Raw genomic sequence first — 63,279 nt, forward strand, 5'->3', positions numbered from 1 at the left:
AGAGATTAGTTCACCAGGAGAAAATGGTCACTTTGGAAGGTGGACTCTATGGCATTTTACCTCACTGCAGTCCCTCCCCTCTCCAAACCCCGCCCTCCTTAGGATCCACCCCCCCCCCAAAAGCTCCAGGTATTTCCCAACCCAGAGCTGGCAACCCTAATTCAATGGCATTATACCCCACAGAGGTTCCCCCTCCCCAAACCTCTTCATCCCCAGCTCCACCTCCAAATCTCCAGGAATTTCCCAGTCTGCAGCTGGCAACCCCTGGGTTCAGATGTCCACTCTGCTGTGGTGGGTCAGTTGCTTACTCTCAGCCTCACATACAATGCAGGGTTGTTGTGAGGACGAAATGGAGGAAGGGAGAATGAAGTAAGCCACTATGTGTCCCCTTTAGGGGAGAAAAGTGGAGTAGAAGTGAAGTAAATTAATAGCAAGCCCATCAGTCCCTGGTGACGGAGCTTTCCTGGAGCAAAACCCGAAGTTGAGCAATGGAGCGTGATCGGGTGCGTATCCAGCCAAGCGGGGGAGAGAGAGGAGAAGGGCTCTGGAAAGTGGTTTGGGAGGTGGGGAACTGTTTCCCCTGCTAGATTAATATACAATAAAAGAGTCATCTTGTTCCCTCTCTGGATGGTTCTGGGATGAATCAGAAAATATTCTCAGATTTGGCAAAAAAAAAAGCACAGAACTTGGGGGAAAGGAAGAGAGGGAGGGGAGGGGAGGAAGTGGACTCTCCTTACTCAGCAAAAGCCAAATATATACCAGTGACTTGTGAAACCTCCACACACACACACCCTCTCCCGCACGTGATGGGCTACGCAAATATGTTGTCTGGGGGAATTTTGTTTTGCTCTAGCTATTTTGGAAGAAGGAGGAGGGCCTCTCTGTTTCTCAGTTTCGGAGCCAAGAAATGAGCAGTAGATGACCAACGCAAGAAGTAAGGTTGCCAACGTCCAGTTAGTGGCTGGTAGGGTTGCCAACCTCCAGTACTAGCTGGAGATCGCCTGCTATTTCAACTGATCTCCAGCTAGGGTTGCCAGGTCCCCACTCCCGATCGGCGGGAGGTTTTAGGGGGCGAGGCTGAAGCGGCCGCCCGTGCGATGACGGCACTTCTGGTTTTACTTCCGGAAGCGCCGCATCACTGGGCTAATTTCACCCCCACAAATGTTGGGGGTTTGCGTGCAAAGGCAGCCACAGCGATGCAGCACTTCTGGAAGTAAAACCGGAAGTGCCGTCATCGTGTGTGCACGCTTGCGCGCGCACACAGCCAAAGCCCTGGAGTTGCTGGGTGGATTGGCGGGCAATTGCCCAGCATCTCCAGGGCTGTGGCTGTGTGCGCGCACAAGCGTGCACACACGATGACCCACCTGGCAATCCTACCTCCAGCCGATAGGGATCAGTTCACTTGGAGAAAATGGCCACTTTGGCAATTGGACTTTATGGCATTGAAGTCCCTTCCCTCTCCAAACTCCATCCTCCTCAGCCTCTATCCCCAAAATCTCCAGGTCTTTCCCAACCTGGAGCTGGCAACCCTACCCAGAAGGGAACACGTCACGCCTAAAAGGAGAGTGTGGAATGGGAAGGGAGACGATGGCTGGCTTAGAAAGCGCTGGGCGGCAAGAGGCTGTTTCTTAAAAGGGCCAGAAGTCACACCCTTCAGCCTGCCCTTCCCCTGATGTGTGGGGCCCAGAGGTGGTGATCCTTCAGCAATGGGAAAGCACTTTGCCCATGCTCGGGAGTCCTCTTCTTTTCTAGTTAGGCCTGAGCTTGGCTCCAAACAGGTTCAGGATGGGAATGGGAGTTTGGATCAAGCCCAGCTCACATTCTTGGCCCTTGGTCTTTAGCAAGTATCAGTCTTCTCAGTTGGGATACAGTTAAAAAAATATATATATAGCCAATTTGCCCAAGGGGTATCCTTCTTGTTTCGGTTGCCAACCTCCAGGTACTGATGCAAATAAAAAAGTAGTAGGCAAAATTGAATGAGGCAATAGGCAATGGATAGCAGGCAGCAAAACAGCCGAGGCTGTAACTATATTACAAAGAAATTAATATCCAAATAAAGCTAAGCAACAAGGGTTACAAAGCAAGGAAATAACAACGTCAAGAAAAAAATCAGCTGGAGTTGCTGATAATGAGTGCAAAAAGGTTCATATAAGACATAGAGTCATATTATAGTCAATTTCAATGTCAATGTGTCTTCAGGCAATGGAGATACAGATGGTAACGCGGCTCCGGACGTATTCCAGCGTTTTCACTACAAAAGTAGCTTCATCATCCAAAAGTCTTAATATTACTATTCCTTGGATTAAAGTGGAGCTCCCTGATGGGCTGCTATCTTGATAAATCTTGTGTCAAGGGGTATCCTTCTTGTTACGGTTGCCAACCTCCAGGTACTAGCTGGAGATCTCCTGCTATTACAACTGATTTCCAGCCCACATTGATCAGTTCCCCTGGAGAAAATGGCCGCTTTGGCAGTTGGACTCTTTGGCATTGAAGTCCCTCCCCTCCCCAAACCCCGCCCTCCTCAGGCTCCGCCCCAAAAACCTCCCGCCGATGGCGAAGAGGGACCGGGCAACCCTACATCTTGCATCTCCGATAAAATCTGTACTCGTGCCTGATCGTAGTTTTGGAGAGCATTTGGCCCATGCTTTATCTTTTGTTTGGGTTAGTTATTTGTTTTGAATTTTTTTCAGCCTGCCCCATGCATGACTCAGCCAAGTCTCAAGGTAGCTTGAAGCACATGGTCTGGGAAAGCAAACATACCAGTGCTGCAGGCGGGCATTTATTCCTGGAAACCGTTTCCCACCCCCGCAAACGCCAGTGTTTGTGCAGATCCAATAGCAAAGAAGACGATGCCTCTGAGCGACCCCACTGAATCTCCATTGATCATGAAGTTGAGGATGCGGCAGTTGCACGGATCTGAGATCTCCCTGGGATTTACAGCCTTTGAAAGTGGCGATCTCTTCCCAATAAGTGCACTGAAGAATCTAAACACACTTTTCTGATCTGATTCTTGAAAGCTCCTACTCCCCAAAATCTTGCCAGTCTCTACGGTGCTCCTGGACTGGAATCCAGTTGTTCTATTGCAGACCGACACCGCTGCCCTCTGAAATTTTCTTCATAATGCTACCAGTGGGTTCTGTGTCCATTTCTGATCCCCCTGCATCTATATACAAGTGCTAGTCTTGCAACTGATCTCTGGCAAAGCTTTTGATGCTCAAGTATCTTGCAGAGGAGGAGAAATCTGAGTTTTTAAGCTCATGCAAACCCCTCTTCCATGACTATGGTTGCCATTGCCAGGTCCCTCTTTGCCACTGGCAGGAGGTTTTTGGGGTGGAGCTTGAGGATGGCGGAGTTTGGGGAGGGAGGGACTTCAATGCCATAGAGTCCAATGTCCAAAGCGCCCATTTTCTCCAGGTGATCTGATCTCTATCGGCTGGAGATCAGATGTAATAGCAGGAGATCTTCTGCCACTACATGGAGATTCAAAAATAACCTCATGCTGAGTAATGGTAGTGAAAGACAAAAGACAGCACTGATAGCTAATTGGTGATTATTCAAAATAACAGGCAAAATAAAACATCGCAGAACAAAGGTATGGTGTCAATAGAAAGTCCCGAGAAAATATACAAAGTGAAGTTCAAAGTTCTGAGAATTAACAGGAAACGATAAACTTCCAGATGCTTCGGGTGAACACGTCTGCCCGAGCTTGAGGGTGATAAGAAAGCGCCCAGTCTCATGCACTGCAAGTCGGGTTAGAGCACGGTATCTTCGTGGTCAAGATTGCAATATAAACCGATCGGGGATTCACCCGAAGCGTCTGGAAGTTTATCTTGTGTCCTGTTAATTCTCAGAACTTTGAACTTCACTTTGTATATTTTCTCGGGACTTTCTATTGACACCATACCTCTGTTCTGCAATGTTTTATTTTGCCTGCTATTTTGGATAATCACCAATTAGCTATCAGTGCTGTCTTTTGTCTTTCACTACCTGGAGACTGGCAACCCTATCCATGACATGCCCAGGTGATTGTAACAGTTTTTCAATTGGAAACCAATTTGGCAAGAAACTTTCAGCAAGAGAGTGGCATTAACTGAACCCATTGCTTATTACTCCTTAATGATGGAACTTTTCAGAGTGACTCTGCTTGTATAATACAATGACACTTCTTTCTATTAAAAATGAACATAACGTTTAAAAAGAACCTCTGCAAATACTTTTTAAAATTTTGTTAAACTGCAATTTCTTCTCTTGCTGGCTAGGGCAAGCACAAGGTCTTTCTTGCTAGAGCAGGGATCCCCAACATGGTACCCATGGGATCTACAGTGTTTTTAGAAAGTGGGCAGGGACAGGTGGGGCTTTTGCCCAGCAGGGCTTCTGATTGGCCACCGGAGATCTAATTGGCTGCGCGGATTAAAAAAGCATCCAGTTAAACAGAGTATATGCCTGGAAACGTTACTATGAGAGTTGTGCATAACCTCAACCCCTGACATTTTGTGGTTGCGCCCTCCAAAGGTGCCCGTAGGCTTGAAAAGGTTGAGGAACGCAGTGACAGAGGAACATTGCATTCAGCTAGGGTTGCCAGGTCCCTCTTTGCCACCGGCAGGAGGTTTTGAGGGTGGAGCCTGAGGAGGGCGGAGTTTGGGGAGGGGAGGGACTTCAGTGCCATAGAGTCCAATTGCCAAATCGGCCATTTTCTCCAGGTGAATCTTACTATTTTTATATATATATATTTGTATATGTTTTGCTATTTATTGTAGAATTACTGATGTATAAAATGTTCATGTAACATGCATTTTAGAAACTCAGTGCATTTCAATGGTGCTCTCTTCCAAACCAGCAGTATGTTTTGAAATATAGATGTAGCACAGCTTGACAAGAGGCTTGAATAGAAATGTCGTTTGCACATGGCATGTACTATGATATATGTTTAATAATGACTTTCTAATGATAGTGGCAGCTGAAGAAGACCCCGAATGGTCGAAATAGGGAATATCCGGCACCCTGTCCTATAATCTGAAGATTGCCACTTGGCTATAAACTGGAAATTGCCACCTGTGAGACCTTTTATCTAAAATACTGTGGCAAGAAGAAAAGACTCCCTTATTGCCAGAAACCCTTGCCACTGGGACTACCTTCACATCTCCAAGACGCAAGTCAAAGCAAGATATTTGCACAATTTGTGATTGTCAATTGATATATTGTGATTGTACACATTCATATATGAACTTTAATATAATGTGAATATTTGTGAAACATATATCTAACTAAAAAGATTGCAGTATAAAACTTTGCATATTTTCTGCTATTTAATGGTTTACTAATTACCTGGAGGTTGGCAACCCTACTGATTAGCTTCCCCCTCTCACCATTGCTTACCCTAAGGCTGTACAGCGAAGGTCACTGGCCTAACAGCTCCAGCCGGCTTACTAGAACCCATGGTTCTTCTCTGCACTGCCTTGCATTGGAGCCCAGGCCTCTTACAAAGCCCACTTGCCCTGGTGAAAGCTCCTCACCAAAAATGGTTCCCGTAAATTAAACTGTGGAGGAGCTAAATCCTTGCGTGGTGCTTAACTGTGGAGGAACAAAGTAGGGTTGCCATCCTCCAGGTACTAGCTGGAGATCTCCTGCCATTACAACCGATCTCTAGCCGATAGAGATCCATTCATTAGGGGAGGAGCGGGGGCTCAGCAGCAGAGCATCTGCTTGACATGCAGAAGGTCCCAGGTTCAATCCTTGGCATCTCCAGTTAAAGGGCCTAGGCAGGTAGGTGGTGTGAAAGCCCTCTGCCTGAGACCCTGGAGAGCTGCTGCCAGTCTGAATAGACAATACTGACTTTGACAGACCAGTGGTCTGATTCAGTGTAAGGCAGCTTCATGTGTGCTCATGACTATCAACAGTCAACACCTGGAGAAAATTGTTGTTTTGGCAATTGGACTCTGTGGTATTGAAGTCCCACCCCTCTCCAAACCCCACCCTCCTCAGGCTCCGCCCCCAAAATCTCCAGGTATTCCCCAACCCAGAGCTGACAATCTTAGAGCAAAGTCCAGCAAGTCACCTTTTGCACAGCAAAGAAGATCTCTCGGGGAAACTCCCAAGGAATGCTCAGAGCCCCCCCCCCCCACTGTGGCTAGAACCACTTTGCACCTGGGAGCGGGAAATGGGTTGCTGCCTGTTGCAAGAGGCAAGCCCTGGGATCATGGTGTGTCAGCAGAATTGCTGTGGACGGGACAGGATGAATCATATTGTTTGCAGGAGGGGGGAGAGGAGGAGGCCAGTAGATGTGTCATTCTCCTGTGGGGGAATCCTAAAGTTCCTGGGGACATGGAAGGAAGGACACCCTAGATTTGCGTGGAAAGTGTCCCTGAGGACATTGTATAGATCAAGAAAGAAAGAAAGAAAGAAAGAAAGAAAGAAAGAAAGAAAGAAAGAAAGAAAGAAAGAAAGAAAGAAAGAAAGAAAAAGAAAGAAAGAAAAAGAAAGAAAAAGAAAGCTGGAGAAGGAAGTGTTGGAGAAGAATGTTCTGTTGCCACAGAAAAGCCCTACTCGCTCTGAGCCCGGGGCGGGCGGGGCGGAGGATAGGTCTTTGGTTAGGGTTGCCAACCTCCAGGTAATAGCTGGAGATCTCCCGCTGTTACATCTGATCTCCAGCCGATAGAGATCAGTTCCCCTGGAGAAAATGGCCACTTTGGCCATTGGACTCTATGGCATTGAAGTCCCTCCCCACCCAAACCCCGCCCTCCTCAGGCTCCGCCACAACAACCTCCCACCGGTGAAGAAGAGGGACCTGCAACCCTATCTTTGGACCAACTTTGTACACAGGCCTAAGCAGGCACATAGACTGCAGAGGGGTCAGGACTAGGGGTTTGCATTGGCAGGGGGCATCGGACACAAGAAGGGCTGGGGTGGTGCCTCCCGCTGGGCACAGAGACAGGAGCAGTTCTGCAGGCAACTGATGGCCACAGGGGTGCGTGGGGGGGCGGGCAGCACACCACCCTGGGTTGCAAGCAGGCAATCTCCTTTTGGGATCCAGAATCAGTCATGATTGGACAGGATCATGGTGGTGGTGGTGGTGGGGGGTTGGTTAGATAAACCCACTTTGTTTCTATTGCTTAACCGGAAGGGCTTGATCCCCCCTTTCTGGATCTGAGCTCCCCTGCAGGGGTGTGGTGGGCAAAGCTGGTGCAGGGCTTCAGAGGCATTGGCAGGAACGGTTGGCAGACGAGGTGAGGGAACCAGGAAGATGCCCTGTCATGGGATGCCCCGTCCTTGCCAAGGGCCTGGCTGCCTGCCAGGGCCACACCTGGGCTTGACACTTCCTGATCGGCCGGCCCACGTGGACTGGTGTGACCCTGCCGTGCGGGCTCTGATACCCAAACTGGTTTGGGCTGGTCCCAGCTGGAATGGGTGAGACCGCGCTCAGCATGGGACGGCGCCTTTCGAGTAGGGGAATCCACCAATGGCCTCATTTAAAAGCCCCAATAGGTGTGTTGAAACGACACATTTTGTAGCTGCAGCTGGAAGGAATCCTTTGGGCTGCCCCCTTTTCTCAAGGCCTCACGCCTCTTCAACAGACAGGTGCCACACTGGCATTCTTTCATACAACACAATCTCTGCCAGGGTGGTGGGAATGGGAAGGGGTGGGGGACAAAGCCTTTGATCTCCCCAAGCAGCCGACACTTGGAGAGGGGCTGGGGCTCAGTTTGTAGAGCACCTGCTTGGCATGCAGAAGGTCCCAGGTTCAATCCCCGGCATCTCCAGTTAAAGGGACTAGGCAAGGAGGTGATGTGAAAGGCCGGCTTTGCCCTGGAGGGAGCTGCGAGGCTGGCTTGGCAAGGTGGCACGGGTGACGGGAAAGAGGGATCATGCTCCCTCTCTGGCAGGTGAGGCACTCACACACACCTGGCCTGCAAGCATCTCCCATCGTCAGCCGTCTCCCAGCTTCCCAATGGATCCCTGGGCTCTGAGGCGATGACTCCACACGGGGGGGGGGGACCAGGTAAAGGGGCAAGAGTCGACATGTGCACGCTTGTGCGCTTGTCCTGGAGGGGGGGGAAGAAGGGAGGTACGTGACCCTGGTGTCACCAGTCATGTGGGAAGTGTGGGAAGGCTTTGGCTGTTCCCGCGGTGGTGGCTTATGTAACTCTGCAGTGCCCTGCCTCTTCCAGGAACCGACCTGCCCGGCTTCCTCACCACCTCCTCCCCCTCCCGTCTGCACCAGCCAGGGATCCTCCTGGGGAGATTTCCCTTTCCCAAGGGTCTCCTCATTCCGCCACCGGTGCAATTTCTAAGCAGCGTCTGCTGTGGGCAGGGTTGCCAACCTCCAGGTGGTGGCTGGGGACCTCCTGCCATTACAACTGATCTCCAGGCGACAGAGATCAGTTCCCCTGGAGAAAACGGCCGCTTTGGCAGGTGGACTTAGGGTTGCCAGGTCCCTCTTTGCCACCGGCGGGAGATTTTTGGGGCGGAGCCTGAGGAGGGCGGGGTTTGGGGAGGGCAGGGACTTCAATGCCATAGAGTCCAATTGCCCAAGCGGCCATTTTCTCCAGGGGAACTGATCTCTGTCGGTTGGAGATCAGTTGTACTAGCGGGAGATCTCCAGCTAGTACCTGGAGGTTGTCAACCGTAGGTGAACTCTATGGAATTATGAGCCACAGAAGTCCCTCCCCTCCCCAAATCCCACCCTCCTTGGGCTGCACCCCCCCAAATCTCCAGTATTTCCCAACCCAGAGCTGGCATCCCTAGCCGTAGGGGATCCTTGGGCCTAATTCTCACACACAGCCGATGAGGAAGCCAATCTGTGTCTAAATCAGGGTCCTCAGCGGGGTGCCCAAGGGCACCATGGTACCCACAGACACCTTTCCTGTCACCCTCCAAGTGTTTTTAGAAAATGGGTGATGCCAGGTAGTTTTCTTGCCCAGCAGGTCTTCTGAATGGCATTTGGAGATTTGATTGGCTGTGCTCATTTTTAAAACATTGCTTGGGCAGCAGCTGCCACCACAGCTCAATGATCTTTGTTGCGTGACAAAGAAGGGAAGCGGTGGCAGTCATTTTGTGGCTCGGCCTTCTGCGGCAGCCATTGTGTTTTCAGCTGTACCCACCACCCTGTGTCAGCATCCTAGAGGTGCCCACAGACTGGAAAGGGTTAGGGACCCCTGGTCTAAATAATGAAAGAACATTCCTCTTCCATTGACAAATATTTTCCCCGCATCTTGAAAGCTAGGGTGGCAGGGTGAGAAGAGAATTTTCTACATGCAGGCTATCCATTTTTGTGCACGAGGAGGATTCCATCACGTGGGCCCCCACCCGCAGTCAAAGCCCCAGGCGCAAGTTCACCACCCCATCTGCTGTTCAGTCGGCTCTGCAGTTCAGTGGGTGCGGCTTGGTGCTCTGCCCCCTTCCTATCTTGAAAAGGAAGCCCGGGGACTCATTCGGAGACCTGCTGATGCGGAGGGCTAAACCTGTTGGAAGGTGACAGTCTCAGACCCGAACCTTCTACGCAATCTGAGAGGTGTGGTGGGCGGGACTCGCTGGGGTTCTTCAGCCGTCAGGGACAATCACTCTCCACATGCTCAGAGGCACTCTCACCTTCGGTGAGCTCTTCCCAGGGCTTGCATACAAGCCATTGGAGGGCACGCGGAAGAAGGCCGGGGAAATGTGGCCCTTTGCGTCATTCCTGTGGTCTCTTTGAACCCAGCGAGAGCCACAGCTGCCAAACCCATCCTGGCGCATTGGGCAATTGCAGCAGTTCCAGCGAAACAGCAGAGAGGGCAAGGAGGACGGAAAGAGGAACGGGGGGGGGGGGGGGGGGCTCGCAGCCTGGATGACCTGGCCAGATAGGAGAGCTGCTGGGCAGAGCCTCCACCGGCTGTGTCAGGGACGGAGAATTAATGTTCAACTGCAGGGTTAAAAATTAGCTGGCCCTGCTGCGTGAACAGCAGGTGGGGCTTTGTAGGCCAAGGAGAAAGAGTGAGGTCATTGCGCTCTGGTCCCAGGTGAGCCGCTCGGTTGCCAGTTTGGCTCCCTGGAGCTGAAGCAGTGGGAGGGAGAGGAGGGAGGCGGCAGGTCCCCGAGAGGACAGGTGACGTCTTTCTTCCAGGGCCTTGCTAGGCCTTTGGGGAGATCTCTTTGCACAGCTTGGAAGAGTGCAGGCTTTTGAAAGGCACTGAGCTCTTTTTGTCTCTGTTTCTCCATCAACTGACAAAGAGTTCTATAGCACTCTGATGCTTGCATGCCTAGGCTGCTTTTACAAAAGACAGTTAAGAGCAGCTGCAATAAAGTCTTGGACTAGTGGAAGTGAAGAGAAAGCCATGAACGATGAGTAGGGTTTGCCCGCTCCAGGTTGGGATGTTGGGGGCGGAGCCTGAGGAAGGTGGGTTTGGGGAGGGGAGGGACTTCGATGCCTTAGAGGCCAATTGCCAAAGCGGCCAATATCTCCAGGGGAACTGAGCTCTATTGTCTGGGGATCAGTCGTAATAGTGGGAGATCTGCAGCTACTACCTGGAGGTTGGCAACCCTAATGACGACGGCCTGACAGAGTCAGAAAAGATCGGTGGGGGTTGGGTCCACTAACTTGCCTGGGGGGTTGTGACGTACTTTTGTGTGTTTCTGTTTATGTGTGTTTAAGGATATCCTCTAGATTAGTGGCTGAAATTAAATAGTAGAGCAGGGAGAGAGATGATCACTTGGAGTTTGAACCCTGGGTAAAGTTACTCATTTACTGGCGCAATTTTAAAAATACTTCAAATGCAGGAAGTTGCTTATGCTTTCACAAGAAGGCATAAATAAAACCGAGGCTGGTGTGCGTGCTGTGTGAAATGAATGCATTACCCGACTAAAGATTCACACACACCCCTCCAGGAGTCTGCAACTGTCTGTCGTGTCTCTGCACGACTCTGGTGTGGCTGTTTCCAATCAGCCTCTGCTGGGAGTCGACAGTTCTTCCCCACCTCTGAATTAGGTGGGGCTTTTCTGCTCGGTGACGTCCGCTACAGAGACAAACAAGAGACTCCTTCAGAAAAGGATGCCGGTTGTGTCTCTGTAGGAGCCCCTAACTGCCATGCAGTCAGAAAACTCAGCCAGACCCACAACGGGCACAGAATTGTAGAGGGTGGGCTTTTTTGAGGGCCAACCCTTCTTCCTAGCACACACATCAAATGCCAGCCTTTCTACAGAGACTGAACTCCCCTACCCACTCCTCCCGGAAATTTAATTCAGCCCCGAACGAACCCCTGGCTGTCAGAGCGGCCACGAGACGACAACCCCACGAGATGCACAAAGGCGTCTTTGTTGTTTTCGTGGAATTCTGGAGTTTGCACAACCAACGCTGGAAACATGCCAAAGGAGGGGAGACCCCACTGGGGAATGGGGCTGTCCCCAGACGGGAATCTCAGTCTGGCTTAGCAGAGCCAGCCGAGCAGACTATAGCAGCTTTCAGCCCCCATGGGGGTTCTCGTTCAGCAAATGGCAGCTAACTGCCCCCACCCCAAGGCAAGATTGGAAGTATCCATGCTGCCCATCTGAAAAGTCTGGATTGTTCATTTCACTGTAGCCTAAAAGTCGGGAAAGTGAAGGCCCACGTCTACGGCCAGAGCTGAGAGGTCTAGTTTGGGTTGCCGGGAAAGAAAGTACTCTGCACGCGCTCACAGGCTCTCTGCACAGGCTCATTAATGGGTTCCGTTGCATGTGTTCCAAGATCAGGGTTGGCTGGGATGCACAGGCAACCCACATGGTAAGATGGAAGAACGATGCTTTTCTAAGGGCGCCCCATCCCGGAAGCAGCCTGGTGGCAGAGAGCTTGTTTTATCTGTTTGTTAGATTTGTATGCCACCCATTCCTGACTCAGTCAGGCTCTGAGCGGCTCACAACCAAATACAATATAATAAAAATTCCATATATTAAATACAGTTAACAATTCATTTACATCATTTTAATAACAGGCGCCGTCGAACTATAAGCAGTAAAAACAATGTCGGGCACCCATCCAGCTTCTACAATTTCAGTTCAGTTTCTTGTTCTCCGAGGCTGCACGGCTCAGCCAATTGGCATTGCACCGTGGCTTAGACTCTAGGACGGAATCACAGTGAGGACTGGAAACTTGGATTCAAAAGAATACAAAGTTCTCAAGAACACGGATTTGGAACAAATCGATTGTGCATGGTTGCAGAAAATGTCTCATCAGCCACTACTGGGCAGCTGTAAATAATTTTTGGTGAAAGATGGGGTGGGGGGAGAGAGAAGAGAACACCCTAGAACAGGGATGGGGAACCTCAGGCCCAGGGGCCGGATTCGGCCCGCGAGATCATTTCCCCTGCCCTCGAGCCGATTCCGGGAGCTCCAGGCCCCTGCCACTCGAGCTCTCCCAATTTAGGCTCTCCGCTCTCTCCCTCCTCTGCATAGCCTCTCCTAGGGTTCATAGAATCATAGAGTTGGAAGGGACCACCAGGGCCATCTAGTCCAACCCCCTGCACAATGCAGGAAATTCACAACTACCTCCCCACACATCCCCAGTGACCCCAACCCTCCCCCCGCCATGCAGGATCCCACAATCAAAGAACTCCCATCAGATGGCCATCTAGCCTCTGCTTAAAGACCTCCAAAGATGGGGACTCCACCACCCTCCAGGTGGTGGCTGGAGACCTGGCTACCTTAGTCTTCCTTCCTTCCCTCCTCTGCATAGCCTCTCCTAGAGTTGCCAACCCCCAGGTGGTATTCAAAAAAATGTAAATTCAACTGTAAATTGGTAGTATTCAAAAATCACAGATGTAGGCTAATGATTCACTTATATCAATGTTTATAAATATAATTTCCTCAGATTACACTATTGCTTCATAGTGCCTTTTCAATCAACAAAATTAAATGTACAGTTTTATATATACAACAAGGCAAAATTCATAAAAAATCAAATTCAACAGAAATTAGCAATTGACTTGTGGTGTCTTTCTTTCATGAATTATGCATATATTGTCCATAAATGTCCTTGAGTCCAATTGGGTAGAACAGGATTCCGGTATCTTTGCCTGTTTCAATAGTTTCTCAGGCGAAAAGGGGTCGCTGGTGGGAAAAGTTGCAGAAGCCCTGGGGGAATATTAGCAGGGAAGGACTCTCCAGCCTGCTAGGAAAGCCATCTCATTGACACGCCGGCCGGCGTCGGCACGCCAAACCCCGATCTATCTGTGTTACCTGCGCCTAGTTGCTAGGCTACCGGACGTTTGTTGCTAGAAGCCCGCATCCAGGAAGGGGAGAGGCACAGCTCTGACCGGTTTTTCCAGAGGGTTGAAAATCCCTGGCGCAGAGTCAGCGTCGACTACCGAAGAAAGTAGCTTAGCCAGCAAGCCGATGACCTGAGAGTGCAGGATCCCGCCCCACACCGCAGACGGCCCCGATGGGTCCAGACGGGTTTGCCCGACAAGGGATTTCGCTGTGGGAATGTCCCAGCCCACAGAACGTCTGTCCTGGGGACACGGTGAACCCAGTGACTCCGTGCCCCAGAAGCATCGTCCCTTGACTTAGTTCTCGCGCTGGAAAGCGCGCATGCATTTGCATGGGGCCTTTATTTATTTATATCCCGCTTTTCTCCCCCAGCTGGGACTCGAGATCGTACTCCCCTCCTGGAATTTGCTCACAACAACCATCCTGTGAGGTAGGCCAGGCTGAGAGTTCATTCATTCATTCATAGACCTTTATTGGCATAAAAACTATTACAATTATTACAAAAAGGGATCATAAAACATAAAATCAGTGAAATAAAACAAAGAACAATATAATCAAATATCAGAGCTTGTAAGTTTTTGCACTTTCATCACATCCACTAGAAAATTGGCAACACCCTCAGTGATCTCAGGTACTGAATCATTCAATAAAAATTGACATTTTACTTTATTAGACAGGTGATGTTTTGAATAAAACCAAGTTTTTAACCATTTCCCACGGGATGTTTTGTATAGACAACAGTCAAACAGTATGTGTTCAATTGTATCCAGGGAGTTGGAACCACAGGGACAGATCCGTTCCTGTATTGGGATTTGGTGGTACCTTCCATACAGCATCCTTGATGGAAAGGCATTGACCCTAGCAAGAGAGAATGCTCTACGGAGGATAGAGTTTGTGATGGGCCCAAGGTCACCCAGTAGGGATGCCACCTTCCAGGTGGGCCCTGGAGATCTCCTGCTATGACAACTGATCTCCAGACTACGGAGATCAGTTCCCCTGGAGAAAATGGCTGCTTTGGAGGATGGACTCTGTCCTCTGTACCCTGCTGAGCTCCCTCCTGTCTCCAAACCCCACTCTCCCCAGGCTCCACCCCTCCCCCAAATCTCCAGGTATTTTCTAACCCAGAGGCTGCAACCCTATCACCCAGTGAGTTTCCATGGTGGAAGTGGGTTCGAACCCGGGTTGCCCAGGGTCCTAATCCGCTACTCTGCCCACTACACCACACTGGCTCTCCAGATGACATGCGTGACTCTTCCTTCCTCTGCGTTTTTCCCCACAGCCCTGCAAGGTAGACTATACTGCCCTGAGCTTAGTGATCGAGCGGGGATCTGAACTTCGCTAGTCCAAATGCAACACCAAACTTGTTCTCTCCGCTCTCAGCCCCTGCTTCTGTTTTTCATTATGTTTCCAGACCTTATTGTGGGTTCACGAAGGGCTGTGGCAGAAGCCAAGGTGTGACTGGGTCTGAAAAATGGCCTCTGCCAACTCATCTAAGCAGATACAGACAGACGTGGAAATTTGGCTCCAATGGAGGGAGTCCTGAACCCAGCAACAGTACACAGGGTCAAATCTCTGTTCTAAAATAGATTTATTGATTGATTAATAGTCTGTACCTTAAAATCTCTAAAGAAACCTCTTGGCGACGGTCCAGAGCAAGAGCTTGCGTGGTCAGTGACCGTGGTGGTCACATCATCATGATTTACATATCGCCAATAACATACGAGAGCCGACGTGGTGTCGTGGTTAAGAGCGGTGGACTCTAATCTGGAGAACCGGGTTCGATTCCCTGCTCCTCCACGTGAAGCCTGCTGGGTGGCCTTGGGCCAGTCACAGTTCTCTCCGAACTCTCTCGGCCCATGCAGAGGCTGGCAACGGCAAACCACCTCCCCACGTCTCTGGCCTCAAAACCCTATGGGGTCACCACACGTCAGCTGTCACTTGAAGGCACTCCAAGCACACAATAACATACTGATTACAGTTAGGGTTGCCCGCTCCGGGTTGGGAAATACCTGGAGATTATCGGGGCAGAGCCTGAGGAGGGTGGGGTTTGGGGAGGGGAGGCACTTCAATGCCATAGAGTCCAATTGCCAAAGCGGCCATTTACTCCAGGTGAACTGATCTCTATTGGCTGGAGATCAGTTGTAATAGCAGCAGATCTCCAGCTAGTACCTGTCTGCTACAGCTGCGATCATTTAAGAGCCAAATCCTTTTACTTTTAAGTACCATCCTCATCTTTCCTTGACTATTCTGTCCTTTTGGAGACCTGGATACAAATCTTTGCGATCCCTATGAGACAACACCTACTAAGGCACTTATACTTATTTATTATTGGTAAGAATATTTATGCTTGCATAGTCTTTTTATTATTGATTAAATAATGTTTTAATGTCTATTATAAATGTTGATTTATTAGTTGAATACATGCATTTTTGATACACAGATACAGGTCACCGAAGAAGCCATATGCGAAACGTGGTCCCGATCTAGACAACACGTCTGACATCTTTTTCCTGTGGCTTTGTTCCAATAACTGCAACCTAAAAAGAATTTGAGATTCAAAAAATTCTAATATCAAATGAGACCTTAATTGGTTGATTACTTGAACTTACCTGTTGAATCAGGATCCTTGGCATCCTCTTGATAAGTCATATTTATTGGATTGTTATTGTAAATTTTGTATCTGTTTGTACTCCCCTTGTATATGCTGTATATATTTATTCACTTTGCACTTTATAAAATTCACTTATTTGCTTTATAGTGCTATAGTGCTGTTTTGGGTTGCTCCAGTACCTGGAGGTTGGCAACCCTAATTACAGTACAGTCAGCCACACAGAGATCTCCCCTCCCTTCCTACGTCTGATGATACTTCCCCTTGCCAGAAGCTGGCAACCGGAAGGCATCATTCACATACCAATAAGAGAGCAAAAGGGAACACGGATGTTCTTCGTTCCACTTCAGAGATCTTCAAGGTTATGCTGCCCCACCAGAGAATAACAGTCATTCAGACTCTGTGGCACCTGGGACAAGATAATTCTTCTTTGCAACAACAGGACGGAACTAAATCAAAGTAGGTGGCATATAAATCTCACAGCAGACAAGGGTCAAGTTCATAACACAAACCAGACACCTCTAATTTAATCAGTTGAATTGATTTATAGAACTAAGATCCAAAAAGAAAAGGAATCGAAAAGAAATTGGCTTTTGTATGTGTGTTTCCCCCCCCCCTTCGGTACTCAAACCCCAGACAGAGAGGTAACATGGCCATTCCTCATCCACAATGTAAGCTGGGATCTTGGTCACACTCTGGGGAGATTTGACTCAAACAATGGGATGCCATAAGCCTTGTGTTTATGCTACCTGCCTGATGGAACTGAAAGAGCAAAGGGGTGGGTGGGGGGATTTTGTCATGCCCCAAAGATAGGGTAGCCAACCCCCAGGTGGTGGCTGGAGATTTCCTGCTATTATAACTGACCCCCAGACAACAGAGATCAGTTCCCCTGGAGAAGATGGTTGCTTTGGAAGGTGGATTCTACGGCATTATACCCCGTTGAAGTCCCTACTCTTGCCAAATCCCTCCTCGGGTTATACCCCCCAAATCTCCAGGTATTTCCCAACCACAAAGCTGGCAATCCTAAAAGATGCCGGCTACTATGCGGCATTTATCTCGATGCTCTGTGCAGAGCAGGATTTAGGCCTTTTCCGCACGAATGGTTAACAATGTTTCCTGCTGTCAAAAGCTACGTTTTATTTTTTCATGTCTGCACATTTTTTCCTCCGTTTGGTGTCCTAAATGTTTTTCCGTTGTTTATTCTCCACTGTTTTCCCGAGCACTTTTGCCGCAATGTCTCCCCCCTCCATTTCCAAGCCAGCTTCCCTTGAGTGTGCAAACATCTTCAAACTGTGTTTATTTCTCCACCCCACCAAGCACCCTTCTCTTGTTCAGGCCCACCGTTTTGCTCGTCTTCCCTCCCTCCATTTCCCCCTCTTAATTTTTCTAAATTTTTGACGCTGCTGGATTGAATGTAGCATGAACGTGAGAATTTCCCCCACCCCATTCAATCCAAGAGAATGCAGAAAGGGTGGATCCTCGCGTTTGCAGCTTCCTCCTCTCATTTCAGCTTGAAAAAGTATAGCGTTCCTACTCGGTAAGCTTTCCATGCGTGTTAATGCCCAGATCCTCCCCTTTTCTTTCAAGACCAGGGAGCCTAACGCACTAAGTAAATACTACGTTAAAAAAAACGTGTTATCCAGGTTAGATCGCACCTCAGACCTCCCGTTTCGGCTTGGAAATGCTTTGGAAGCGCCAGACATCTGTTTTTTCCAAAAACACCTATACCACGATGTATTTCGTTATGTCGTTTAAAAACCGGCAATCCAAGGAGTGCGTTCAGTTACATACGCTATTCAGTTATCCTCCCCTCTTTTTGCAAAACCAAATGAAAAGACTTTCTCCTCCCATCCCACCTTCCCCCTCCCCTCCTGTTTGCATCCACCAATCATTATTGTTACTTAATCCCCCCCCCCCCAAGTGCTTGTGGTCTTACAAAGGAACACAGGAACGTTGGAACATTAGATCAACCATTTTTATTTGTACAGGGTCCCAATCAAACATTTCCCTCATATGAAATGTCCTTGAAGTGGATTTTGTAAACGGTTCGTGGGCTTGAGGGGGAAGAAATGCAGAGGAGGGCGAGGGCTGGAAAAGTAGTGAAATTGCTGCAAGGGGCAGATGGGCGGAGGGGGAAGCAGGAGGAGGAGGAAGGGAGAGAGACTGAGGGATAGAGAGAATGCCCGCACGCGCGTGCACACACACACACACACACACACAAGTCAGGGCTCTCCTGCCAGCACAAAGTTTCTCCCCGCCTGTTCCTCCTTTTCTCCCGTTGCCGGGGTTGAGCGTGCCTCCCTGCTCTCAAAAAAAATTTTTTTTTAATGTGCTAATCCCAATGAAAAAATGCAAGATTGTTGGATCAATGCCCGAAAAGACGACAGCTCTGTGATCAGCACTGTGCAAGGAACGGCTCATTTTGGGTTTTGGGTTTTTTTGGGGGGGGAATGCCTGCATAGGGTGTGATTAGGGTTTCCCTGCCGAGCAGATGAGGCAATTCTTAATGGCGTACAGCGCTCCTTCGGATCAATGATATTGCGCATGTGTGGGGAAAAAAAGGGGAGGGGAGGCGGGGAAGCATCAGCAACGTAGACATGACGCAGTGCTTCCCCACGCTCCTCCTTGCGATATGACGATAAGCCGTCTTGGGAGCAGTATTAACAGGCATGGTGCGATTGGAAATGAAGAATACGCATCCAAAACACACACACCGAGCACGATGATAATATGCTGTAAATTGTTGGTGCGATAAGCCTCCGGATTTCTTTAATCAGCAAATGTTTGGTGCCACAGTAAAAACAGAAGGAAGAGTGCTTCAAACACGTGGCCATCATCCATTCTATCACTAAACTGAGCCTCCAAAATAAAAAAAAATGGGTGTAGGGAGGGGAAGGGAGAGGGGGTCCCACTGGGACCATTTTTTTTATTTTGGAGGCTCAGTTTAGTGATAGAATGGATGATGGATCGATCCAATGTTCTGTTGCTAAACTGAGCCTCCAAAATAAAATAAAAGCATTAGGAGGAAGTGGGGGGGGGGGAGCATCCAGCACAATCATAATGTGAGAGATCCCCTCTCTCTGAGTTTACTTCTCCAAATCAAATGTTCAGACGTTGATAAAGAAACAAAGGATTTATTGAAGACATCAGGAGATGAGACAGGCACAGGTAGCAAGTTGCAAGTGAGGGGCTAATCGGGTTTACAGAATATATTGACTCCAGGGCACTGGGGCACTGGGGTTCACACTTATTGTTATGGGAAGTTACAAGCTTGGCATAATACAAAACATCAAACGAGTCCCAGGAAGTCTGCTAGAGCTATCACACTTCCAAGGCCGCATCGGCCTGAGGGAGTACTGACAGGAAGAACAGCGGGGGGGGGGAAGATACTTGGGGCAATCAGGCCTGGCGCCTGAGACCAGAAGGTGTGAACTGTGAACTGCTTTTACGAGTTCACTGATAAGCAGGTGATGGGAAGCAGAGACACATAGACAGAGACCCTCACACATCCACATCATGAATGACATGAAGCTCCCCACCAGAAAACGTCGCTTTTAGGGGAAAGTTCAGGCAGGATAGAACTGATATGGGAAAACAGAGGACAACACTGCAAAACGAGGCATGCAGACAAAAATCATGGAATTCAATTCCAAGCCTCATAGATTGACCACGTGGAAAATATGGGGGTAAGTGATGCATGCGGAAAAGGCCTTAGTCCTGACTCTTGTTTCCTGTTTCAAGCCTACACCCTGCCAACATGTCAAATCACAAGAAGAAGCATCTCTTGGAGCATGTTCAGAATGCCTTTTTGGCTGGCTACACCTTCACTCACCTTCACCCACTCAGTGAAGACCCTTGAGCTGTCGTGGCTGCTGCTACCAAAGTAGCGTTGCCAGGTCCTTCTTCACCACCAGCGGGAGTTTTTTTGGGTGAAGCCTGAAGAGGGCAGGGTTTTGGGAGGGGAGGGACTTCAGTGACATAGAGTCCAATTACCTAAACGACCATTTTCTCCAGGGGAACTGATCTCTATCGGCTGGACATCAGTTGAAATAGCGGGAGATCTCCAGCTACTACCTGGAGGTTCTCAACCAAAATAACAGCACATGGCTAATTTTTATCAAACACAACGTGTATTAATATACAAACCCTATGCCAAAGCAACTTTTTTTTAATGTGCAAAGCCCATCAAACCTCCAGTGGCCAATCAGAATCCTGGCTGGGCAAAAGCCCCACCTACTTTCTAAAGACGCTTGGAAGCCCCGAGGTTGGAGAACCCTGCTTTAGAGGGTATTGCATACTTTAAATGGGAAGCACAGAACTGATATTCTTGCAAGCTCCGCTCTCCCCTTCCCTCCGCCTCCACAGACTGATACACATGCTGTAAAACCACAGCATATTGACTCAGAAGTAGGGATGCCATCCTCCAGGTGGGACCTGGGGAACCCCCGGAATTTACAGCGCATCTCCAGATGATAGAGATCAGTTCCCCTGGAGAAAACGGATGCTTTGGAGGGTGGGCGCTATGGCATTGTAACCCATTGAGGTCCCTCTTCTCCCCAGGCTCCAACCCCAAATCTCTAGGAGTTCCCCAACCTGGACTTGGCAACCCTACCCCCACCCCCACCCCCTGGGGGACCTGGCAATCCTACTCAGAAGGAAATCCTGCTGTGTTCCATAGGGCTTGCTTGCAACAGACTGCTTTGGCGGCCCCCATGCCGAACTCTGGACTTTGGGGCCCTGCACTCCCGGTTCCGGGGACCCTGCCATTCCCTAGAAACAAAGCCCCGAGAACACCCCTGATTTCTGGGAAAGTGGCAAGGAGGGGCATGGGGGCAGGGGAAAGAGAAAGGAGGCAGCCCACGCTTCCCGGGTTTTGGCCCAACCAAAGAGGGTGGTTGTTATTTCCAAGAGCTGATCTTTTGCCAGGAACCGAGGCCGGGGAAGGGAAAGGCGCTTCTGAAGTGGAGCAGTAAACTCGAGCTTCTGGGGAAATCCCCTGGCAGGGAAGGCTGTGCGAGAGAGGCCAGGCCAGCTGGGTGGAAATACCCCCGGGCAGGAGGCTGGACCGTCTGGAGGGAGATGCCTTGTAGGGTGTCAAGGGAGAGGGGATCTTTGGAGGGGATTGCCTGCCTCGGTTGGCCACAATGAGATGATTTTTTTTTTTTTTGGCAGAAATGCGGAGAGGGAGAATCCCACTCCGGCTGGGGGCCGACTCCTGCTCTTGATTCGTTCTGCCGTTCAGTAGGTAGGAAGGTGCCAAGTTGGTCCCCAAGGATGGGACGGGCAAAGATGCACCAAGCAGAGAAAGGGAAAGATCCGACATCCAAGGGAAGAGTTTTTGCTGATTGATCAGCCGCCTCGCAGTTTCTCATTGGATTCAATTAAAAGCGCATTTGCGTATCACCTTCCCGAGCCTCCGCAGAAGCGCCTCCCGTCTCAGAGGCAAAGGCTGCTCACTGATTGAAGGGTTTTAGCAGCTCCATCATCCGCCTGAGAATAGATTGACTGGATGCAAATAAAGGCAACGTGTTATCAAAATTTCAGCCGGGGAGTCTTTCCCGGCACAGTTAAGAAAGTACAAGATGTTCCTGGTTATGACACCATAAGCTACCAGCCCCTGCTGAGGAAGAAGAAGCAACTCCAAAAAATTTCTTATCCGGCCCTTCCTTTCAAACCCGAACTGAAATCGCCGAACTGAAAACTGGCCAGCATCAGTTAACACTTTTCTTGAGCAATCGCGTGTGCCTTACTTCATGGAGCGCTTTCGGTCAGTCTAGAAGAATGGAGTGTTTTGAGTTCCACAGAACGCTTTGTCACAAGAGTCGGTGAAGCTCAAAAGGTTTACAACATATCCCTAGACCTTTCCCCCTAGTTTGCATAATGATATATGCCACTTTAATTTTTACAAAGTGTTCTTTAATCCTTATTGCACGCACCCACACAACAACCCGCTATCTTGCTTCCCTGTTTACAGACTGGAAGGTAGTGACTAAGTTTGAACTTGGCAAGGACTTGGCAAATGTTTGCCTGGTAAGAGCTGGCTTTCTTAAAAGTCCCTCAAATCGGATAAATTTCATAGTTGGAATTTTTTTTAAAAAAAATTTGGATTTGGAAAATATGCGTTTAAATGTTTGCAAGCCTGCGAGTGGAGACCGGGGAATTTGCTTGAAAACATTCCTCCGACCCATTTCAGCTTCAGCAGCATTGCAGCTCAGAGAAGACCTAAAGCCAAACCATGCAACATTTTCAGGGAGTTCAGGCATACTGCACAGCCGGTGCGGATACTAACTCTTGCAGCCTACTGCATTTCCCTGCAGTCTGCTTTATGGTAGCTTTGCAGCGCTCTGATTCGGCAAGGGACACCTTGCTTTTCAAGCAGTAGCCAGCGGAGCACCACTAAGCCCAGAGACAAAGCTGGGAACACACAACTGTTTTTTTTTATTTCTTTGCATGTTCTGAGTTTTTTTGGTAAGCCAATGATTGCTAGTCCAACACAAAAGGCTCTTGTGGGTCTGTGCTATCCTCACAACCCAACAGACAACTCGGCGTCCCCTGGGACACCGAGACACACTTAGGGTAGCCAGCTCCAGGTTGGAAAACTCCTGGAGATTTGGGGGTGGAGTCTGGGGAGGGCGCGGACCTCAGTGGGGTACCATGCCATAGAAACCACCCTCCAAAACCTCCTGGAGGCTGGCATCCCTGCGGATCATAGACAGCTTCTCTGGTGCCCTAAGAAACGAAGCTACTGCCAGTGACCCTCCGTGGGTGTGAGTTAAACCAGGAGAGGAATGAACATGCCACATGCACCAGGCAGTTGCTCTAAAGTTAGGAGCGGGTGTTTACTAAAGGCTTACACATTTACAGAACCCCCCCCCCCCACTGCCTCGCAACCAGCTGTAAAATTGAGTTATGTTCCCCGACGTGCTCATGACCATCTCGGGTTATTCACTGTCTGGTCCCAGCGGGGTTGCCAGCACAAATCCCCACCCCTCTGTCTTCAGCCACGTGTTTATTTCATTTAGATTCGAGCCCAGGAGCACCTTTAGAGGCCAATAAGACTTTCAGGATATCCACTTATATCTTGCTGGTCTCTAAGGTGTTACTGGAGCTAGGGTTGCCAGGTCCCTCTTTGCCACCGGCGGGAGGTTTTTTTTGAGCCTGAGGAGGGCGGGGTTTGGGGAGGGGAGGGACTTCAATGCCATAGAGTCCAATGGCCAACGCGACCATTCGCTCCAGGGGAACTGATCTCTATCGGCTGGAGAACACTTGTAATAGCAGGAGATCTCCAGCTAGTACCTGGAGGTTGGCAACCCTAGCTGGACCTGAATCTCACTGTTCTCCTGCAGACCGGCATGGCTGCCCTCTGGAACTATTCGTTCCATGTTGTCTTTGGTGGTTGGAGGACTGGGAAGGATTGGGGGAGGGGAGTGTAAGAGTAAGGCTTCATTACTGGGACTAGCAGTTAACTTGTGGAACTCCCTGCCCCAGGATGTGGTGATGGCTGCCAACTTGGAAGGCTTTAAGAGGAGAGTGGACATGTTCATGGAGGAGAGGGCTATCCGTGGCTACTAGTCATGATGCATACCTATTATCTCCAGTACCAGAGGAGCATGCCTATGATATGACGTGCCGTGGAACACAGGCAGGATGGTGCTGCTGCAGTTGTCTTGCTGGTGGGCTTCCTAGAGGCACCCGGTTGGCCACTGTGTGATCAGACTGCTGGACTTGATGGGCCTCGGTCTGATCCAGCAGGGCAGTTCTTAGGTTCCTATGACTGCATCATGACAAATGTCCAGCTACGCACCTCAGGCCCTCAGGATGGGATGGGATAGGATATCGCAGCCGTCCCTTACCTTTTTCAGCCTGCAGGCACCTTTGGCATTCTGACACAGCATGGTGGGCGCAACCACAAAAATGGGGGCCACAAAATGGTTGCCATAGGAGGCGCAGCCAGCCACAGAATGACTGCCGCAGTTTACCTTCAAGACACGCCGTGAAGATTCTTGTGTTGTAGCGGCATCAAGCCTGAACTGACCCTTGAAGCTAAAATGACTAAACTGCGGCTATCGTATTTTGGTCACGTCATGAGACAACAAGAGTCACTGGAAAAGACAGTCATGCTAGGAAAAGTTGAGGGCAGCAGGAAACGAGGAAGACCCATCAAGAGATGGATGGACTCAATAAAGGAAGCCACAGCCTTCAATTTGCAAGATCTGAGCAAGGCTGTGAAAGACAGGACATTTTGGAGGACTTTCATTCATAGGGTCGCCATGAGTCGGAAGCGACTTGATGGCACTTAACACACACACACACAGCGGCAGCTGCTGCCAAAGCTACATTTTTAGAAATCTGCACAGCCAAGCAAATCTCCAGTGGCCAATCAGAAACCTTGCTGGGCAGAAGCCCCACCTGACCCCATCCACTTGCTAAAAACCCTTGCCAGGTACCGGGAAAGTAGGGTTGCTGGCTCCAGGTTGGGAAATACCTGGAGATTGTTGGGGCGGAGCCTGAGGAGGGCGGGGTTTGGGGAGGGGATTCAATGCCATAGAGTCCGGTTGCCAAAGTGGCCATTTTCTCCAGGTGAACTGATCTCTATCGGCACCATGTTGGAGACCCCTGGGCTAGCGCTTCAAAGAAACACATCGCCTGAAGGTTGGCCTGGAGGGTTCTGAGAAGGGGATGCCCTGGCCATTAAATCTCAGGCTTGATGGATTCTGGTAAGGAAAAGGGCCAGCTGACAGGTCCTTCAGGGCCGCGGGTGGGAAACGGGCTCTTTCGGTTCCTCTGTGCATCCCGGCCGACTTCTCATTTCTGGCAGTTGCATCAAGACCATGAAAGCCAGCGCAACACATCCAGAGAGCAGGGAAGGGGGGGCAAGCAGGGGGAGGGAATCTCCCATCAAGGGATTGTTGACTTCCTCTCACAGGCAGTGAGGAAGTGGCTCATGACACACAGGAAATTGCGCTTGCACCGGCGTGAGCATGCATGCATGCGCGCATCAGCCGCCGACGAACAATCGACTCTTGGAGACGCAACCACAAAAGGCCCTCCTTTCAAAACAAAACAAACTCACCCAGTCTGTAGGGGGTTGGGGGCTGGGGGGCGCATTGGCGAAGAGTTGGGGCTGTGGAAATCTTTGGCTCAAGTCACACCAGGAGGCCATAAGGCACATGTGGCCAGGCGCACAGGAGAGGCGGTTCTACAGCCTGCACGTCAGCTTGGATGGGGGTCTCCAGATTGGGGCACCGCTCTTTGGTTTTGCTGATCTCCTTGCGTCCCGGTTTCGAGGGCTGTTCAAGAAGCTAAGCCGTAATGCAGGAGTCCCCAACACGATGCCCGTGGGTGCCACGGCATCTGCCGGCAGCTTTCATGGTGCCTGCCAAGTGTTTACAGAAAGTGGGCACGGCCAGGTGAGGCTATTGGCCCCTGGAGACTTGATTTGTAGGGTTGCCAGGTCCCTCTTCAGCACCGGTGGGAAGTTTTTGCGGCGGAGCCTGAAAAAGGCAGGGTTTGGGGAGGGGAGGGACTTCAACGCCATAGAATCCAATGGCCAAAGCGGCCATTTTCTCCAGGGGGACTGATCTCTATCAGCTGGAGACCAGTTATAAAGGCAGGAGATCTCCAGCTAGTAACTGGAGGTTGGGGGAGAAAATAGACACCACTGTACTAGTATCGGGAGATTAGGAAATCAGTACAGGAGCGAACAACACTTACAGGTGCAAAAACTATTTATATGCTACTGTGTCTACTATAATACGCACTCATAAATACACAAAATGAACCATTCATACAATTATGTCAAACGTACAGAACCATCTCTAGGATGGTGGTGAATAGGAACAGTTCAATTCAACAGTGCATACTTTGAGAGACATTGCGCTATTATAGACAGTGCGTATTTAGTAGACAGTGCATATTATAGTAGACACAGTAGCATATAAATAGTTTTTGCACCTATAAGCGTTGTTCGCTCCTGTACTGAGTAACTGGCGGTTGGCAACCCTATTGATTGGCTGTGCAGATTTTTTAAAATGTAGCTTTGGCAGCAGCTGCGACCACAGCACAAGGATCTTCACAGCGTGACTGAAGGTGAGCTGCGTGAGGCAGACATTTTGTGGCGGTGCCCACCAGGCTGGGTCTGAATTCCACAGGTGCCTGCAGGCTGAAAAAAGGTTGGGGAGCCTTGCCATATAAAACATAACAGACTGCCTTTGAGCATGTGCTAAGGGCTGTTCCCTCAAGAGCAGAGACTTTAATCCAAGCTTCCAGGCCATAAGAGCATACTGGCTGAAACCAAGGTCTAACCAATTTAGCACTATATCTAATGTAGCACTAAATAATCTCATCTGTTTCCAACAGTCACCAGCCAGATGCCTCCAGGAAGGTCACGGGCAAGGTAGAAAGCTACCTGCACCTGGTGCTCAAAGGTATTCTGCTTCCGAACATGGAGGTTCCATTTCCTTGCTGTTGTGAGTGATAGCGACCGAGAGAGCTATTCTCTGTGGGTTTGTTTAACCTTTTATAAGAACATGAGAAATCACGGCATGCGATTTCTGGGTTGCCCTGAGGTGGGGTACCTGCCCCACGCTCTTTCGAGACGTGTCAGCTGTGGGGGCAAACGATGAGGTCTCAGCCCCCCAGTGGTGGCTGGAGGTGCCATCAAGTCATAGCCAAATTACGACAACCCCGTAGGGCTCTCAAGGAAAGAGATGTTTGGGGGTGGTTTACCACCGCCTGCCTCTGCCTCACAACCCTGGACTTCCTCTGCGGTCTCCCATCCAAGAACTCACCAGGGCTGGCCATGCTTAGCTTCTGAGATCGGAGGAGATGGGGCTAGCCTGGGCCATCCGGGTCAGGGCTCAGCCCACAACACAAGAGGACATTGCTTCGGTTGCCCATGAAATCATTCTCAGGGAAGACCCAGGGAAATCTGCCCAAGGCACCAAACCAGGGAGGCTGCTGTGAAGTGGAGATTTGAAGGGGGCAGGAAGCTCCCTTCTCCCCCCCTTGCCCCTCTCCACCTGTCCTCCTCTTCTGAAAGAACACAGTCATCGGACCCCCGCTTCCCACTCCCCCATCCCACCCCCTGTTTCAGCCACCCTGGGAAAACACTGCTTGTGAAGACGGCAGCGTCTGGGCCTTCTGGGGACACAACTGACTCATCCCGCCCCGCTTGGTTGGGGAGAGGTGGTGGCGGGGCTGTCCGGGGAAAGGTGACGGGGCTTCTTCTGGCGACATGTTTTGATGGAAACGAAACTGGGCAGTGGGAGGCAAAGGGGGGGAGCTTACTCGCCTGCGGTGGAAGAAGCCCTCTCGAAAACACGCTCTCGTTCCCACGAGAGAGTCCCTGACAGCCCCAGCAAGAAACTGAAGCGAGCTGCTGCTCCCAACTCCTCCTCCTCCTCTCTCTCTCCTGGCCTCATCTGCGAGAGAGTTGCCACCGTTTTTGGATCTTGACCCACAATTCGAGAATGACACCTGTGAAGCCAGTAAAGCAGGGAGCCTCGAGATGCACCCCAAAGATGCTCTTTGCACCCCAAAGATGCACCCCAAAGATGCTCTTTGCACCCCAAAGATGCACCCCAAAGATGGGATGTCACAAGCAATGCTGGAGTGGAATTCTCAGGGTGCAACCAAAGAGGACAATCGCTAGATGGAACCTCCATCTTTAGAGGCAGTATACCTTTGAACATCGGGTGCTAGGTGACTACTGCCTTCACACCCTCCTTGTAAGCTTCCCAGAGGCATCTGAGCTAGTGTCAGGCCTAGCCTGTGCAATGTACAGAGAATGCCAGGCATGGTCTGACAGAGGATGTTGTGCTTTCTCCAGGTGCTGGCCAAGGTCAGCTCTACTGCCAACTTTCTGCAAGGCCAAGGTCAGCTCTACTGACGGACTTTCGATCCCCCCCCCCAAAGCAGGATCCCTGCTTGATTCTTCGACTTATGTGCTGCCCTTTCACCTTGAAGACCCACCCCCATGGATATCGGTATTTAATATCCATTTCGTGACAACAAACAGCGACAGCATCCTCAGTACATTTTGAACATATTTTGCAAAGTCTCACTGCAAGACCTGAAAGGCCTGCCATTTAGCTAAGGTTTGGCAACATTTATCTCAGCTGCTCTAGACTGGATGTAGAAGCTCCATGTTTGCTTCTTTCCTTGGCTGCGGCCGAGGGCGGCTTCGGTGGATTTGCCGCTCTCTAGATGCACATTTTCCCCATCCAAATTCTCAAGACTCAAAAGTAAGCCCCCCATGCAGAGTTTTGAGAATTCAGATGGGGAAAATCTGCATCTAGAGAGTGGCAAATCCAAGGTGCATCAATGGAAATTGTGTGTACCCACGTGCACCCATCTCATGTTTCCCTTCCCCCTCCCCTCTTGTCACTTCTCCATTCCCCCTCCCCCAATAATTGATATTCAGCCTGCAAGCACCTAGAGGCAGAGACCTGCCAGGTCCATTGATTTTGGAAAGTACCTTCTGTGCATTGCTCCGGACAGAAAGTAACGAGATGCCCGGTCAGAGGGAGACCTGAACTCCTCTTTGTTTAGACAAGACCCGCATGTTATCCCGACATCCCAAAGAAGCACCAAGAATGGGCCTGGCTGCATCTTCACTGCTGGGTTGAAGTTTTCAGGTCTCCTTTGCAGTAGGGTTGCCAACCTCCAGGTACTAGCTGAAGATCTCCCGCTATTACAGCTGATGTCCAGCTGATAGAGATCAGTTCCCTTGGAGAAAATGGCCGCTTTGGGAATTGGACTCTGTGGCACTGAAGTCTCTCCCCTCCCCAAACTCCACCCTCCTCAGGCTCTGCCCCCCAAAATCTCCAGGTATTTCTCAACCTGGAGCTGGCATCCCTACTTTGCATGCTTGTTCTTACTCAGGATCCCCTCTGTTCTGTGCTAGTTTCCCGTGCATTGCTATTACGTCTAAACTGGACTACTGCGATGCACTCTACTTGGGGCTACCCTTGAAGGTTGTTCACAAGTTGCAGAACACTGTGGCTAGACTGCTGGTCAAGGCTAGGTACCAGGAGCATGTGACCCCACAGAACAGCAATTATACTGGCTTCCAAGTCAAGGTGTTGGTTTTGTCCTTTAAAGAAGAAGAGTTGGTTTTTATATCCTGTTTTTCTCTACCTTAAGGAGTCACAAAGGGGTTTACAATAGCCTTCCCTCCCCCCACCCTCCACAACAGACACCCTGTGAGGTAGGTGGGGCTGAGAGAGTTCGGAGAGAATCATGACTGGCCCGAGGTCACCCTGCAGGCTTCATGTGGAGGAGTGAGGAATCGAACCTGGTTCTCCACGTTAGAGTCCACTGCTCATGTGGAGGAGTGGGGAATCGGTTCTCCAGATTAGAGTCTGCTGCTCTTAACCACGACACCACACTGGCTCTCCAGCCCTAAATGGTTTGGGACCGGGATATCTGAAGGACCGTCTTCTCCCATATGTTCCTACACAGGAATCAAGATCACAGGGAGAAGCCCTCCTGACTGTCCCGCCAATCAAAGAAGCTTGTCCTATGAGTCCGCGCGAGAGGGGGCCTTTTCAGTGGCAGCCCCGCGATTATGGAACAACCCCTGGCTCCCTAGCTGCCAATCTTCAGGAGGCAGTTGAAGATGGTTTTTATTTAGGACTGCATTTGACTAGCTTAGTTTTTATTTATTCAAATGTAGTCAGCCACTATGGCAAAAAATAAAACATACACATTGAAACAGTGTCTAAAGCACTGGTTCCCAACCAGGGGTCCGTGGACCCCCAGGGGTCCGCGAGAACTAAATTAAGGTCTGCGAAACAAAGTTATAAACCCATAATAAATTAATATTTTCAATTAAAAGTTCTCTATTATAAAAATATATATTCAAATATTATTCTAAGTTTAATGTTTAACTAACAGTTATGATTAAAGTTTATTTTCAAATTGTTGGAATTTTTATTTTGAACTTTGGGGTCCCTGCACCGAACAAAAAAGTCCTAGTGGTCCCTGGTCAAAAAAAGGTTGGGAACCACTGGTCTAAAGTATATTGTTTCACAAAATAACTGGTAATCCTACCAGAAAATACTAATATATTCAGCCCTGTTACTTCACAGGGTTGCAAAGAACTGAAACATTTTTTCTTTGAAATATAAGACACCACAGTGCCTATAAAGATAAATCAAAATTATAGCAAAACAAGACAGGCATCCGGTATAAGTCCTGTTTCAAAAAGAATTTCTTCAGTTGGTGAGTATAATAATCACAGTCACTTGGTTAGTATCAATGTTCAAAATAAATGAAACAACCTTCTTCTTTGTCTTTCGTTTCTTTCTTTAGGTGTCGTTGTGCTGTTTGCCGCCAATGTAGCTCCAGCAGGCTGGCTGTGCAGCTTCAATGTTTATATTCTAAAGAAATGTATTACAATATACGTTTGTATTTATTGGCAGTCCTAACTGGAGTTTTAAAATTGTGACATTTTATGGGTTTTTATCATTGTTGTTGTTGTTTTAAATAAAGTTTGATTTACACTGTAAGCCGGCCTGAGTTCCGCAAGGGAGAAAAACAGCTAATACAGGTTTCAAACAAACAAACAAACAAACAAACCAGCATAATAATGTTGGAAACAGCCCTGCTGCTGAGAGATGGGGCATACAGAAACCGATGCAATAAACTTAGTTTAAGGGCACGGAACTGCTCGCGTTGGGTTTTTTTTTCAGTGTTGGGAAGTCACGTTCTTGCAGCGTGGACTGGGAGCTGTTGACTCATCCTGACTGGTATCAAGAAACAAACAGAGGCCGGCAACCCGGGGAACATGCTGGGAGAGGACCCGGCCTGTGGGCACGTCTGACTCAGAAGAAGAGGTCCCGTCCCACACAGACGAGGCCTGCAAACCGGGGTGGGTGGGTGGGAAGGCAGCTTTTGCCCAGTCGGCAGTTTTGCTGTTGGGATTTTTTTCGGCTTTGTTTTTAAAGCCAGCTGCTAATTTCCAAATCCAGATGGCTGCATGGAGGCCAGCACCTCACTAATAGGGTTGCCAATCTGGAGATCTCCCACTATTGCAACTGGTCTCCAGCCTACAGAGATCAGTTCTCCTGGAGAAAACGGCTGCTTTGGCAATTGGACTCTATGGCATTGAAGTCCCTCCCCTCCCCAAACCCTGCCCTCCTCAGGCTCTGCCCCAAAAACCTCCCACTGGTGGCAAAGAGGGACCTGGCAACCCTACTCACTAAGGAGAGGAAGGCCTCTGCACGGGCTCAGAGATGCTCCTTCCCGTGAGATAGCTTCATAGGTTTTGAAACCGAGCCCTGTAAAGGAAAACAAGTACTGGGGCCCAGCCCTAGGGTTGCCAGGTCCCTCTTTGCCACCTGTGGGAGGTTTTGGGGGCAGAGCCTGAGGAGGGTGGGGTTTGGGGAGGGGCTCCGTTGTGTTCCAGATCTCCAGCCCCCACCTTGAGCCCTGCTTTCCCCCTCTGCAAAGTTATTGATTGAGGTATACCCTGCTTTTCTCACTAGCAAGGAAGTTACACCATATTCCATGGATTCCTTGCTTCCCTTTCCCCTGCTTGGAAGCAAAAGCTGTGGCAGCAGCACCCCCCCCCCCCCGACACAAGGCCCAAACGACTTCTTCCAGGTGGGCTCAGATCCCCGACAAGAGCAGCCCCCGAGCATGTCAAAAGAGCCTTTCCAGTGGCGGGATCTTGCAGTGCGAGATCAGGGAAGCCATTTCCCAGAGACGTCTGACCCAGTTCGAAGAAACCAACCACCGCCAGCTCATGCGCACACACTAACCACCATGTTATTGCTGCCTTCCTGGAAACGAGAAAGGCACATTGATTTATGTTATTAGCTTTTGTTATTACTAATGGCTTGTTATTAAATTACTAATTATTATTGTAATTGTGGCCGCGGTTATGTAACCGGGGCACCGAGTTTATATGCATAACAGCCTGTCCCCATTTCTCCCACGCTGACGCATAACACCAGCAGATCTCTACTGACTCGTCAGAAGTAATTTCTTCCTCCTGCTAATGAGGAAATGCTTAGGGAAAGAACCAAGTGCCCTCGAGGGCCTAGGCGGGACCTGGGGGTAGGTGGGTGCTGCCCTTACTGGAACCCCTGCCACAAAACGAAAGCCATTCAGGGAAAAGATGCACGCCTCCTCTGGCCATGTGCAAAGTACCATTTATTTCCCACAGCTGCTCTACTAAATTCCATTGCCTTGCCTCTTGCATCTGTCATCGGGCTCTGCAAAAGGGCGAGGGGGAGTAAAGGGGTGAGGGGGGCAAAGGGGTCTATCTACTGTCCTGCCCACTCACATCCCACCCCAATTCCAAGGAGTCCCAGGCAGTGGGCAGCTTCCTCCTTCCTGTTTTGTCCTCACAACAACCCAGCGAGGTCAGCTAGGCTGAATATGGGTCACTCCTTGAATTTCACGAGGATTCAAACCCAGGCCTTGCAGGTCCTGGGGTGATACTGTAACAGCTACATTGCTACATTTTAATCCAACCTTTCTTTGAAGGAGTGGATATTTTTAAAAAATAATTTTATCTGGACAACCCTGTAAGGTAGGCTAGGCTGAAAAAGAATGACTGGTTCGAGGGCAACCATCGAGCAGGGATCTGAACCTTGGCCCATTTATGCACAGGAGATTTTGCCTTGGATTTGCTGTTCTCTAGGTGCACATTTTCCCCATCCGAATTCTCAGAACTCTGCATGGGGGCAAAATCTCCCGTGCATAAAATTGAGCCTCACCTGACTCTAACTAGTGCACCATACTGCCTCTCAGAGGAAAATGGAGGCACCATTACCCAGGAAAGAGAATTTGATTTTTTTGTTGTTGTTGCTGTGGTGGGTGGGAGAAAGGAGCTGGAAAAATGGTGTGTGTGGGGAAGGGGGAGGAAGGACTCCTTGGATTTATTTGCCACTGAGGGCTGGAACCACTACATAGGATTTACAGTAGTTGAACTCCCCACCCTGTCTTAAACAGCAGGATAACAGGTAGCTATTTAACAGGCAAAGCTCCCTCTCCTTCAGTTGGAGCCTCCCTTAAGGGGTGTAGGAGGTTTGCTAGCTAAAGGGGCCGATCTTCTCCGGAGCTGGAAGATCACGTTTTGGGGTGGTGGCGCACAATCCCAGGACTTGTGGGGTGAAACCGGAGGGTAGCCGGGCGCCCTGGCTTTCCCCTTTCCACTCCTGAGCCGGCAATTGGTGGGCGTCAAAGGGGAGCCCCGGATGGTCAGCCAGTCCAGCCTGCTTCTCCACCAAGCAGGGCTTAGATCAGAGGATACCTCGCAGAAAACGCGCATCCGGCTGGACCTAGCCAGGGAGCGCCTGCCGCCCCGAACAGCCAACCACTGGAGAATGAGCAAACCAAGGGCATTGGGTGGAGGGGGGTGGGTGCGTGGGAGAAAAGAAGCCCTCTCTGATTTGACTGGGCCTCCAAAGGGGTGAAGGTGGTGTCCCGCATTGCTATCCAAAAAGCTCCCCGCGAATCAGCAGCGTGAGCCTTGACGGTTCCGGTACTGCCCCCTTCAGGCCAAGAGAGGATATACATGCCCTAGAGTCCACCCTCCAAAGCAGCCTTTTTCTCCAGGGGACTGACCTCTGTTGTCCGGAGATCAGTTATAAATGCTGGAGATCTCCAGGCCCTACTTGAAGGCTGACAGTCCTGATACATAAAAGCAGGGGTGTCAAGCACAAGGCCCAGATCCAGCCTCTTGAGAGCCCTTATCCGGTCTGCGAGCCAACGATGGCAATCCCCCCCACTCTCAATCTGGGCTGGCGAGGCATGGCCCGGCCCAACCAAGCGACATTTATGTCATATACAGCTCTCGTAACAAATGAGTATGACACCCCTGCAAAAAAGTCTGAAAAGTGAGCCAATTTATTTGCGAGTTGTTTTCATAGAAGCATAGAGTTGGAAGGGACCACCAGGGTCATCTAGTCCAACCCCCTGCACAATGCAGGAAATTCACAACTACCTCCCCCCTCCACACCCCTAGTGACCAGATGGCCAAGATGCCCTCCCTCTCATGAACTGCCTAAGGCCACAGAATCAGCATTGCTGACAGATGGCCATCTAACCTCTTTTAAAACCCTCCAGGGAAGGAGAGCTCACCACCTCCCGAGGAAGCCTGTTCCACTGAGGAACCGCTCTGTTAGAACATTCTTTCTAATGTCTAGATGGAAACTCTTCTAATTTAATTTTAACCCGTTGGTTCTGGTCCGACCTTCTGGGGCAACAGAAAACAACTCGGCACCATTTTGTTTGGTCCCAGTCAGGTGTCCTTTAATTTTTGGATTTTACTTGGGACCAACCCTGGTGCAGTGGTTATGAGCGGTGGACTCTAATCGGGAGAACCGGGTTCGATTCCCCACTCCTCTATGCGAAGCCTGCTGGGTGTCCTTGGGCCAGTCACGGTTCTCTCAGGACTCTCTCAGTCCACACTGAGGCAGGCCATGGCAAACCACCTCCGAACGTCTCTTGCCTTGAAAACCCCAAGGGGTTGCCATAAGTCAGCTGTGACTTGACGGCTTTCCACACCAACGCTATCATGAGGTTTTGGTGGCAGCGTTCATGGACGTTTCTGCCCAATAAATGTGCCATCATTTCAGGTGTCACAAGATTCTTGGTCATTTGGGCTGCAGTAAACAGTGACACCTGTGCAGTTGTCCTTATGGAAAACATTTTTTGGGCGGGGAAACCCCCCAAGGCATAAAGGAAGAAGCCTGGGGCTGTACGTTCCTGTCTGCACCACCATTTTTGTGAAATATTAACAAGGGAACCCTAACCCAGAAGGAGCCCCACAGACTTAAATGTGCCCAAGAGCCTGCTTTTTTTGGGGGGTGGGGGGAAGAGCTCTGCAGCATGTGAAGTCAGCATGGAAGACAACAGTGCCTCTGAGCATGTGAATTCTTCTTCTTGGCCGCTGGGCTTTCTAAAGGACAGTAATGAACACCTGACTGAAAAGTGAAACCAAAAGTCAACACCTGGGTGAGAGATCTCTGACGCTCCTTCTTCCTGGAAGGAACAAAGGCGGACTTGTGCGGCTTCTGGGAAGTGGAAAGCACAGTTCCCGACTGAAATCGAGTTGCTCTGTGAACAAGCCAGGTGTGCGACTGCAGGCACCCGGAAGGCTTGCTTACCTGTCGCTAAGGACAACCTGAGATGGTAACTTGATGGAGCAAACCTGGGCAGAAGCCGGAGGGCTCCTACATCTCTTAAGAAGTCTTTGAAGGGGGAATCTTGGCAGCGCAGATTTTCCCATCCGGCTTGCATGCACAAACCACACCCACTGAATCCCTCCCTAATTAATGCTGAACATTGGCTTTTAGGGGCCAAAGCACTTTACCGTTTATTTTGTGCCAACAGCCTTGGAAGGTGGGCTGGTATTACATGGCCAGAGGGATGGGAGGCCGAGGTGGGTGGGTGGGGAGGGAGAGCGCGTGAGAGAGAGCACCTTCTCTAAAGCCTGGGAGGGCCGAAGATAAGATTTGAACCAGCATCTACCCTTGAATCACAGTTCAGTCTTCTAGTTAATGCTCTACACCAGCTCTGCGTAACATGTGTGTATTCAATACAGGTACACCCAATGCATGCACGAAGGTATGCGTGCACGACTGCATAATGTGCAGTATATAATCGCCCCTGTTCCTTCACCTGTCATAGCAGGGAGATGCACAAATGCATCAGAACGTTGCTCTCCCTGCCGACTGCTTAAGGTTGCTAGGTTCCTCTTCGCCACTGGCCAAAGGAGGGTGGGGTTTGGAGAGGGGAGGGACTTAAATGCCATGGAGTCCAATTGCCAAAGTGGCCATTTTATCCAGGTGAATTGATCTCTATCGGATGGAGATCAGTTGTAACAGCGAGAGATTTCCAGCTACCACCTGGAGGTTAACACAGGAGCGACACAACAATATAATTACAATATAAGTACAAAGTGCAAAAAAGTTCTATTTGGAAAAGCTGCAAGTAATAAGCAACAACCTAACAAAAATAAATCACATTGTGTCTACAAAGTCCAATAGTAACTGATGTATTAGTATTGAAGATAATAAAGCAAAGGTGATGATGCTTTAAGAGATGACTCGGGGATACGGCCGTTTCACATTTCTGCAATTCAACAAAGAGGATCCAGAAATATGGCCCCCACCGGAGAGGGAAACTCCCTCCCACTAGGTACATTGGGTTGCTCTGTTCTCGCTGGCTTTCTGTTGGAGACTTGTGGAGTTGATTTTAAAATTAAGGCGTCTGGTTCCATTGAACGGCCGGACTGGCTTCTATGTCTTAACTGCTTTTAATTGATGCCTGTTTTAATTCGATGACGTGTTTTAACCTGTCAGTTTGAGAGGAGAATTAAGGTTCCTTTGCCAACCGCTGGCTTCAGTTTGGCTCCAGCTGCCGGTTTGGTATTTTTTAAAGCGTGCCCAAACCCGCCCTGAAGAGAAGAAACAATTTTAATAAATAAAATAAGGCAGACGTAGCTGCCACTGTAGGAAAGTCCTCCGGTACAGGATCACCCTTTTCCCTCCAGGAAACTCCTGAAAGGAAGACAAGCTGGAGGGGAAGGGGGGAGTGAAACGAACACACAGCAGTAGGTGGGGTTGCCAGGTCCCCCCAGGCCACCAGTGGGGGGGTGGGGGAAAGGGTTGCCAGGTCCAAACTGGGAAACTCCTGGAGATTTGGGGGTGGAGCCTGGGGAGGACAAAGGACCTCAGTGGGGTACCACGCCACAGAGTCCACCCTCCAAAGCATTTATTTCCTCCAGGGGAGCTGATCTATGTTTTTATATTAAATGTTGTGACCAGCTCTGAGCCCACCTCGCTGGGAATGAGGGCGGGATATAAATGTGAGGAAATAAATATATAAATATCACTGTAGCGTGGAGATGAGCTGTAATTCCGGGGTCCCCACCTGGAGGCTGGCATCCCTAGCAACAGGCATCCCGTTCTGCGTTTGCCACCCCAACGCGGAAATGTCTCCCTGGGAAGAGGGCAGAGGCTCCGGTGTCAGAGGGCGCAGTTTGCCCTGCTGGATCTGCCTGGCCCTTAAGATACCCCATCAGAGGGGCCGTGATTCGAACTGGCAGTTGCTGCAGCGTCGGGCATTTGGCCTGCTGGGGAGGAGAAGACCTGGGTGGGTGGGAAAAACGCAACTCAGCTTCCTCTTCTTCCCCTTGGCCAGTGGGTGGGCGGTGCAAAAAGAAGTGGCAGAGCATTTCCTCCAGAAAATAAAAAGCTAAGTTCTTACGGGGCAACAAGTTCCTCTTCCAGCACCTAAAACGCAGCTGAGCCGGCTGGGGGGTGGGGTTGGCGTCTTCTCTTGCAAAATTAACTGTGCTGAGATGCTGCTTATAACAGCATAGGACAGAAGGGCAAATGCCAACCAATTCAAAGCCCCCCCCCCCAAAGCAGCCATCTCAAACTCCAGGTTGGACTCTTATTAAGAGGATGCTGCTGCAGTGAGTTGGTTAGAGTGTCAGACCGGGAGACCTGGGTTCAAATCCCCCCACTGGGAGACCTCAGGACACTCACTGACTCTCTCTCTCAGCCTCGCCTACCTCACAGGGTTGCTGTGAGCGTAGAAAGGGGAAAGAGTAGACTGTGGATATCGCTTGTTGTGAAACAAGATGAAATATACTTGATTACTTCTTGGCTTACCCGAGGGCTCGGAGCAGTAGTTAATTTCCAAAGTTACCCTGAAACCACATGCTGATACCCAGGAAGTCCCCTGTCCGAAACACATGTGTCTTTGGGAGCGAGTGTGAGAAAGGCAGTCTGAACATGCCCTGAGGCACTATGATGACGACCGTGTTCCAGCATCAGCACTTCACACACCTTCTCGGATCCAAATCTCAGCCCCACCTTGGCCTCTCGAGCCTCCTCATGTCTCAATCGATCTTTATTCTGCTTATCCTTAGGAAGAAAATATGACTAAATGCTGTCAAGGCTAATATTGGTCCGTCAAGAGGATGCATCTTCCCCACCACACCCTGTCCTAATAGAAGTTACAGGGTGAGGTTCCCCCACTGGAGTTGATTGGCAGGGCGTTCGGGGCCAACAAAAGGAAGCACAAAGTTGACTTGTGTAACTCCCTGCCACAAGACAGGGCAAGAACCACTGGCTTAAAAGTCTTTAAAAAGGATTAGACAAATCCACCAAAAAGAGGTCTGTCAAGGGACCTTGAGACAGGAGTATTAAAGAGAGCCTCCACAGCCAGAGGCAGTCCACCGCCAGTGCAAGGCACTGCAGGCAAGTGTCTTACTTGGCTTATACTATGATGCCTAGGGGAGGAAAGACAGCTGGTCCAGACAGACCCTCGGCCTCAGCCAGCACCAGCAGCGCTGCTGTCTTTGGTACACAGTGCTCGATTAATGCTAGCACACTCAGATCACACAGCACACCACCTAGAAAGCATAAGCGGAGTGTCCTGGAAGCCTCAGCCTGGGCTCTGCTTTGCAGGATCAGGAGTCAGTGGGTCTCTGGCTGCTCCCCTCCCGACATCTTCAGGAACGAAGATCCCGCGAGCCAAAAGCGACGGTCCCCCCCCTTCTGCCGTGCTGACACAGCTGTCGGCCTGCGGTTTGGCAGGAAGCTGCTTTTTCCAGCTTCTCATTGCTTTTCCCTGGCTCACAGGCCAAGGCTTTGGAAAGGCAGCGCACGGCAGCCAAAACAGGCCAGGGACAGGCCGTTCTGCTGCGGCTTCCTCTGCCCCACAGTGGTGTTGGGGGCGGGGGGAGGAAGGAGACATGACTGATCCCTAGAGGAAGAAAACTGAGCGGCTTTGCCAGGGAGCTCTTTGCATGGGGGCAGATTCACAGGCTGGAGTAGGAGGGGAAAGGGGAGGGCAGGAGGAAAAGCAGCAGCCCTTCGCTGTGATGCAACTGGTGCTTTTCCAGCCGCAGGTCCGGGAGAGAACTGAACGTCCCCTTCTTCCCTTCCACGCCTGGAAAAAGGCTTGCAACAGCTCCCCGCGAGAACTCCGATGTGGCCGGTGGGATCACTGGGGGCAGAGAACAGATGGCCGCTTTGTCCTGGATGGCTCCCTGGGCCGCTGCGACAAGCAAGCCCCAGAAGGCCTGCCGCTCCCCTGGGGCAAGGCAGCCTCTGTGGATCCGGGCTGCGGCCAGAAGCCCCGTTGGGGTTTTGCTCCGGACCCCTGAGCTCCTCGTCCAGTTCGGCTCTGCTCCATGGCCTTCCCTTTTACACCTCCAAGTCCGGGGGGGGGGGGGGCAGAAGCAAAGGCCAGGCAGGAGGCGGCAAGCTCCTCAAAGGGAGACCCTAATTCTAAGCGAACTCTCCTTTTCTCCTTGCAAACTGCCTCCTGGTTTTCCCCCTGCAGTGTGAGAATCTCACACCCATCAAGCAGCACAAGTTTATATTTTACCTTTTGTTCTTACTGTTAGATTCTAGGCCAGGAGCACCTTAAAGAGTTTCAGGGCATGAGTTTTCGAGAGCCAAAGTGCCCTTCATCAGATCTGACTCCTGGAAAGCTGACCCCGAAACTCTTCTCGGTCTCCAAGCTGCTTCTGGACTGGAATCAGACCAACATGGCTGCCCTCTGAAACAATCTTTTCTTCTCAGACAGTCGTGTTGCATTTCACAACTCTTTTGCACATCACGCAGAAGGTAACCCAGATGAGCTATCAAGGCTTTCCCAGTTCACACTCCTCCCCCCAGCCCCCATGGCTTATCCACAAGAAAGCCACAAGCTGCTTTGGGGTCCCAAAGTCTAAGGACCACAGCTTTGCAGCAGGATCTCAAGATGATAAAATGAACACGCCTAACTCAGATCTATTCAAGCACCCAGGGGCGTCCCTGCCTATCCCTGTGGCCGAGTGTCCTGCAAGGGACAGCAACTCCACACCTGTCTTGGTGACAAAGCTGCTAACAAACCCCAGCTCTGCTTTCCTCTTCCTAGCTTGTGAACATACACACACACACACACAAACACACAGAGGAAGCTGCCTTATACTGAATCAGACCCTTGGTCCAACAAGGTCAGTATTGTCTACTCAGGCTGGTAGCAGTTCTCCAGGGTCTCAGGCGGAGGAAGGCCTTTCACATCACCTACTCCCTGGTCCTTTGTAACTGGAGATGCTGGGGATAGAATCTGGGACCTTCCGCTGCAAAGCTGAGGCTCTACCTCTGAGCCTCAGTCCCTCCTCTGTGGGCTCCAAGTTCCTGTTCATAGGGACTAGAAGACAGCAGGCCTGGATCATGCCTTGGGTCCCTGTTTGGTACAGCACCAGCTTTTCTGTGAGGGGTTGTGCATGAGCAGTGGGGGGCAGAGGTCACTTTCTGCATGCCAGGGCCCTGGTCAATTAGGCTCCCTCTGTGCTCCTGAGCCGCTTAGCACCTCAACAGCTGAGGCAAAGACCACCTTTCGTTTCCTTGATGCATCTCCATGCAGGTCTTCAGCCCTTGAGCTCAAAGAGTTTGAAGAGTTCATGGGAGGGTGGGCCACTGTGTCGCAGCTGACTTATGGCAACTGCTCAAGGGGTTTCCAAGGCAGGAGACAATCAGAGGTGGTTTGCCGTTGCCTGCCTCTGTGTAGCAACCCTGGACATCGTTGGGGGTCTCCCAACCAGGGCCCACCCTTCTGAGATCTGATGAGATCATGCTAGCCGGTTCCATCCAGGTCAGGGCCACAGGAGGAGAAGAGTACCAATAACTCCACAATGGCTTTCTGGAATCTCCATGGTGGCAAGGATCAGAAATAGGATGCTGGTCTCGCAGGGCATTTCTTGTGTTCTGATGCTACAGAGTCATGGAAGGCGAGAGACAAAAGGTGCTTTAAAAAAATTTATTTGGAAGAGGGGAGAGTGGAAAACAAAGAAACACCCTCTTTCCTACCTCCTTGAAATCATGCACAAGACCCACAGACCTTCCTTGCTTTGGGGCCCCCCAAGAGTTCAGCAAAAGAACCAAGGCTTGGGCTGTGCTCTTCTTGGCTTTTAAAAGTAAAAGGCAGAAAGAAACAAAGCCCGTTGCTATGAAGACACCCCGTACCCACAGGATTAGAGAAAACCGGCAGCTGTGTCAGAGCGTTTGTGCCATGACCCGCTTCCTTCCGGCCGCTCTCGGCAGGGTCAGAAATCCAACTCGGGGGTTAGCACAAAAACAGGTAGTGAAACCAACATGAAAGACAGAACACACCCACACCCAAACCAAAAAGCTCTGCCTTGCAGGGAAAATGAGGATGCTATCGGGCTATGCGAACTGCCACCCCTCCCCTCAATGGACAGATTCCTAGTACTTAGATTGACGCAACAACCCAATTTGAGCTCTTTAAAATGGTTGGTTCCATTTGGGTTCCCGCTCAGACTCAAAGCATTTCCTGCAATCTCTGAATGGGAGAGAAACCCCACTGGCAGCAGGGATGGAGGAAAGTCTAGATTTCACTAGCTTCAGGATGATTTCTGCCGTGCGCCTCCCAGTGGTTCAGAAAGATGCAAAGCCAGGAAATCTGCAAACACTGCCAGAATTCCCTCTAACAGAGAGGCCTTTGATCATCAAAATACAAAGTACATTGGGCTCCTTCACCCACCCTAGAAACAAAGGCAAGGAGCACAATTCAAAAAAGACATTGGTCAAAATAGATTCCTGCCCCCCTACCCTGTTGCCGAAGCAGACACTTTTGAAGTTGGACCAGGGTGGCTTCTGCTCCCTTTTGCTTCAGCAGGAGAGTTGAAAGACTGAGAAAGGAGGGTTGCCGGAGTCTCCCTTTTGAATGCAGGCACAGGCTGAGGCGTCTGTCTCACGACATGGAATGGCCCTCAAATACCCTGCCCTTTAAGAGTTGTGCGGAAAAAAGTGAGCCAACCGGCTATGGGAAACAGGGACGACCTGCAGTTCACTCGATTATCACAGGGCCAGATGCACCCACGTCCCTTTTGGGAACTAGGCCGGCACGCAGGATCTTTAAAAGCAGGAGGTGGATACAAATCCTGGAGGCCGGGCAAGCAGCGGGGAGGGAGGGAGGGAGCGAGAGAGAGACTGAAACTAGGAGAAGGGGAAAGAACAGGCTAGTCAATGTGGATGGGGGGCAAGAGGGCCACCTTCTGGCCACCCAGGGAACTGGCCTGTGGCGGCCCAGCAGTTCGAAACTCCGAGGAAGAGCCGGCCTGGAAGCCTCTGGGCAGGCCGCGGGTTACAAGACGCCCTGGGAGGGCACCTTGCCGGTGATCTTGTTGGAGCACTCCAGGAGGGCGTTGTGGATGTCCTTGGCGCAGGAGATCTGGGACTTGATCATGCTGAGGTACTGGGTGTAGGGCAGGCTCTCCGCCTGGACCGCGTCGGGCTTGGTGGCCGTCGGCACGAGCGTCGGGGAGTGCTTGGCGCTGTCGAAACTCTGCGAGAGGCACTCGTAGGCCAGGCGCTGGAAAAAGGAGCAGGGCGTGAGAGCGCAGCTGCAGGTGGCCCTGCTGGGCAGCACGGTCTCTTGCGGCCAATGGGCGCCAGCCAGATGCCAAGCAGGTGCCTCCGGCACAGGGGGGCCCCCAACCTTCTTTGAGCCTGTGGAGACCTTTGGGATTCTGACACAGGGTAGCGGGCGCAGCCACAAAACGGCTGCCGCAGGAGGCAGAGCCAGGCACAAAAAGGCTGCCTCAGCTGACACCTTCAGTCACGCAGTGAAGATCCTGTAGGGGCAGCTGCTGCCAAAGCAACATTTTAAAAAATCTGCACAGCCCATCAAATCTTCAGTGACCATTCTGGACACTTTGCTGGGCAAAAGCCCCACCTGCCCTTGCCCACTTTCTGAAAGTGGCAGGCGCTGGGAAAGGTGTTGGTGAGCGCCATGGCGCCAACAGGCACCACACTAGGGACCCCTGCTCTAGCACCGGACACACAGGTAGACTGTGCCTCTCTAAGGAAGCGCCATACAATCCTCATGGCTTTGACAAGCTTTTCTTCCCTGAGCTTGACAGATCCTTTTCTTAAAAAGCCACCTTGGAAAGCAATCAGCACTGTTTCCCGTGGCAGGAAATTCAATTCATTCATGACATGCCTTGCAGAGAAGAAAGACTCGCTCATGTCGGGCCTCAGCCTCCTCCCCGGCCAATGGGGAAGAGCGGCATTTTCCCTCCAGGGGTGCTTACCAGGCACAGCTCCAGCTGGTCACACAAGGCGTAGAACTCCTCGAGGGTCTTGTCCACCCTCTGCACCGGCCCATCGGTGCTTTTCCTGCAAAGGAGAGGAAGGTTTTACCTGGGGAGGGCAGGCCTCAACACACGGGAGGGGGGGGAAGCAACACCCTGTGCCAGAAACTCACTGTCCGCTGTCGATGTTTGTGTTTTGAATGAAGTTCTGAGCGGCCACTTTCATCAGGTTCTGGAAATACAGTGAAAGAGAGAGAGTTAGCCAGCTTATGACAAGGAAAGCCGCCGTGCGACTTGGGTGGGACACCTGGAAGCCCTCAATGGGGAGACAAAACTGGCATCGACAATCAGACCCAACGTTGACCGTTTCTTCAACGATGTGCTTCAGCTATGCAAAACTGAATGATTCAAGGGGGCTTTTCTCCCCATTTTCTGTACAAAATGGTCCACAAACTTCCTTGGATTAATGACTGGGGACTGTGGTCTCTACTGCTGTGTTTAGCTTCTTGTAAGTAGGATCCTATTTATATAATTTCTGTACCGCCTAACATGTCATGTGAATACCGTACTTGTGATATGCTTCAGTTTCTTTCTAAACTTCAGACTTCTAAAATCCTAGACTTCTAAAATCCTAACACATGGGTTACCGAATGTCCTATTTGGTCGATTGTACTGACTCACTATGTGTATTCTGCCTTGTGTCCCTGTGAGAAAGGTGGACTATAAATAATGTAAATAAATAACCAGACATGAAACATTCATTTTAGCTTCAGTTACGTTTTCAAGGTGGTCAGCTGAAACCCCAGAGACCAGCTGTGTCTGAGGCTTAGTGAGGCCAGGAGGCTGGGCAGAAAAAAACACACTCTTGCAGCTTGGCCCTTTGCCTGCAGCCTGACACGGTAAAGCAGCCAGCTAGCACAGCTGGCCCTGGACAAGAAGACCAGAGCCAAACAATCCCCAGCAGCAGCAACCTACAGGACTGGTACTCTTTCCCACAACAGCTTCTGGATGGAACAATCTGAGGCCCTCCGCAGGTCAGCCCGGGAAACTCAGGGGGATTGCAGAAGGGTGCCCAGAGACCAAAGAAACTACTCTCGGAAGCGGCAACACCCCCTGGGTCCTGGACCTGTTTTGACGCAGGTGAGGATTTCTTCTGACCCCAAAATACAACCATGAAAAAGGAAAAGGAAAAAAGACTGCTCATGGACCTGCTGAAAGGCTAACTAGGAGCAAATACACAACACAGCGTGTGGCCTTTGCTTCCATACAGTTTTCCCGTTATTCAGCTGAAGGATTGGAGTAGAAAAACAAGAAGACAAGAAGATTATTGCCATAAATCGACTGAAAAGGCAGAGTAGCACCAGAACATTCAAAAATTCAACATCCCACCTCTGAGCAACCCCAGAACAGCTATGGATCAGGGGCCGAAGCGGCGCAAACCCTGGTTCAACGTGTTAAGCTCGACCGGTTGGCACCAGCTAGACCACTGGGCAACTGGCCTGCAGAGAAACGTTAGCAACTGCCCTATCCATGGCTGGCTTGAGGCAAACGTGCCTTGTGGAACCTGAGCCAGGGTTTGCAAACCTGCTTCCAATCACGGCTTCATCGCCACCTTGGTTTGAGGCCTGTATCGCTGTTAAGGGGAAAACAAAGCGACATCTGTACAGGAAAGATGGCAGAGGATCACGTCTGCCCAGAAGGCTGTGGTCCTCGTCTCAAAGGCAACGTCGACTTGGGCTGTGGTTGGACCCCAACAAGCTGAGCTCAAGCTGGGCTTATTCTGAAGAATGGGTGCTCCTTCCCCGGAGTGGCAAATGCAGGGAGCTAAGCAAATGGGGACGTGTGTGTTTTGGGATTCTAAAGCACCATAAAACCACGGGAAGGAAATAAACCCTAGTTTGTTAAAGGGTCTTTGGTATGGGAAACTGATCCAAGCTTTCTGAATGAGGGTCCTTTCAGCTACTGCCTGGCTAGGGTTACTCAACTGCATGAGGAGCTCTTTGTATGTGCTCAGAGGCACTGCAGAAGAGCTGGATTTTTTTGCTCCAAAGCAAGCATCAAATGGCATCAACACAGAAGGGCTGAGAAAATCTCATTTCTCACCCAAATGAGACCGGTGGCCAAAGACTGGGTCAGACTAAGCCCGCTGGACACCGCCCCATTTCACATGGGGGCAAAACTCCCAGGCAAGCGAAATGTCCTAAAGTTACACCAATGTGCAAAGAGCTGCTGGAAGGGGCGCTAAAACTATGAAAAGCTCTACTTGATTTCCAGGATGCCGCAAGATCAGGAAATGCGAGGGCAACACCAGCATATACAAACAAAACTGCTCGTGGAAAACCAAAGCCTGCAGGTTCCTGGCAGCGTGGAAGCAAACAGGGCAGACAGAGAACAAAGTCCTGCACATTCCGTTTCGTTTTCAATAGTTTAGGAGACGTTGACCCCAGGACAGAAGGTGCCCCCCCCCCACACACTGAGTCACTTACAGGAAGCCTGGCCCCCACGGGAGAAGCATCAAATCCACACCCAGCCCTGGGATTCTTGTTGGCTTTCTCTTTGGCTCAACCCCACCGCAAAATAAAAATAAAAATTGTGCATCAGCATTTGGTCTACTTAGTCAAAAGACTGATGCCTCATTCCTTTGGAAGGAGTCAAACACTTCCGTTTTTGTGTGTGTGTTGTTAAAAATAAAACATCTGGAATTTGGAATCGGCTTGAAAAAAAGCCACACGCTTGCGAAAGAGCAGGAAAGAAAGGGCGATGTTGTGAAAGAATCAGGATGGCTTGTCAGAGGTGGCTGTTTGTGAAGCCCAAGGGGCAGATATGCAGTATCTCAAGGGTAGCTCAATGCACACTAGGGCTGCCAACTCTGGGTTAGGAAATTCCTGGAGATTTGGGGGTGAAGCCTGGGGAGGGTGGGGTTTGGGGAGGGACCTCGACAAGGTGTAATGCCATGGAGTACACCCTCCGAAGCAGCCGTTTTCTCCAGGGGAACTGATCTCTGTAGTCTGGAGGGGTGTCAAACTCAACTGTTATGGTTGGATATGACATAAATTGGGCTAGGCCATGCCTCGCCAGCCCAGATGGAGAATGGGTGGTGGTGGTGGGTGGCTGCCCTGCGGGCCGGATAAGAGCACTCAAGAGGCTGGTTCTGGCTGACTGGTCTTATGTTTGACACCCCTGAAGGGTCAGATTCTGATTAAATAAACGCATTTCATATTGCTGTGCTTATTTGAGTGCTCTCAAGATTCTTAAAAGTCTAAATGAGAAGTTGTTCCTTTTCTCTCGTCCCCCTTTCTTTTTTTCTTGGGGGGGGGAGGGGGGAATGTTGCTTTCAGGGGAATAAGTCTCTGGGATCTCCCAAGGAGAAACTTTCTCTATCTCCTGTAGCGAAAATAAGCCTTAAAGTCTAACACAAGTTTGTTCATGGTTTTGTGGATTAGAGCCCACAGTGAGCAGATCCCCAAGGTACAAACATTTTCGTGGCCCTTCAACTCTATATTTACTATTTACTCTTTTTCAAACCTGCTATATAAAATAAATGAAAAGCTGGGATTCTCTTCTGAATAGCTCTTTTAAGAAAATACCGCAAGAGCATGAGGTCAGGAAGAAAAAAAAACCCACAAAGAAAAACTCAGCAAACAAACATACAAACAAAAAAGCCCCAAATACAATTAATAACTAAAAACCTTGGACGTGAAAAGCTAATCATATGAGAGAGGAGGCGCCTTCTTCTCACTCTCTCTCTGTGGATAGAAAAGCTCCAACAGTTCCAGCCTTTTAACAGTCCTCAGCCCCAGTGATCCTCCATTACGGCAGGAGTCATTATCCACCAGGAACACGCTCCTGAATCACAATCCACACAATGCTTTTTATTCGGACCACTCAAAATGGCACAAAATGTTGTGCAAACTTGTGCATTCACTAACATTTTACATCAGGCAGGGTGTGATTTAAATCACGTCAGGAAGACTCATGGTTTTCTACATAGCGCAATCAGTTATCATGGCTTTATAACTTTAATACATATTCACAATTTGTAGATAGATGCCAGATTCAGTTTAGAAGTCTCTCTCCCCCCCCTCTATATATTGCCATCAAGTTACATCTGACTTATGGCAACTCTTTACCAAGATGTTCAGAGGTGGTTTGCCATTGCCTGCCTCTGCTTAGTGTCCCTGGACTTCCCTGGTGTTCTCCCATCCAAGTACTAACCAGGGCTGACCCTGCTCAGCTTTTGACGCGACTGGGCCAGCAGGGGCTTATGTATTTTTATACAGCGATTTTTAAACCTTTAGGTAAGTTTTACCGTTATATCATAAAATGGACACATCCACAGTCTAAGAGCTACAAAACAAAGCGTCTGTGATGAGATCTTCTGGACTGAACACAAAATCCTTCCGGGTAGGCAGAAAAGATTAACCTACATAATTTTTACAGAAGCCTCTGGGAATGCATGAAATTAGGCACCTAATCCATAAAGTACTGGAACTCATTTACAAAACTTTTCTTAAGTACTATCTAAATATATTGCCTCATACAGTGTGTGTGTGTGTGTGTGTATGTAAAGTATCATGGAGTCAGTACTTGGGTGACCCCACAGGACTTTCGAGGAAATAATTAAGCAGAGGTGGTTTGCCACTGCCAGCCTTTGCAGTCTTCCTTGGTGGTCTCCCTTCCAAGTACCGACCCTACTTACCTTCCAAGATCTGATAAGATTGGGCTATAGTATACCCTTTCACACACCCCTATCTCATACTACAGAAGTACAAGTTAACAGCCACTGTTCCATGAACTTTGAGCTATAACACATTTTTGACATAGGCTTTTCCTCAAAAAGCATTTTATAATTTTTTCCCCAATTTTAATTTTTAAAAAATCTGATTTAAATGTTAATAATCCAATTTTAATTTTTTTTTAAAAAAATAATTGGTTTTAATCACTCTGGGCTGGATGTTACAAAACAAAATGAGGCGAGGAGAGCTGAGAAGAAAAAGCCATGACCCCTTGGGTCATTCTTGGTGGCTGCCCTTCAGCTTTTACTTCTGCTGCAGTCTGGAGACTCACCAATGCCTGAGCTAGAGCTGCTTCCACCAGCCCTGCAAGACTTATTTACTCATTAGATTTGCATGCCACCCATTCCTGACAAGGTTAGGCTCTGAGCAGCTCACAACAAAAATATAATACAATAAAATACCATACATTAACACAAGTAAACATAATTAAATTTAACTATGTCAATTAAAACAGGCGCCCAACTCCAAGCAGTAAAAACAATGTTGGGCAGCCATCCAGGGGGAGGTCTCAGGCAAACAAAGCAATCCATAATCAAAAGAAGGAAGGGGAAGGGGAGAGAGGCCAGAAGAATGGAAACGGTTGATGCCCTCAACCACACACCTGGCGGAACTCAGTCTTACTGGACCTGTGGAACCGTTTTAAGTCCTGCAGGGCCTTGATCTCACTAGGCATTGCATTTCACCAAGCGGGGACCGGGGCTGAAAAGGCCCCGGCCAAGGACAGCTAGGGATGCAGCCAGCAGTGGGTGAAGGGCAGGAGATACTGTGGGGCTGGCAGCAGCACTCCAAGGGTCCCAACCTCCAGGTGGGACCTGGGGATCCCCCAGAATAACAACTCATCTCCAAACTACAGAGATCAATTCCCCTGGGTAAAACAGACTCTGCCCTGACCTGGATGGGCCAGGCTAGCCTGATCTCGTCAGATCTCAGAAGCTAAGCAGGGTCAGCCCTGGTTAGTATTGGGATGGGGGACCACCAAGGAATACCAGGGTTGCTGGGCAGAGGAAGGCACTGGCAAACCACCTCTGTTAGTCTCTTGCCATGAAAACCCCAAAAAGGGGTCGCCATAAGTCGGCTGCGACTTGACGGCACTTTACACACACACACACAAAACAGACTCTATGGCACTGTACTCCACTGAGGTCCCTGTCCTCCCCAGGCTCCACCCCCAAATCTCCAGGAGTTTCCCCAACCAGAAGTTTGCCCCCCCCCCCATCAGTGGGAAGCTGCCAACCTTATGCAGCGCTGGGTCTGCTCACCTACACCCACTGCCATAGAACAAGACCTGTTGGGGCCACCAGGCTCAATTTGCTCCAGGACTGCCATTAACATCTCAGCGGTTCCCCCATAACAACACTGGACTACCTTGCAGGAAGAGATGGATTGACTCAATAAAGGAAGCCACAGCCTTCAGTTTGCAAGATCTGAGCAAGGCTGTCAAAGATAGGACATTTTGGAGGACTTTCATTCATAGGGTCGCCATGAGTCGGAAGCGACTTGACGGCACTTAACACACACACACCTTGCAGGGCTGTTGCATGGAATTCAAGGCAACCTGCGCTAAGTGTTGTGAAAACAGCAAGCACCGAGTTCCTGACATTGCAATTCATTTGGGGTTACCAGGCTCCAGGTGGGGCGTGGAGCTCTTCCAGCACTAGAACAGATCTCCAGGCTACAAAGGAAGTGGAAAAAGGGCCGCTCTAGAAGTCAGACTGTGGTATACCATAAAGCCTGGAAGAAACAGAAGTCCCTCCCAGATACTGCCCCCAGATCTCCAGGAAATTCCCAAACCTAAGTTGGCAACCCTAAATTTTGCACACACCTGTAGGTTCCTTCTCACCCAGAACCCCCCCCAACCACCCCTCCTGAACTACAATGAACTAAAAATAAAACGATAACAGAGTAATGTCCCCCACCCCCACTCAAGTGTTGCCCTAGGCCGCTATGGCAACTGCCTAGGCTCCGTCTCCCTGGAAACCAGGCCCCGCCCCTCGCGCCGCTGGCCCCGCCCACCTCACCTGCAGGCTCTCCTTCAGCTGCGGCAGCAACAGTCGGAACCGCTGGACGGGGTCGAAGTCCTGCGCCTGCGCGGCCACCTGGAGCCCGGATGGGGCCTGCAGTTGAGGCGCGCCGGCTGCTGCGGCCTGGGCCGGCGGTTGCTGCCCGGGAGGCACCCCGGCGACGGCGGGAGGCGGCCCCTGAGACGGAGCCTGGGCCAGCTGCTGCTGCTGAGGCGGCGGCGCCGCCATGCTTCTTTCTCCACTCAAGGGACTACCACTCCCGGCATGCATTGCTGCCGCCCAAAGCCTGCGCCTCCCAGCGTGCACTGCGGACAGAAGGGCGGAGAAGCTGTATCATCCCGGCATGCAACGCGGCCCATCAGGACTGCGTCTCCCAGTATGCAACGCGCGGTAGGCACCGGCTTTTCCCAGCGTGGCTTGTTGGCCTAAAAACTGTGGGGAAAGAGATTGTCCGTGACCCCCGCCCTCCAAGACTCAACTTCCCCGATTTTCTCGAAATAAACTCTCTTCTAAGTTCCCCGTAGTGCCGTTCCGGAGACCGGAAATACTCTTCTGCGCCGAACTGCATTTCCCAGGAGGCTCAGCGACGTGACCGGAAGTATTTTGTAGCCCCTCCCACGGGTGCTCGTCGATGCTCCCGGGATCGCCATGGCGCCCACCATCCAGACTCAAGCGCAGCGGGAGGAGCCGGGCCACAGGTACTAACGTCACGGCACTCGGACGCCTGGGTCTCCGGTGGGATGAATGGGGGGGGGGGGACTGAGCTCCCGGACGCCTGTGGAACTCACCGCCTCAGGTTGCTGCGATGGCTACTACTGAGATTCCTTTCTAGAGGATAGGACTGGCTGCTGGAGGAAGAGGGGTCTTAGGAAAGGCTGTTGGCCAAAGTGGCTGGATGGAACCTCCATGAACAGGGGCAGTATATCGCTAGTCATAAGAGGGGCAGTTGCCCCCATGTTCTGCTTGCGGGTTTCTTGGAAACATCTGAACGCCTTCTACTCAGGTCAGAACATCGGTTCAGCAAGGGCAGGGTTCCTACACTGACTGGTAGCAGCTCTCTAGGATGCTCGGGGAGATAAAGGCTTTGCTACCTGATCCTTTTATCTGGAGCTGCCTGGGATTTAATCTGGGACTTTCTGCATGCAAAGCTGATGCGCTACCTTTTAGTCACAGCCCGCCTGCCTTGGAAACAGGATACTGGGCCAGACAGGCTTTGGGGTCTGACTTAGTAGAACTCCGTTTATAGATGGTCTGTCAGTGGTCATTGGCCCTGATCGCTGGATGGGTCCTAAAACAGACTCTTTGAACAGTTGAGAGGTAAAAGATGCTCCTTTTCTTCCTGGAAACGTTGGGTTAGCTGCCATTTTAGCATTGGTGTAGCTCTCTCTAATATGTTCTTTGTATGCGTTATCTCGTAATTCTCACAACAGCCTCTAAGATAGTATAACATAATCACCCCCATATTGCATGTGGGGTTGTTGTGAGAAAATTATGTCTCGCCTAAGGCCAGTGGCTTTCTGGCAGAGCCATGACTCGAACTGGGAGCGCCCTGCGCCATTGCTCAGATTTTTCAGCAGTACTTTCTAGCAGCTGTCCCTTAACATTATAAGAACATAAGAAATGCCATGCTGGATCAGACCAAGGTCCATCAAGTCCAGCAGTCCGTTCACACAATGGCCAACCAGGTGCCTCTAGGAAGCCCACAAACAAGATGACTGCAGCAGTATTTATCCTGCCTGTGTTCCACAGCACCAAAGATAATAGGCATGCTCCTCTGATCCTGGAGAGAATAGGTATGCATCATGACTAGTAGCCATTTTTACTAGTAGCCATGAATAGTCCTCTCCTCCATGAACATGTCCACTCTCCTCTTAAAGCTTTCCAAGTTGGCAGCCATCATCACATCCTGGGGCAGGGAGTTCCGCAATTTAACTATGCGTTGTGTGACTAAATCTCTCACCCTCCAGCTTCATCAGATGACCCCGTGTTCTAGTATTATGAGATAGGAAGAAAAACGTCTCCCTGTCCACTCTGTATACCATGCATAATTTTATAGACCTCTATCATGTCTCCCTTAACTGCCTTAGTTCCAAGCTAAACAGTCCTAAGTGTGTTAACCGCACCTCATGGGGCAGTTGCGCTAGTACGTCTTCTGTGGTGGCATCTCTGGGGCTCTTGGGGACGGCCAGCAAGGATAATGCATCTTGTCTCTTTGTCTGCAGGCCCAACTCCCACCGGACGCTCCCTGAGAGGTAAGGGCCCTCTCCATCTCCCCCTTTCCTGCCCTCTGCTTAGAACGAGGATGGTGAGCTCATCTCTCTTGCCTCTCTTTGCAGATCGGGGGTGGTGTGTCGAGTGAAGTACGGCAACAGCCTCCCCGATATCCCCTTTGACCCCAAGTTCATCACCTACCCCTTTGACCAGAACAGGTAAGGTGACCTTATAAGCAAAGAGCTCTTCCTCTGCTAGGGGGAGGCCGAGGGTGAGGGTCCAATCATGTGGTGGCTGAAGAAATGTAATTATTAAGTTGGAGAATTTGGGTGTGGTGTTCAAAAAGGTCAATGAGTTGTTTGTCTATTTATAGGTTTTACATTTTGATTGTCAACGGACAGTGACACAAGCCTTTCAATAAAAAGAACTGCTGTTTCTATTTGGACATGTGCTTATGCAGATTGAATAAGTTAACTTTAACTTGGATTAGCCTGGCATAAAACTGAACTTATTTGTTATTTCTGAATAATTTGCCTTGGGCTTCTGGCTTGAACACATGGAACTGCCTTATACTGAATCAGACCCTTGGTCCATTGAAGTCAGTATTGTCTACTCAAACCGGCAGTAGTTCTCTAGGGTCTCAGGCAGAGGTCTTTCACACCACCTACTTGCCTGGTTCCTTTAACTGGAGATGCCGGGGATTGAACTTCTGTATATCAAGCAGATGCTCTGCCAATGAGCCACAGCCCTTCCCCTCTTCTGCAAATTGAAGTGTCTTGTTCTTTTATGTCGGTGTCCAGGTTTGTCCAATACAAGGCCACCTCGCTGGAGAAGCAGCACAAACACGACTTGCTGACAGAGCCCGATTTAGGGGTCACCATAGACTTGATCAACCCTGACACGTACCGCATCGACCCTAATGGTGAGAGCCTCAGGGCCTGGGGAAGCAATCTGTGCCCACCATCCACGGGCCCAGGGCTGTGCTGAACGGAGTGGGCACAAGGGTTCTAATGGTGGAGGTCTGTCTTTTGTAAGGGAGGACTCTCACTGTGGATTGCAGGCCTCTTGACACTATGCAAAACTAATTTCTGTGCAAAACTGGAAATGTGTATCTCGGCCAAACAAACAGGAATCCGTAAGAAAGATGTTTTCATAAGGCTGTTTTAGGTCTGCTTCAGTTAACAATCTGAGCTGTTATTGACAGCTTCACTGCAAAAACCAGGCTGTTGACAGCTGCCAACGCAGGTGGTGGAAACAGCCTGGCTCTTTGTGTGTGTGTGTGGGGGGTGGGTGTGGGGGAAGGGGATATGGGCCAACAGCACTGCATTCCCTGACTGTAACTGCGCCCTCTATTGCTTCCTGTAGTTCTTCTAGATCCAGCTGATGAGAAACTGCTGGAGGAGGAGATCCAAGCACCAACCAGTTCCAAACGGTACTGATTCCCCCCACCCCAGCATCATGATTTTAACCCCACTATTTCCTGGCTGTGACCAGCCATGAGAAAGCATGTTTTTGGATCCCTGTTGGGGCCTTAGGCCCCCTGTGGTGTGTGCCCCCTCTTCCAGCTGCCCCCTTGGACCGTGCTGTTTCTAATTCCTCCGAGACTTCCCCATTGATTGGTTAAGGGCATCCCTTTGTTTGTCTTGTCTGTCTGTGTGACTCCTGCTTTTCCACCTTGGGCTACTTGTCAGCCAGTTTCCAGTTGCTGACCTCTCTCTCTCCCCTCTGTCCATGGAAGGCGGATTGTTTTCCTCTCTGGGCAGGGTCTTTACAGCTCCTGACGCGCTGGCTCCACACAAGCTTCACATTGCCCCAGATGTAAAAGGAGAGGCTGGGAGGCAGGGCTTGGATATACTTTACATTCCCTTCCATTCCATAAACCTTTAATGGCATAGACATTATGACAGATATCACAAACAGAAAGCATACATCTTAAAATCGGTACGATAAGATCAAAACTGAGAACCATAAATATCAAAGATTTTAAGATTTTGGATTTTCATCACTTCAACCAAAAACTTGGCTACGTCCGCAGTGATCTCTGGAGTTACATCATTCATTAAGAATTGGCATTTTATTTTATTAGGCAAGTGGGACCTGGCATGTAGCCTATTTCCTAACCATTTCTCACGTGGTGATTCATATAAAGAGCAGTCAAGTAATATGTGTTCAAGCGTATCCAGGATATATTTTACAAATGTAGAGTTTCTTGGTACTGAGTAACAAATTGCCCAGATTATGTCAGTGGAGCCATTAATGACTTTTGCATAATCCTGCTTCATCTTAATGAGAGGGAGGAGCAAATTGTGCAAAACCTGCCCCCCCCGTCCCCAGAGATTATACTTGATGTCCATTCTTTGAACAACGAACTGAAATGTCAATTTCTCTTGAATGACTCGATCCCTGAAATAACGGCGATGGTAGCTCAATTTCTTGCTGAAGTGCTGAAGATTAAAACTGTTTTTAACTAGTATATTTTGTAAATCATAATTTATAGGGATTATTACTAATCCCTAATTTAAAGGGTGCTGATTTATATCCTGCTTCAATCATTGGCTAAAGTATGTAATTATGCCAATAAAGGTATGTGTATGTGTTAAGCCATGAGGGCTAGAAACGTTAGCGGCCTGGCAGTAGGATTCCTTGGTTTGCGGTACCCAGAAATGGCCTCTGAAGGGCAGTGGAGCCACTGCTGACCCGTGCCCTGTTCATTCTCTCCCCAACAGATCCCAGCAGCATGCCAAGGTGGTGCCGTGGATGAGAAAGACCGAATACATCTCCACAGAGTTTAACCGCTACGGGGTCTCCAACGAGAAGCCTGAGGTTAAGTGAGTAGAAACGTTTGGCAGCTTTGTGATGTTCCAGATTTATTTGTGCTTTTCTACTGGACAAATATGCAAAAGGAGACAAAAGTGATAATCGCAGAGTTCGTGGTGAGCACGTGCTCCTGGAGAGCGGTTCCAGGGGCCCTGCAATTTCCCAATGACCACCATTGTCATTTGCTCATAAAAGGATTTCTAGCAAGCCTCTCTCCCCTCCCGCAAAAGGTTGCTTAAGGTATCCTGCAATCCAACGCAGCCTTATAAATATTCAGGTCCCCAAACCCAAATAAGGGTGCCAAAGCGGGAAAGCAGAGCAATACCCCCCCCCCCAACTGAAACTACAAACCAAAGTCCTGTGATGGTTCTAAACAGGTCCAATAGAGATGCCTTGCCCTTTGGTTTCTGAAGGCTAGTGGGGAGGGGGATGGCTGAGCTTCAAGGGGGAAGGAGTTCCGGAGGCTCCTCCTCTTCTTGCCTCCTAAATGGCTGAGGCCCCAAGAGGCTGTTATCCCCTCCCGGATTATCCCTTTTCTCATTTTCCTGTCTCTTGCTCAGGATCGGCGTCTCTGTCAAGCAGCAGTTCACAGAAGAGGAAATCTACAAGGATAGAGACAGTCAAATTGCAGCCATTGAGAAGACCTTTGAGGACGCTCAGAAATCGGTGAGCCGGCCTCCATCAGGGAATGCGCTGGGGTGTCCAAGTGGGATGGGCTTAAAGCTTCAAAAGGGGATTCTTTACTTGGGGGGCGGGGGGAATCCCAGCCACAAACTGAGAAGGCTGGGCCTTTGCAAACAGAATGGTTTCTCTGAGCATTCTCCTTGGGGGAGTCTGCTCTTCTGGGTATGAAAGCTGGCTGTTGCTTTTGGGGTGGTGGTGGTCTTGGGAGAGGTTACCTGTGCCCCCTGGACCCTCATAATGTTGAGTTCTGTCTCCAGATTTCTCAACACTACAGCAAACCTCGGGTGACTCCTGTAGAGGTCATGCCAGTGTTCCCTGACTTCAAGGTAAGATCAGCTTGAGGAGACTTTGAATAAGACCAGCAGTGGAACTTGGGGGGGTTAGCTTGTGCCTCCAGGTGGCCTGAGGTGTGTGTGTCCCCTGGAGCTCTCACCCCAGTGTTGATAAAGCCCCCCCATGGGGTTGCTGCAGATCTCGTGTGGGGCTCCTACCCTTTAATTCAATGGGGTTTCCTCCCCTGGGAGGAACAGAGCAGATCAAAAAAGAGCACAGAGAAGGGAGTGGGCGCTAAGGGTTTGGCTTCATGATCCCCCAGGCCTCTTTTCTCTCTCTCATCCCATTTAGCAGCAGAGGATGGTCAGGGCCAGTTTGGGTGGATCATGGACAAATTGGGGTGGGGGTGGGTACATGGGGCAGGACCCCCCTCCATATGCAAGTCAGGCCAGTTGTGCTTCCTTGGGGTGTCCCTCACTGCACTGGAAACTTCCATTCTTCTCCCCTCTGTCCAGATGTGGATCAACCCCTGCGCTCAGGTCATTTTCGACTCTGACCCGGCGCCTAAGGATGCCAGCGGAACTGCTGCCCTTGAGATGATGTCTCAAGCCATGATCAGGTAAAGCCCCCCCCCCCATACTGATGAGAAGCAGACATGGCACTTTTGGCCTTCATTGTGCTTTGTGTTCCTGCTGTCCCCTTGCCCCAAATGGTTGGCTGCATCGAAGTCCCCGTGTCAAAGGCAGGAGGTCGAGGCTTTAAAAGCCTTCTGGTGAGTTTGTGGCAGAAGTGAGATTTGAACTGGTGACCTCCCAAGCCACACCTCGTTCTCCTTTATTATTTCTTTCCCAAATGTTACACCCCACACTGTAGGGCTGTGCGCCGTTTTTTTCTGGTGTTTTTCAAGTTTAATAGGCTCCGGATTAAAAAAAAACACACCCCGAAAAAGCCGAATTGCAGTATCTGCTTTCCCCAAATATTCAAAATTTTGCGGGTTTATTAAAATTGAACCTGATCAATTCCAGCCTCCCATCCCCCCTCCTTTACCTGTGGGCTGGATCTGTGCTGCCTCTGCCTCCAAAGTCCACATGGACTTCGGAGGCGGTGGCACAGATCCAGCCAGCAGGGGAGGGAGGAGGGAGAGGGGATTCCTCCTCAGTTTTTTTTTTTTTAAATGGTGGCGGGGCCAAAGCGGCCCAAAATAATGCTGAAAAAATTTGGAATTATTCAGGATCCGCTTTTCAGTTCCCTTAAATTGCCACCATTTTTTCCCAATAAGCCCCACCCCCCCTGAAAAATACCAATAAGGTATGGGAGGGGGGTTTGTTCAGGTTTAACCGAATTGGGGGGGGGGGTTGTTCAGAACACCCCTACCACACTCTTAGAAAAACGTATTCTGGCTGCAGCAATACAGAAACACATTAAAATTATGCACAGCTCATTGTGAAGAGCTCTTACAAATCACATTAGAGCAATAATTCATGCTGGAGGAACAAAATAGCTGTTCAGCTAAAGAAGCGTCTGGCTCTTTGCTGTGACACTGAAAAGGTGCCCAGTGAGATATTCTTTCCTTGGTGTGTGGCACAGGGGCAGGTACATGTCGGCTTTGACGCACCTGGCCAAAATTCTCCTCATCCCCCCCATTGAATAATGCGCTTCTACCTGTGGGCGTCCAGCTGATTAATCCTCCAAACCTTCTCTTCAGGGGCATGATGGACGAGGAAGGGAACCAGTTCGTGGCCTATTTCCTTCCAGTGGATGAGACGATGCGGAAGCGGAAACGTGACGAGGACGAGGAAATGGATTACGCCCCTGAGGATGTGTATGTGGCTGCGGGTGGATAGATGGGCAGGTGGAATTGAAAAAGAGAGCCCCCCCTCCAAATTTCCAAGAAACCCATGTTGTGTGTTATCCTCAGCACAGAAACAGAGTTCTTGCATTCATTAAGCACTCAGCAGAATTTCCCATCTGCCGCCACTGATTAGAGGGTGTTGGATATTTCAGATATTTATGTTTCAACTTATACCCCACCTTCAATCAACCGGCCGAGGGGTCTCTTTATGTAGAAAACTAGCAGATCAGGAAGGAGGAGCGTAACCCAGCCTGGTCCCTAGCCCTCCGGAATTCTATATGTAGGAAACTGATTTGTACTGATTAGAATTCAGTCATGTTGAGCCCCCAACATTCCTCTGAACTGGAGCTGCCCAGTCCTGGATTTGTTCACCTTTGTGGAAAAGAGTCCTATCTTTAAGATAGCACTCTGTGCAGTCAAGGAAATCCTCTGTCCTTGGCATAATTCACCACGTGCTTCTGAGAACAACACAACCCCCAACCACCCTCAGTTCTGCACCAGGATAGCTAACTTCTGTGCCAAGACAAACTGAACTCTGGAGAAACCAAATTTTGAAAATGTGCATCAGCAGCAAAGTGCTGCATTGTACGTCCTTCTCCCAGAAGTCACGGTCAGGGTAAAGGACTGTGCTGGACGCTGACGCCCTGTTGGAGGCGGTCCCCGTTCTTTTAGCTACAGAGGCTTCAGATAGGCTTGAAAACATGCAAGTCAATAGTGACACAAGCCTGATAAACTTGCTTGAAAATTATCTGGGAAATACATGGGAGGGGTCTGTGGCTACTTTCTGAGTGGGCTTCCTCTGCCAGAGGGCTTTGGGCCACTGATTCTTCTCTTCCCCTCCTCCCCAGGTATGAATATAAGATCGCCCGGGAGTATAACTGGAACGTGAAGAACAAGGCCAGTAAAGGCTATGAGGAGAACTACTTTTTCATCTTCCGCGAGGGCGACGGGGTCTATTACAATGAACTGGAGACCAGGTGAGGTGGCCCATCGGAGGCTTCGGCGGTGGGGGAGGGGGGGTGTAGCGCTGGCCGTTCCAGATCTTAGCCCAACACCTCATCGGGCGCTCACGAGCTCTGCTGTTGGGCGACACCTCTTCCGGCGTCTGGATACCATTTCCCCGGAGGCTCTGGTTTGCAACTCTCTGCCCTCTGGCCCTAAGGGACAGGAGGCGATTGAGCGTGAAGGGCGGCCCAGGAGGACCCTGAAATCTGCAGCTTCGGAGGGCAGAGCTTCTTCCCTTGAAGGAAGGGGCTGCTGAGCGCGGAGTGGTCCAGTACTGTCCTGCATCCCGGCTGGGTGTGTTTGTGTGCGTGTGCACATGTTCCTTTCCCTCCATCTAACCTCGCTGCTCCATTTCCCTCCCAGAGTGCGGCTGAGCAAGCGACGCGCCAAGGCCGGGGTGCAGTCAGGCACCAACGCCGTGCTGGTGGTGAAGCACAGAGATATGAATGAGAAGGAGCTGGAGGCGCAGGTAAAACATTGGCTGACCCCTCTCCCCCCCACCCCCCACTGTGCTGGAGCAGAGGCACATTTCTCTTTAGAGGCTTAAAAAGGGAGAATCCGGGAGGGCTACCTTGGACCTCTGTCGATGGCCAGGGGTGCAAAATTCCAGGAGCCGCTGTCCTCTGGATGCTGGCACCCAGGATACTGCAGAGGTTCATGAGCCCCTGGTAGACTTGAGCCCCAACGCCTCTCGGGTAAGCCCTGCCCAAAAGGAAGGTGGAATTAGCAGCAGCTCATGGGAGACAACTAAAAGCTGACAGCGGGGAATTCGGTTGCTGTTTGTTGTCTTCATGTTCCGTCTGCGTTCCTTCTAGGAAGCCCGCAAAGCTCAACTGGAGAACCATGAGCCTGAGGAGGAAGAAGAGGAAGAGATGGACTTGGGCAAAGAGGCCCAGGGTTCAGGTACCATCTTTCTGTGGGGCTCCTCTGCTTTCCCCCACATCAACTGTCTCCCCCTTCTGGTCTTGGTTTGGTTGAGATGGTTAACTATTGTGCTAACAGTCTTATCCTGCAACCAGTCTCCTCGGTACAATTTTGGGGAGCTACTTTGAGGAAAGGTTCAATCCGTTCCCCCCCCCCCCATCCCTGGTGGATTGGATTATTCTGAGGCAGCCCCCCTGATTTGTTGAAGCTGGCAACCCCTGTCCTCGAAAGGGATGCTTCAGCCTCCCGTCTTTCCATTAGCCAGTCCTCTTTTAAAAGACCTGCCTTTCCACCCTCCTTGTGTCTTTCCTCCCTCGGGAAGTCTGATTTCCAGCACCTCTCTTTTCTCCTTCCCAGACGAAGAGCAAGAGAAGGGCAGCGAGAGCGAGAAGGAGGCCAGCGAGGTGGAAGAGGAGGAGGAGGAGGAAGGCCGATCGGCCAGCGAGAGCGAGCGCGAAGCCAGTGAGGCGGAGGGGGCGGGCGAGGAAGAGGAGGAGAGCGAGGAGGATGAGCGGGCGGCCCGAGACAAGGAGGAGATCTTCGGCAGTGACGACGATGAGGACTCTGAGCAAGAGGAGGGCCGGCCCGAAGGGGACGAGGAGGAGGAAGAGGAGAGCGGCAGCGAGGAGGAGGAGGGAGAGGAGGATGGACGGCGCCAGCAGCGCCGCGGCAGCCGCAGCCCTTTCCTCAGCGGCAGTGACCACTCCAACCACGAGGATGATGAAGAGGAGGGCGAGGCCAGCCTCAGCGACGCCGCCTCCGAGTCAAGTGAGGAGGGCAGCGACAGTGACTGAGCCTGCCTCGGGGCCACACGGCGTTTCATGCTGGAGTGGGACCCTGGTGCCCGGGGAGGGGTTTGTTTTGGCCGGCAGCGTGGCCACTTCTCTCGTCCCTCTTAGAGGTGTAGGAGCAAGAGGTAAGGATCAGGGCCCTCCTATGCCACCACTGTCTGTTGTGGGGACTCAGTGTTGGAAAGACTCGGGGGAGGCGGTGTTTGGTCCCCCCCTCTTGTGTCTTCTCTTACCTGCTGTACATAGTGTCCCATATGGAAATAAAGTTTTGCTTTCCCCCGTTTCTCTCCCTCATCCACGGTTTCTTGCATTTCAGACTTGCTTTTTTTTGCTGGTTGCAGAGGGAGGTAGAGAGCAGACAGCTGAAGCCGCATCATGGCCTAAGGAAGGGGTGTTGAACTCGTTTGTTAGGAGGGCCGGATATGCCATAAATGTCACTTGGCCGGGCTGGGCCGTGTGTGCCATAAAATTTAATGCCAGGTGCGGAAGATACAAACTTTATAGAAAACACAGGCAAAGCCAATTAATGATATTAATTTTTACTTTATTTTTTTACTTAAAACACAAACCTGCTTAAACCAATAACTCTTATCTTCTTTTATTTAACAGTCTTTGATAATTGACCCCTCGGGACTGCGGGGCAGGGTGGCTGCTTTAACTGGCGAGCCTGCAGTGGGTTTAACAGCTCTCAAGGGGCCGGATCCAGCCCACGGGCCGTACGTTTGACACTCCTGGCCTAAGGGGTTGGAATGCTGAAGAGCGGAGCACGAAAAGGGTCACTGGGAAGTTAAACATGCGCAGGGCTCAGCACAGCTGAGAATCCGTGGAGGGTTGTTCATTGTACCTTGGTCACCGGTGGGCGCCAGATGCCATGTGCCATCTTTTTTTCTGTTGTAGCAAATAACAAAGTGAGTTGCTTTCCAGTCACAGAAGCTGCCCAAGGAAGGGATTGAGACCCTGTGGTGTAGTGGTTAAAGTGCTGGACTAGGATCTGGGAGACCCAGGTTCGAATCCCCACTCCGCCATGGAAGTTTTTTTTTTAAATAAATTTTTATTGTTTTCTAATTAAATCACATTCAGTTCCATCATTCAATTAACATAATTGTACAACATAAACAATATCTATCTAATCAATATAAATAATTCTAACTTGTTGACTTCCCCTCTCCTCTGTCTATTTGATATCTCTGTTCTCCCCATTGTATTTAAGTTCTAATTCATTATAATATTTCATTTATAAATTTAATTACATATCCCATCATCTTAAAACCTGTTTTAACATTAATAATATTTCTACTTTAATCAGTTGAATTAGATCAAAACATAACCTTTAATATTTCCCAGATTAAATTCATTTACACAGTATGTTGTCCATGCCTCCCATTCTCCCAGAAATTCCGTATTCTCCTTTTGATTTACTAATGCAGTGAGTTTGGCCATTTCTTCTATTTCCAACATTTTATTTATCCAGTCAGTCTTATCCGGTGTCTGACAATTTCCATTTTGCTGCATAAACCAATCTTGCGGCAGTAGGGCATATATCAAAAAAGATCTGAGTCAATATAGATTCCGGTATAATACTTAACATCATTTCCGGTGTTTTAGGGATATTTTGTTGTAATATCAGTCTTAATTCATTATAAATCATATCCCAAAAGTTCTTAGCTTTTTCACAAAGCCACCAAACATGATGAAAGGAACCAGCCTCAACTTGACATTTCTAACAGTTTGGTGACATTGTTCTATACATTTTAGCTAACGTTTTGGGTGTCAAATACCATCTATAGATCATCTTGTAAATATTCTCTCTATATTCTCGATTGTGAAAGTATATATTTCATGTCTCTTGACCAAAGTCTTTCCCATCTATTTAAAGGAATATTATAACCCAGTGTCTGTGTCCAAGTTATCATTGTAGGTTTGATTTGATCTTGTTCTGTATATATTATCAACATCTTGTACATCTTTGAAATTAGATGATCATTATTCTCCAATAACATTTGTTGTAAAGTTGATTTATCTTTAATAAAACCTATTTTCATATCCTGTATATATACAGATTTTATCTGATGATATTGAAACCAAGTCAGGTGTTCTTTTAGGTCTTCATGATCTTTTAGGGCAAATTTATTGTCTTCCCATAACAAAAGGTCCTGGTATGTTACAAATTGAGATGATCTCAGTGGTCATAATGTTAGCATTTCTTGTGTAGAGATCCATAGAGGTGTTCTGGTTTCTAAAAGATGATTATATCTTAACCAAGTTTTTATTAAAGGAGATTTTATAATATTTTGAAAAGCCGTGTGATTTTTAAGTTTATCATACCATAAGTAACCATGCCACCCAAGTCTATTGTCAAAACCTTCTAAATCCAATAAACGTGTATTCTTTAATTGTATCCAGTCCTTTAGCCATACCAAAGCCGATGCTTCCGCATATAATTTAAAATTTGGAAGAGCAAATCCTCCTCTTTCTTTAGAGTCGACCAAATATTTGTAGGCAATTCTAGATTTTTTCCCTTGCCAAACAAAGTTCAACAGGTCCTTCCTCCACACATCAAAATATTTTATTTGTATAACTATTGGTAAATTCTGAAACAAAAAACAGTCTTGGTAAAATATTCATTTGTATTACTGAAATACGACCCAAAAAGGAAATATTTTTATTGGACCACGATATCATGTCTTTTAACTAATTCCCATAGTTTAACATAGTTGTTAACTATTAAGTCTTTACTTTTGTTTGTAATCCAAATACCTAAATACTTTACTTTGTTTTCTCCCACCTTGAAGTATTTATGAAGTCTTTTTGTTCTTCTTTTGAGAGATTCTTAAACAATATCTGAGTCTTATCTTGGTTAATCCTAAATCCCGAGACTTCACCATATTGCTTCAATACATCCAACAAATTATTTATAGATTGATTCGGGTCATTTAGAATGAGTAGTAAGTCATCTGCAAAAGCTCTCATTTTAAATTCTTGTTTATTTACTTTAAGACCGTGGATTAC

At 49.7% G+C, this 63,279-nt stretch overlaps 2 protein-coding genes across 2 annotated transcripts; one reads left to right on the plus strand and one right to left on the minus strand.

Annotated features, from left to right (window-relative positions):
• Positions 1 to 41,920: 41,920 nt before the first annotated feature.
• Positions 41,921 to 49,979, minus strand: MED29 (mediator complex subunit 29). Its single transcript, XM_056845723.1, is given in 5 exon segments — positions 41,921 to 42,175; positions 42,897 to 42,981; positions 43,070 to 43,128; positions 49,711 to 49,958; positions 49,961 to 49,979. Coding segments are annotated over 5 exon segments (639 nt in total). The 3' UTR covers positions 41,921 to 41,947.
• A 351-nt stretch (positions 49,980 to 50,330) lies between these two features.
• On the plus strand, positions 50,331 to 60,273 carry PAF1 (PAF1 homolog, Paf1/RNA polymerase II complex component). Its single transcript, XM_056845721.1, has 14 exons — positions 50,331 to 50,411; positions 51,936 to 51,965; positions 52,050 to 52,142; positions 52,725 to 52,846; positions 53,290 to 53,356; positions 54,651 to 54,752; positions 55,302 to 55,407; positions 55,683 to 55,751; positions 56,214 to 56,317; positions 57,404 to 57,520; positions 58,399 to 58,527; positions 58,919 to 59,024; positions 59,371 to 59,458; positions 59,837 to 60,273. The coding sequence occupies exons 1-14, from the start codon at positions 50,362 to 50,364 to the stop codon at positions 60,271 to 60,273; spliced, it is 1,620 nt and encodes a 539-aa protein (XP_056701699.1). The 5' UTR covers positions 50,331 to 50,361.
• The last annotated feature ends 3,006 nt before the right edge of the window (positions 60,274 to 63,279 follow it).

The sequence above is a fragment of the Euleptes europaea genome, chromosome 3 (genome assembly GCF_029931775.1).
Source record: "Euleptes europaea isolate rEulEur1 chromosome 3, rEulEur1.hap1, whole genome shotgun sequence".
NCBI classification, from domain to species: domain Eukaryota; kingdom Metazoa; phylum Chordata; class Lepidosauria; order Squamata; family Sphaerodactylidae; genus Euleptes; species Euleptes europaea.

Excerpts from the sequence above, each read along its gene's own strand:
- PAF1 (XM_056845721.1), top strand. The coding sequence starts at position 50,362 with ATGGCGCCCACCATCCAGACTCAAGCGCAGCGGGAGGAGCCGGGCCAC. Across the intron at positions 52,143-52,724 it reads TACCCCTTTGACCAGAACAG|GTTTGTCCAATACAAGGCCA; the intron begins GTAAGGTGACCT and ends GTCGGTGTCCAG. Across the intron at positions 59,025-59,370 it reads AGAAGGAGCTGGAGGCGCAG|GAAGCCCGCAAAGCTCAACT; the intron begins GTAAAACATTGG and ends CGTTCCTTCTAG.